The sequence below is a fragment of the Malus domestica genome, chromosome 05 (genome assembly GCF_042453785.1).
Source record: "Malus domestica chromosome 05, GDT2T_hap1".
NCBI classification, from domain to species: Eukaryota; Viridiplantae; Streptophyta; class Magnoliopsida; order Rosales; family Rosaceae; genus Malus; species Malus domestica.
Window position 1 is genome coordinate 37230858 of NC_091665.1, and position 67864 is coordinate 37298721.

Here is a 67864-nt window from a genome sequence, read left to right on the forward strand (position 1 = left end):
CTAATAGGTAAATTAGTGTATCAAAAGAATTTACATATAGGTAAATCAGTTAAATGTTTTATATTGGTAGGTAATTAATATTTTTGGGGGTTTGCAAATGGAAATTAGACAAGTATAAACAAAATATGCTTTATCAACCAAAAAAGAGCGAAAATACTATTTAATGTTCTACCACACAAAAAAAATAAAAAATAAAAATTTATGGCTAGTAATGTAATTTCACAAAACCAAATTTTGCTTTTTTTAATTGGCTTTTTAGCCAAATTAGTCCCTGAGATTTACATAACATATCATTTTGGTCCCTGAGATTGAAAATCAATAGAAATGGTCCCTGAGATTGTCCACCATCCATTATTTTGGTCCTTCCATTAAAAACTCCGTTAAGTGTCCCGGAACTCTTGGCCGAAAGTTTGGGCAATTTTCAAAGCTTCATAACTTAATCATTTCTTAACCAAATTCGACCCATAATATATCAAAATGCAGATAGGAAAGTGTAGAAAACAATTATACCATTTGGAAGCCCAGTGGTTGCCGGAGATGGCCAAAAAATAGCCTAAAAGGTGATTGGTCCACGGGAAAACTGGAAAACTTGCCAGAAACTGGGTAAACTTTAAATGTTCATAACTTCTTCAATACTCAACGAAATCAAGTGATTCACAAATGAAAATCATACTTCTCGATGAGATGAAGAGAATGGTGCCTTTTCTTATGGTTAAATCGCCGTGATTTAGTCAGAAAACGGCTCAAAATTGGCTTTCTTGGTCTCGAGTTAGCCACTTTCGAGCAGTTTTCTGGCCAAACCATGATAAATTAGCCGTCGAGAAATGTACCATTCTCTTTGTCTCATGTTCATTTTTGAATCACTCAATTTCATTGAGTATTGAAGAAGTTATGAACGTTTAAAGTCTACCCAGTTTCTGGCTAGTTTTCCAGTTTTCCCATGGATCAGTCACCTTTCAGGCTATTTTATGGCCATCTCTGGCAACCATTGGGCTTCCAAATAGGTATAATCTTGCTCTACACTTTTCTATCTTCATTTTGATATATTACGAGTCAAATTTGCTTAAGAAACGATTGAGTTACGAAGCTTTGAAAATTGCCCAAACTTCCGGTCAAGAGCTTTGGGACACTTAACGGAGTTTTTAACGGAATGATCAAAATAATGGATGGTGGACAATCTCAGGGACCAAAGTGATGTGTTATGCAAATCTCATAGACTATTTTGGCTAAAAAGCCTTTTTGATTTAAACCTACCTACATGTAATGTTAGCATATATCTAATATTAAAAAAAAAACAAAGACTTCTTTCCCCACTCTCACTCCCTTTCTCCATCCTTTTTTTTATTTATTAAACAAATGATATTATTTACACTAAGAGGGAGGAGAGTGGGTTTAGCCTTAATGTGGTTCAAATTCGCTTTTGACGAGAATCAAATCTAAGACCTCACACTTACAAGTGAAGAGAAATATCATTAGACCGTAGTATTAAGTGACTCTAAAAGTAAAAAAATGTTTACACACACAAAGTGGGTAAGTATGTGGTAGTATGAGTTATAATAGGGCTTTTAGTTCTCATAATTAGAGTGGGTAACTAGAATATTTGACATAATTAGGATATTGTGGTATAAGTTAAAAATATTTTGCTGTAATAATAAGTCAATTATTTGTTTATATGGCAACCTAATTAAATTTTAAATTTTATTTGGATGTTTAAAAATAGATGAGCTTTTATTTAAATAAGAAAGAAAAAATAAGAGCTTTATGAGCCTATACTTAAAAAGTAATGGTAGGAAGACTAAATTTATAGATAAAATTCACAAACTAAATTATATGTCGCCAATAACAAATGAACATGTTTATCAACGCTTAAATAATAATTCAATCATCAACTTTCATGTCGTTTTATTTACAAAATTTTGTGTACATGTTTAATCTCTCTAGCATTACTCATATCTAAGTAACTTCTTCTAATGGTTCTCTCAACTCCGACTTAGAAAGCCCCACGTGCCATTCATGTGTTGAGTCTCAACCACCTCAGACTACCAAAATTTGTATTATAGCCACCGGGTCTGACCTGAACAACATCTTCTCCCAGACTCTCCCCTCAGATCCTCCTCTTGAAGGTAACTAAAATCTTTTTTCATTTATTTAGGGTTAGCCGGTTTGAAAATCATTTCAGTTTTCAATTTTCAGTTTTCAGTTTTCATATTTTGAAAAGTGAAAACTCGTTTGGTAACTGTTTATGTTCGTTGAAGCAAAACCAGTACAATTCTTTTTGGTTGGATTTCATCTGAGTTTTAATTGATTGTTTCGTTGATCGATTACTGTAGGTGTTCTTGTATTTTTCTTAAATTTATTCATTTGGTGATTGTGAATTGTTCAATACCTGTACAGAACTGGAAACCAAATATCGAAATATGAATAGGGTTAGCTAGAACTTTTTCAAGAATAATTATTCAGTGGGTTAAGTATTGTTACGTAGATTATCGGTTGATTACGAAGAACAAAAAGTGTGCCTTAAGTTTCATCCAACTGTCCATTAGTCAGACTTAGAAGGGTAAAAATTTCCTTTCGGTTCTTATCAAGGTTTGACAATTCGAGTTGTAGCTGGAATGGATTGAAGACAGTAGTACGATGATATATACATGCTCGAAGTCATATAATTTTAATCAAACGATAGGAAGGGAAACTGATTTCTTCGTGTGTTTGATTCTTCAGACTGCTATCCAATGGCTCAACCTATGGAGATATCACAATCCGGTGCATTTGTGAGAGCTCCTTCTGTTTTTCGTAACTTTATTTCACGGGACCCAAATTCGCAGTTTCCGGCAGAACCTGGGAGATATCATCTGTATATATCATATCTTTGCCCTTGGGCTTGTAGGTGCCTGGCATACTTGAAACTCAAAGGACTTGAGAAAGCCATCAGCTTTACGGTAGAGCACTTTATATTAGATTATTACTTATTAGGTTTTCATTGCAAGAGACAAGTTAATCTTGTATATCTGCTTGTTTTGCTCAGTCGGTCAAACCGAAATGGGAAAGAACAAAAGAAAGTGATGAGCATATGGGGTGGGTTTTTCCTGCTTCAGATACCGAGGTAGCTGGAGCTGAACCTGACCCTTTGAACGGAGCAAAAACTATTAGAGAACTTTACGATCTTGCAAGCACTCATTATACCGGAAAGTACACAGTTCCAGTATGTTCACTCATATAAGTGGTCTTTTCATTTTTCTTTCCTTTCGCTTTTGTTATTCTGGTTATTGCTCTCTTCTGGAACTAAGTGATTGATCTTTTCACTTTTGTAGGTTCTATGGGATAAAAAACTTAAAACAATTGTCAACAATGAGAGTTCAGAGATTATTCGTATGTTTAATACCGAATTCAACGACATAGCTGAAAACGCATCTTTGGACTTGTATCCTCCTCACTTGCAATCTCAGATTGATCAGACGAATGAATGGATATATAACATGATAAATAACGGTGTCTATAAATGTGGGTTTGCGAGGAAGCAGGAGCCTTATGACGAGGTATGTTTTGCAAGCTGTAATTAGTTTCGACTGTGTAGGTTCTGGTGTTTACATTCTCTTTAAGGACTATTTGTAATTAGTTTCACTGGTTAATCTCTCTCTTCTCAGGCTGTGAAAGAATTGTTCGAAGCTTTGGATAAATGCGAGGAGATACTTAGCAAGCAACGCTACCTGTGTGGGAACACAATGTCTGAAGCAGATATTCGGTTGTTTGTCACTCTTATAAGATTCGACGAGGTACTGATGCTTGTTTCCTCACTCAAGATTTTATATTGTCAGAAAATTCTGCCAGTTTCTTCTGCACCGACGTTGTTACGTTGTCTTTAACGATTCAATTTTTTCCCATTGATGGCAGGCTTACGCAGTCAACTTCAAGTGCAACAAGAAACTGCTACGAGAATACCCGAATTTGTTTAACTACACGAAAGATATCTTCCAAGTTCCTGGAGTGAGCAGCACAGTCAACATAGATCACATAAAGCGAGGCTATTACAACATTGCGGCTATCAATCCATTCGGAATAATTCCTGTCGGCCCACATATCGACTACTCTTCTCCTCATGACAGAGACAGGTTTTCTACATAGTTTGTGTACACTGCAGCTTGCAGATCAAACTACATATGATATGTAACATATCGTTTGTGTGTTGAGGTTGTGCGTTTTTTTTTTTTCCATTTGTAACTCGTGCTTTTGTATTTTTGAACCTTGCATCTTAACTTTTGTCAATAAGAGTTGAGCTTTATCTAGTTATAAATCATGCTTTTCTCACACTCGAAATACACGTTGCTGACTACCGTTAACTATGAGCTCTTCATATCCGTGTTTTTGAACTAGTTTGTCATACACTTAAATATGATGGATTAGGGTTTCTAATGTTCAACATAAGTTGTAATTAAGACTAAAGTTGCACATGATTGTTTGGTTCAGTGGCACTCAATACAAGTAAATAAGAAGAACGACTTGACTCAATACAAGTAACTCAAAAATGAAATTTCGTAAGAGGCAAAAGGTGTTCCAGCTGTTACTAGAGTTGAACAAGAAATATGATCCACAGCCACAGTTTCTTTCTAAGAAACTGTTAATGAACCCCACTGATCCACCTAAACAAGAATATAATGTCATGTGTTAACAAATTGTTGGGGATGCTCTAAGTTTTCTACATAAGATTGCATGATGAGGCGCAACTTTCATGTCAAAGGTTTACGATCACAATAGCACCATGTACTCACGATACAATAGCATCTTGTACTCACAGGATTTGACCGGTCAAACTCAGAGCTCACCAGGAACATCACCTTTACTTCTCTCTGTCTCTGATCCCAATTCTTGATAAAATTTTAGTCATCCATACATATCAAAGCAACCAATTGTTTTGATAATAAGTAGTATCATCGTGAAAAACCATTTATTTGTTTATGTATATAAAGGATTAAAAGATCTCCAAAATGATGATTTTTTTGTATATGCAATTTTTAAATGATAGTAATAAAAGTATAGGACTCTGGATATGTTAATAATAAGTAAAGAAACAATTACTCCCATAGGGAAGAACACAAGCATGACGTAACTGATGATGATCTTCTCCTGTTTTTAGACTTTTCTTTATCTATTTGTGTTGATCCTAAAAACTACCAAGCCTACGTGGCGCGCAGGCCGAGTAATCTATAAGCTAACTACGTCCTTCGATGAATGCGGGGTGTGCCAACTCGTCAGCCGAGGAGTAAATTTGTTGATGTTGTGTTGGGTGCGTGGCTGACTTCTGCGTCTTGCGATTGCGACCGAGGAAGGAACACGTCTCGGCCTCTTGGGTTCTCGAACCTAAAGACAAGGCTACTATTCTTACGAAGTTCAATATCAAATTCGGCTTTCAATGTGCCGAATGTAATAACTTGTAACACCTCACTTCATCGAGAAGGCTAATGAGATGACCTCGACCAATAAGGATTCGGAAATCCTTCTCGACCGAGACTTGGATAGGTAACCAACTGTCCTCGCCGCAGTGCTGTTGATGCCAATGGAAGATGCTGTGAGATTGGCTGATTCTGCGGTGACAGAGCTATCTATGCCGACTTAAGATATCACCGGTTGCTTTCACAGTGTTGTTGATGCCAACGGAAGATGTGTCAGCAAAAAGAGAAAATAAAAATCTCAAAGTTGTTGAGAGAGTTTGCACAGGGCAGTTGTGTGTTAACTTGCAGGGGCCTGAAATGTTGCACGGCATCTTGTATTTATAGGGACGAGTCAGCTTGCCACGGCCTGAATGATAAGCAAAGGATTTCAATTGCACCTAAAGACTTGTAATGGAATATTCTGAGAAATAAAACGATTAGCACATAAGGACTCTACATACTAATCCTGTTTTATTCCCACTTCAACTTAACTTTATCCCATCACTGAATTTGTTGGATAGTCACACACGGCTCTTTTCACATCCAAAACAATCACCTTGTTTTTCTCAATGTCTATACGCCCCACACGTTGCAGACACCTATCCAACTTACTACTGGAACTTATCCCACCTGCAAGTCACCTATGCATGCATAAAGACCATGCACCTAACAACTCTAATCAAACCCCATGTTGGTATATCCAGCCGCAACCATGCATGAAGGCCATATGACAAGATGGAATCCTACTACAATTTTGTTGGATAAAAATCTATTTGTTGATGTACTTAAATTCCAAGATAACTATTCTGATTGATAATATCTAGATATCGTTAATCAGAATAATTATCGTAGAAATAAAAACATCTTTATCCTAGGAACGATCCAAATATTTTGTCCATCCAACGCCGAACTGATTTTGTAAAATTGGGTCCAAACAATTTGTTAATTACTTCATTGTTACCACTCAGATACCGACCTAGTTGGATCTGAACCTGATCCTTTGAATTGAGCAAGCTGGAGCTGAACCTCACCCTTCAAACGGTTCATGGTCAATGGTGGAGCCGCTCCTATTCAATCTGAACTCGAGTCCGTCCAGTCTAATCTGGCCTGGTCCGATTCAGTTCGACCATTTTTTCGCGTGATTCACCTTGTCCGACCTGGTTAGACAGATCTGATTCGGCCCGGTCCGACCCGATTCCAAGGTCGGACTCGGCTCGGTCTGACTTGGTTCTACCGATCTGACTCGACTCAACCGGTCTCACTCAGTCCGGTTGTTCGGTTGGTTCGGTACATTTAACATGTCTGACTCGGACCGGTCCATCCGATTGGCCCTAACCTAACAGGTTCGACTGTCCAATTAGATCTGGTCCGCCCGGTTTAACCCTAGTCCGATCCTGTTGAGGCGAATTGACCAGTTTCTGCAGATTTTCCCTAAGCTTCGTTGGGCTGTCGTGCGTGCTGGTTTGAAGACTAGGCTTTTCTCTCGAGCTCGAGGCTCGAAGCGAGTCCAACGGTGGTGGTCTCGAGCCATCTGTCGTTTGTTCTATCAGTAAATCTCTTTTGTCAAACCACCTGTCATCAAGAGGTGAATTGTATGCCCTTCCATTTTCATAATCTTCTCATCTCTTTATATTTGTGTGGTCACGGTTAAGCTACATCAACATTTTATATTAATTTTTTATAAAAATAATAAAATAATAACGTGGCATAATCGTGAGCATGCAAAGAGAAGATTATAGAAATGGGAGGGCAGACCATCCACCTCCCTGTCGTCGTGCGAACTATTAATCAGGATCTTTTGATCAGATGGAGTTCTGAAAGTGCGATCTTGATTCTCAGTAATTCAGTCACACACACAAAAAGAAAAGCTTAATCCAACAAATTACATTTTTTTCCTTTTCTTAATCTGCTTTCTAATTACAAACAAATAATTAATTAACATTTCTTCTATTGATCTGCATTTGAGCTGAGTCGGTGTTGGTGCGACGACAGGCAGACCGAGAGCGACAGCTGAGCCTCCTGGCACTGGCTCCGCTTCAGCCCCGTTCCTCCACTCCCGCACAGGCTCCGAACTGCTTCCCACTCTTCCGGGCACGCCACCGACACCAAGCACTCCGCCAATCCCCGGTTCAGGTGCCGGCACGCCGCCTCCCGACCCCGACCCGGCCCGATCCGCTTGTGACAATCCGTTAGCGCGCGCTGCAACCGATCGCACTCCCTCAATTTCGCCGTCGTTGTCGGTTGCTTCGCTTCTGACATCGTTCGTTATCGTTACATTCGTTTGTCGCTCGTCTTCTCGTATCCCTGCCTCCTGCGTTTTGAGCTGAGCTTACGGTGTGGCAATCGTGCCACGTCAGCGATTTGAGATGGGAGAATTTGGCCGAGTGGGCCGTTCGTCAATCTCTTCCAAGTTGTAATTGGGCCTATTTGGAAACAGAACCCAAATTACAAACCAAAGCATGTTATATGGATTTTCCCAAAAAATATGCAAAAAAATGGAGATAATTTAGATTTAGGCATGTATGTCTAAGTGATCGAGTATTTATCCTCACATTCACAGTGAAATTTTCATTGTCGTTCCTGAAATCTTAGAACTTTTTACCTATTTTGAATTAAGGAAATAAAAGCTTGTTTGAATTTTTTGTTAGGGATATCGGATATGTGGAAGGTCTTCTCCCAAAATGTCCCATGTAAGTGCCCCCATGACCAAGAGAAGGAAAACGATTACAAATTGTCAGAGCACCTAACCTAATGAAAAATGTTTAAAAACTTTAGGTTTTAACGATAAGGACAAAATAGATGGTAAAATGAATAGTATCATGATTGACTTTTTAGTGTAAAAATGTAATTTTTCGTTAAAATGAAGAGTACCGGGAGTTTTTTTGTTAAAGTTCTCTTTTTTCTATGCTTCTTCAATCCACTCACAGTCTCAAAGAGCAAATTTGAACTTGCATCCTTCAGGGAAATATATCACCAACAACCCACAACCATTTATCCACTCTTATTTACAATACAACATTCTGAATTACTCTAACGAAAATGAGAATTTAAAAACACTAACCTGAACATCTGCGGATTTTTTCTTCATCTTAGTTTGATGATGAAGGCCACATTTATAAGAAATTGAGTTACTTTTTGAAGGAGATGGGCCTATTAATTATGCAAAAGCAAAAGACAAAAAAGAAAAGAAAATATCATTAGAGCAAAGGATTCTCAAGGACACACTGGATGTGAGTGCTCCTACAATTAGCAAAATCGAAATTCCTTTCTGAAAAAGAAAACAAGATCATTGTGGTGGGCCCATCTTTGTGGACATTAATCAAATAATTGCATTGTAGAAATTTTTCTTCGAGGATGACATCTTATTGGAGTCTTTTGATCCCCCTCTCTCTCCTCTCTCTCTCTCTCATGGTTGGTTGGGATTGAGCGAGCCATGCTGGGCAAGTTCATATCTTTTGCCAAATGTAGACTACAAATAAATACATGACAAAAAAGCTGACATACCCAAAATGCAATCTTCCAACTTCAAAGGGCCACAAGCAAAGGCTAGAAAGTGATTGCAAACTTAGCTTTGCTTTGTGCTATCTCAACCTCATATAATATATAGAGTATATCTACACATATATATACTGCAGAACTAGTATATATACACATATATATACTAATATATGCACATATGTATGTATATGTGTGTGTGTGTGTGTGTATATATATATATATATATATCAAATGGCATATCACTATTAGTCTATCAGATTATCAATTAACTTGGAAGAAGTATTAAGTCAGAGCAGAGTGATTAGTATTATCATTATATTATAATTGAATGATGAATGAAGAAGAGATAAGTTGGTGTGGTGCAGCCGAAAAGTTGAAGATAATGCAGCAAACAAGGCATTTCTGATTTGATGTAGGGAGATAGAGACTTAAGGGTTTGTCTCCAACTCTCTCTCCCTCCCACATGCCCCACATCTAATCATACCCTAATGTGTCTAATTATCTATTAACCCTTAGTTAACCATGGCTTAAAAACAATAACCACACTTAAAACCCAAATGAATTAAGCAAGAAAAAAGGAGCTTAATGTGAATTGCAATGTCTAAAGAAAAATTGAATCTTTGCTTTCACTCACTCACTCTACCCCCAACCCTATAATATAAGATAGAGTGTGCTACTTTTGGGGAGCAAATATGGAGTGGCCCTATTCCCCACCTCCAAATTAAATATCAATGGGATCCAAAAGATGAATTTCCCTTTCTCTCCCCGTCTCTCATCCATTAAAATATCCCACCACGAAAATGTGATGAGGTGCAAAAAAGGAGAAAGGAAAAAGAAAAAAATAAAGAAAAAAGGGGAAAAAGGGTACTATAAACAAATACTCAGAAAAATGATTCTTTGTATTATTTAAGGGAAAAGGATTCTCTCCTGAGCATATGCTCAGGATCCTGCTGAGCAGAACACGAGGACCGTTGGATGAAAATCCAACGGTTACAATTATTATAACTTTAAAGGGATCCATCTTTTTATAGCTGTTAAATTTTTATCCAACGGTCCTTGTGTCCTGCTCAGCAGGATCCTGAGCATATGCTCAGGAGAGAATCCTTTTCCTTATTTAAGAAACAATACCAGATACTAGATATTATATGCTCTCTCTCTCTCTCTCTCTCTCTCTCCCTCTCTCTCTCTCTCTCTACAAAGTCCAAAGAGTGGAAAGTATAAAACCTTCTCATTCTCTAAACTTTAAAGCTCATGTTTCTATATAGTAAGCCCTAGTTTGGTACTGAGTTGTTTTTGAAAAAAAGTTGGGAACTTTTTTATGTTTGATAAACATTCAACTTCAATTTTTTTTTCCACAGTTTTGGGTGAAAAAAAAGCCAAAAACACAAAGCTGCAAAACCCAGCTTTGAAAACCCGGCTTTTTTTGCTTGCTCAGCTTCTGCGCAAACCGATTTCGCAAGAGGCGCTAAGACCTTTAATGAAATTTTCCAATACCCAAAATAGCCTTTAGCAATTAAATAAATTATACATTATACCGTCGACTTCGTTGCCGACCCCGCCATGTCTCTCTTCTGTCCTTTATGACTCTGAGCTTCTTTTAGATTTCTGGAACAGGAGCGGTGGGAGGTTCGTCGGATTTCTGGGTTTTGTCGAAATTCGGGGCCTCTTCGTCGAATTTCTAGGCTTTGTCAAAATCTGGGTTTCACAACGAATGCTAGATTTGCACCATTCTGCTTGACACCCAAAATCTCAATGGGAAAGCGTCGACGCCTTCGCCGCTAACATGGACGGTAAGTCCTGAAATCAGAGTTCATCCATCTTCCGCTAATCGGTTGATGCGACCCAACCTTCCTTTCCCCACGACCTAGCCTTCCTTAGGATCAGGCAAAGAGAGATAGAGAGAGAAGGGGGAGAGAGGGAGTGAGCGGCAGAAGATAGAATATACAAAGGTTCTGCAAAATTAAAATAGGGACAAGGTAAAGAAGAAACGACTCTTAGAGGAAAGAATAGAATAAAAAAAATTATAAATATCTTAATAAAAAAGGTAAAAGTACATTTTTCTAAGCTCACAACTGTATATAAATAATTTATATAAATCTTATAAATGTCATAATAAAAGAAAAGCTAAAAAAATTATTATATAATATTCAATATTATATCTTTTTTAGTAATTTTACATAGTCGCAGTGGTTTTACATTAAAATTTATCAAACACTTTAACACTATATTTTTTTTTCAGATTAGGATTATCTCCTCTCTTTTTTCCATCATCTTCTATCCCTTCCTCTCACATTATCTTATCTTTCTCTTTTTATAAAAAATTAATATAAGATATTGACGTGACTTAACCGTGACCGTTCAAATAAAAGAGAACGAGAGGGGAGAGAATAAGAGGAGGGAAAGGATAAAAAGAGAGAAAAGAATCATACCTTTTTTGTTCAAAGCACAATAATACCAAATCAGCCCGGAGCTCTTTTTTCTCACTCTCTGTCACTTTTTCTGTGTTTGTGGAAACACAATACTAATCCTTTTAGCTGGATGGTATTTAGATTATTTGATGGAGTGATTGTGGCACACAATCTTGATCTTTTAGATGATGGGTGTGGGGGAAATTCTTCATTAGGGCATGAAAGTCTTCAAAGTGCTTTGCTTTGAGGCCCTCCACACCTCCACCATTGATCAGTGAGCTCTCTTCTCTCTAAGTATGGCTTTTAAATTTGTTGTTATCTTTTGGTTTTGATAAAAATTCTATCTGGGTTCCGAGCAAGGTGTGAATTTGGGGGGTTTTGCTTTCCGGGTTCAGTCTCTTCTTCTCTCATTGTGAACAATATGAACAATCTAGGTCCTTTTTCTCAGTTTACTTCAACCTATTTCATGAAACGGTGTCTGGGTTTTGCAATCTAGGTCCTTATTCTCAGTTTACTTCAACCTATTTCGTGAAACGGTGTCTGGGTTTTGCTCTCTCTCTCTCTCTCTCTCTGTATATATATATATATATATATATATATCCTTAAATCTTTCTTCTGCTTGTTGCAAGCTACCCCACCGTTTCTCCCTTTTTTGCTTTAATTTTGCTTGTTATTTCTGCATAAGAAAGGGGTGTTTTCCTTCTCATGCGTATGCATTCATTAATTTTCTTAAAGTTCCAGTCTTTATCATGGGATTCATTTCCTCAGATGCATTTTGAAGAGTTTGTGAACCCTTGAGCTTTGAAACAGAGAGAGTAGCTGGTATTAAATGTTTAGCTGGCATTTTCATATATTGTGCTATCCTTAAGATGATTAAATGTAGGTAAAATTGACAATTTAGATAAATGACAGCTTAAATGTGCACTCTGTGCCATTTTCCACTTGTTAATATTCAACATTTACTCATAGGATTTTGGTTCAGATTAGATTTATCTCATCGGTCTTTAAGAACTTGCACAGTTCTTTGGCATGCTGATTCTTTTCATTGTTCTAGCTATCTCAGAGTAGTCTCTTATCTTTCCTTTCTTTTCTGTCTTTATTTCTTTCTCCCCTTCTTGTCTACTATTTTCTTTCCGGGGTTTTCTATTGACGAGCGGTTCATAATTCTTTTGTGATTGCTTCTTTTCTTTTGAATCTAAATCTTTTAAGTGTCATTAAAGGCTGAACAAGAAGAAGAATGAAGTTGTAGGTTATCTTTATGATTTGGTGCCTCTTATCACAAATATGAATCTCCTGAGAGATGCATTTATATGACGTAGGAGAGCTGGAAGATGGACAGGAACAGATTAGATTTAAGATTCCATCATCACTCTGGATTAACACAGTCTGAGGAATCTGCTCTAGACTTGGAAAGGAATTACTGCAGTCATCATCCTTATCTACCTTCATTAAGTCCATCGGCCCTCCAGCCTTTTGCATCTGGTGGTCAGCACTCTGAGAGCAATGCTGCCTACTTCTCATGGCCTACATTTAGTCGATTAAGTGATGCAGTGGAAGATAGAGCCAACTATTTCGGAAATCTTCAGAAGGAAGATCTTCCTGAAACTGTGGGCCGGTTGCCATCAGGGAAGCAGGCTACAACCTTACTTGAGCTGATGACCATCAGGGCATTCCATAGCAAGATCTTGCGCCGGTTTAGTCTTGGCACAGCAATTGGGTTTCGGATTCGGAAGGGTGTCTTAACAGACATTCCAGCCATTCTTGTCTTTGTTGCCCGTAAAGCTCACAGGCAATGGCTCAGCCATGTACAATGTCTACCTACTGCCCTTGAGGTAGAAAATTTAGTGTCTTGTATATTCTGTTTTTTAGATTTTATTTTGTCAATGACATTGTACTTTGTCGTTAGCTGCATAATATTTGTTTTATCATAGTAAAGTTGTTTTCTTTATTTCACAGTAATCATGATGCTGGTCAGAATGATATGCTTGTGTATTTTTCTATTGATTGAAACTATGATGGTCAGAATGATACGCTTGTCAGGATGTTGATTTTTTTTTAATGCTAATTGGTTGCTTTGATCTTTGACTAGGTTCTTGTTTTGTTTGGTTTCTGCATTTAAAAAATGGTGCAGGGGCCAGGAGGTGTATGGTGTGATGTGGATGTTGTCGAATTTTCCTATTTTGGTTCCCCGGCTTCAACTCCTAAAGAACAGCTGTACACAGTGCTCGCAGATGGCTTGAGGGGAAGTGATCCATGCATTGGTTCTGGTTCCCAGGTATTTTCTTGAGAAAATTGCTGTCATCTAATTGTTTTCTGTGGTAGTTGGTAATTTGGTGTGTTGATCTGCAAGTTCAGATAGTGACTAAATAATATAGATACCAAGTATCTATTAGGTTCAGATTACGGTTCTTGAAAACTTATTTCATGCTACAACTCATACGAGTACATATGTTAATGTTTACTACTTTTCTTAATTTTAATGTGATATAAGGAAAACTATTATAGTATAACTATAATGCATAAAACTGCCATTGGGAGGGCAACAATAGCTGTGCTCATAGGCTGGTTAGCCAAGGTGGAATTGACTGGAAGAGGGGGTTACGCTAGTTAGCTAGTTGATAAGGTAATAATCTTATGAGTGGCTTGTCTAAGAAGATCATTACCTATATCAGAACTGGAACGTTGCCTAGGTGTTATTGAGGTCTTTACAGCTCCATTAAAAGACTATCCAATGATGACATAATGAATTGGTGAGGTACTTTGCAATATTAAATAGAGTTATCTTTGCTTCACTTGGCTTGCTTGAGTTCAAGCGAATGGGTTTCCAGGGATGATGCCTGTCATGTAATTGGTTTGGTTCATATCCTCAAACACTTAGAGTATGAGACTGGATCTTCTCATTTGGCCAGTAATTGGTATGCTGGATTTGATACCAAACAAAATCAGTACATAAGATTTGGATGGGTCTTATTTGGCCAGTAATTGCTCATTACTCTTAAAAATACAGGATTTATGGTTCGCTATATGCTTTCTAATTCAAGAAACTGAAACTTTTGGGAACAGTGGTAAACTGATGAAACTTATCAGAGTATTAGAGTGGGAGATCTTGAGTTCATATCCATTCCAGTATAACCTCTCTATGTTGAGTTTTATGTGTTGGTCTCACTAGTGCTAGGGAAAAGCCCAACATGAGGGAGAGTATTAGAATATTGGCCTGCATCCGAAGATTCCCAACTGTTTAAGCTTTAGGAATATCAGTGAATTTACAAAACTTATCATATACCCTAAATGTCAAATTGTTGATCAGGGATCTGTCTGTACATTGTGTCTCAACTATTTAAGTTTACATAATTGATTTTCTTCTTCTTTAGGTTGCTAGCCAGGAAACGTATGGAACTCTGGGTGCTATTGTTAAAAGCCGAACAGGAAATCGACAGGTTGGTTTTCTCACAAATCGGCATGTGGCTGTTGATTTGGACTATCCAAACCAGAAAATGTTTCATCCTTTGCCACCAAGCCTTGGACCTGGGGTGTATCTTGGCGCTGTGGAGAGGGCAACATCTTTTATCACAGATGATCTTTGGTACGGAATATTTGCTGGAACAAACCCAGGTAATGGAGTTTCAAATTTTGGCCATTAGAAAAGCTTATGTGCATCTGCCGTTGCAAATAGTCAGTAGCTATAGTTTATGAGGTTAAAAGTGTTACTTGAAAATAGGGGAAAATTAGATAAGGACAGTAGAGGCTATCATCACTTAGTTGAAGAAACCAGTTTATGTACCTTGTGCCTTGTCCTCGCAAAATAACCCAATATGTTTACATCTTAATTATTTAATTTGTGTCTACATTGTCTAAGACATAATAGCTTTCAATTGATCCGTATTGGGAAGGCACATCTTGGTATGAAAGGTATAAGGCACAAGCATACAGTTGGTCTTGTTATAAGGTTGAGTTTGATCTTCCACATATTATTTGAGCAGCACTCTGGACAAGATAATTTGTAGTTTCTCATTTTCTGCAACTTCACACTTGCTCTATTGGGCTTCTCATCAAGTTCTGACCCCGACATGTGCCTATTATGATTTGGTGCCCCTGCAGAAACATTTGTGCGAGCTGATGGTGCCTTCATTCCTTTTGGCCAAGATTTCAACATGAACAATGTAATTACAAATGTAAGAGGCATAGGTGAGATTGGTGATGTCAACACCATAGACTTGCAGTCTCCAATCAACAGTCTTATTGGAAGGCAAGTAATGAAAGTTGGGAGAAGTTCAGGCTTGACGACTGGGACCATCATGGCGTATGCCCTAGAATACAATGATGAAAAAGGGATATGTTTCTTTACTGATTTTCTTGTTGTTGGAGAGAATCAGCAGAGTTTTGATCTTGAAGGCGATAGTGGAAGCCTCATTCTATTGACTGGTGAGAATGGGGAGAAGCCACGACCGGTTGGGATCATTTGGGGTGGGACAGCTAACCGTGGTCGCTTGAAACTAAAAATTGGCCAACCGCCTGAAAATTGGACCAGTGGAGTTGATCTTGGGCGTCTTCTTCAGCTCCTTGATCTTGATCTGATAACGACCAATGAAGGCTTTCAAGGTTTGTGCTTCTAAACCATCCCATTTTTTTTTAATGCATTTTTCCCTCTTTTTTGGTTCTGCTGATTTTAGTTGAACAGTGTGCATACTCTTAAAAAACGAGTAGAGTTTTATGTTTTTACTGACCTTGGCTTTGTTCAGCATATTTTCCTGACTCCTGTCTGCTTTATGTTAACATAGCTGCTATCCAAGAGCAACGAAATGCTTCAGCCGTGGGGGTTGGTTCCACAGTTGGGGAGTCATCCCCAGCTGTCCGGCCCCCTTCTAAAGATAAGCTGGAAGATGACTTTGGACCTTTGGGTTTCAATCTTCAGAAAATTCCAATTGAAGGTGAGTCCTGTCAGGGACTGATTCGCCCATTCATGCACGGTGACTTTTGCATAGAACATGGTGTTGAAACTGCTCCTAATGTAGAACACCAATTCATTCCCAGTGCCACCAACAGATCTCCAATAAATCAAAGCAATCAAGAGGAACATCCGGTATCAAAAAACCTTTTGGCATTGCAGAGTAGCTCGGATGAAGAGATTTCTGTTTCGTTGCAGTTAGGTGAACCTGAACCGAAGAGAATAAAAAACTGCAACTCTCTCTTTAGCAGTCAAGGACCCTATTGAAGTAGGAATGGTAAATGGTCACTCTTTTGTTGGAGTACCTGTCGTACAAAGCGTTGCTTCAAAGGCAGGACTTAAAATTCTCAGTTCACTTTATGCCAGATTGCAGCTGCAGTGAACTTCATTCATCAGTTGCGTAGTTTGGTAAGGGTAAAAAGTATAGGTCATATATGTGGAGCATACAATGTTTTTATAGAGATGTTTAGGCGTTTACCTGTGCTCGTTTTTACTTTTGATTTGTGCCGCTGTAGTGAATATCCTTATAGAATTAGCACCCTGAAGTGGGAGTATAAGCAGCTATTGTAATCCGACGTAATGTAAAATGTTACATTCGGGTAGCGAGGTTAGTTTGGAAGGTCGCTTTTTGATGGTAGAAAGAGGAGGGAGCATGGTGGAGTACACCATTTGTTTGTATCTCGTTAAGTCTAGTAGACTAGTAGTAGTCATAATTGAACTCACATTGTGGCTATATTTGTAGAATTGATATCTTCTCTGGATCACTCTGTCCGAAGCATGCGGACAGGGATTTAGACCACTTAATTTCAATCCTATGGCCTCGATTAGTTCATCCTACTAGCTCACTCACAAATCAAGGATCCAAATCTCTTTCTGTTCAACGGCTTAGATCTCTGAGTCCTTAAACTCCAAGCATAGAGATCCAGAGAGGTCTTGATTCATTTGTAAATGCGGTTTCAATTGATACATTGTCTAATTTGTTTGGCAATGGCATGTCCTTTTCAATCATGCTTCTCTTAAATACATTTGGATCCTTTCCTGAGCTTAGGAGGCTGCCTCCTGGGCTTAGGCGGCTGCCTCCTGAGCATAACACACGGACCGTTGGATTTTGATCCAATGACTACAATTATTATAACTTTTAAAAAATCCTTCTACTTGTAGCCATTGAATCAAAATTCAACGGTCCGTATGCTTTGCTCAGAAGGCTCAGCCTTCTAAGCTCAGGAGAGGATCCAAATCCCTCTTAAATACCATGGAAACTCAAAAATCTTGGATGTTGAATGTTACACTGACATATGCTCTTACGTCATCTTTTTCAAATTTTCAGCAAATTGTGGTGAATTGGAAGTAAAGTGATCCTTGTCAGTACCGGAAGAAATTAGTCAGCGTTATTGCTTGTAAAAAGCAGATGAGATTTTTCAACCATAGTAGAAATGTTTTCCTAGTCATCAGGTGATCAAAGAATATATGATCACTTACTTTTTAGATTTGAAATCAAGGGTGGAAGATGAGTAAGTGTGCTTTTTGGCGTTTTAATTTCTATCGTTGATCAAATTTAAGGGCAAGATGACCACTAACAAAAAAAGAAAGGACTTTGAAGGATATATGCATGATATCAGTTTTAAATTGTTTGATTGCTTGCACTTTTTTTTTGCTTTTTTCTTTATTTTTTTTAAAGTAAGGAGTTATAAATGCATTTCAACCTTCCCTGACCTATATTTCAATTCGGTTAATCATATTAACACCCTGAGGTTTAAAAATTACATTAGCACTTCCTAAAGTTTTAATTCAATTTCACATTACCCCTTTCAGAGAAATTTAATAAATATTATTGTTAGTACCATATTATATTGAGCCTTGTTACTTGGGCTTCCAGACATTGAGTTCATGATCTATGTAAAAGGGGAGGATCCCTTAGTCTATAAAAGGGACTCCTCACCCTCACAATCCTCATGCCTCACATCCCCAAACAGAGGCTCTCATATTTAGAGCTCTCATCCTCACAGAGAAGCTCTCTCAAACCCTCTCTTTTTCTGGGGGACTCCCCCTCATGCTTGTAATCCATACATTCATACAGAGAAATACAATCAACATCAGTGTGGACGTAGCCCAAACATTGGGGTGAACCACGATACATCTTGTGTTCTTTACATTCTTGCAGATTCACAGTCGGATTTACGTAGTCCCAAGACCTTCCAATTTTGTGCATCAACAATTGTAGTTATACAAGTTTTTTATTTATTCAATAATTGACTACAAGGGTAAATTTGTCCTTAAAGGGTAATGTGAAATTGAATTAAAATCTCTTGGGATGTTAGTGTACTTTCTCAAACTCGAAGGAGTTTTGTGAATACACAAAAAACCTCATTAGGTGTTTAGTGTAATTAACCCATGAAACTCCATCAATGCATCCCCATTCGAAACGTGCGCTAATCACTTATTTTGTCGAGACGACTTCATCAAGTACTTCTACATTTGCATAAAAATCTGATGCATTTACCAGTTGAGTATTTTTATTTGTTAGAAAAAAACTGAGATAAGAGAGAATGGGAAGAAAAGAAGGAGAAGAATTAGGGGTTGCCACTGCCTCCAAAGCGGACGGCTAGGGATATGTTTGTTGTTGTGTTTGTATCGAGAGAGACCTGAGTTCGTAAACTCGTGTCGTTTCCTCTTCCAACTTGATTTACCATTTTTTTTTTCTTTTAAAAAAAAAAACAGAAAGAGCTCGCGTCTCTCTCTCTCTCTGTGAAAACTGGAAGCCCTAATTCATAAAAATTCCTGGATCAAATCAAATATTTAGGTTGGATGGAGGTATGTGTGATCATGTCGTGTTTTTTCTGCTTGAATATTCATCTTGTTTTCAATAAATAAATAAAGAATATTGATCTTGTACCAGAAAGAAGACAAAGGAGGAAGAGATGGAAAACATGTGACTTTGGTGGGTACTTCAACTTCTATAGGCATTTTCATTTGTATTTCACAGCCTTCTGAAATGCATGCAAGGGCAGCAAAAAGATCAATATTTCTAATTAAGCACTACAAATCCAAATGCTCACCAAAGAACTTGTGCAACCCTAGAAATGAAAATATGTGAATACTAGAACCGAAAGGAGTTGAAGATCTTCATTGGGGTTTTCACACCTAACCCTTTCATTGAAGAAAGCAAGAAGAAGAAGAAGAACAAAAAAAAAAAAAGTTGACATGGATGGCGTGGCAAGGTTTTGCTATTTCCAGGAACACAGTGTAGCAGGTTTTTACCGTTTTCAGAAGCCAACTGCAGTCCATTTCTTGATGCATGGTCCAAGGAAAAGAACTCCATAAAGGGGGAAGAGAAAGAAGAAATGGCAGTGGAAATTCGGCAAAATAACATGTTACATACACAGAAGGATTAATGAGTCGTTGGAGCCCTCCATTATTACCGTGCAGTTTAGGGGAAGCTAGCTTAATTGTTTAAAATTGTTTGATCTCTTTCACTAATAAATGGAGCCCCAATAAGAAGCAGAATTATGAGTCCCCATATGCAGGTGCTTTGAAGTACTCATTGAGAGAGAGAGAGAGAGAGAGAGAGAGAGAGAGAGAGAGAGGTCACAAGTGTTGGTTAAGGTACATTTTGCACTGCAAACTAGGCACTATGCCAAGAACTCGCCGGCTCATTCTGTACATTTCAGTGACCAGAACGCGGCTTGGAGAACCCTTCCCTCCGTTACCACATCCGAGTTGATCGCAAAAAATGTAACAGAGAGATTTTGGAAGATGATCATCTTCCATTGTATTTGTGTGCAGGTATGATGAAGATGCCCAATATCATAGACCCTTAACTGTAAGTTCTTGCTAGCTAGTTTAGTCCTTGAGTTTTATTTGTCTCTCACATAACTCTGAATTTGCTAAGCAAAATGCATAAGAAGTGGAGGGAAACCAATCACTGATGAAGGAGAAGAAATGGCTGTGGTGGAGATAGAGGTTGTTGGCCCTTTTCATGTGCTGTGCACAAGAAGATCAAGCTGTTCTACTTTTGGTGGATGTGCAGAAAGGTAGAATTCATAATAAGAAACCTTGTAAGTTCTTTCTTTGCTAGTTTCTTTTCTTGGTAAATGTGCCAATATAGGGAATTACAGTGGTAATCTTCATTTCGTATAGTGTCTACAATTTGTTTGAATTCCTCACTCCGTAAATTAGAGTAGTATAAAATATCAATTTGTAATCCTTGTCACAGGATGATGGCAGTGGAGAACTTGTGGGGCCTTTTTCTGTGGGAAAAAGTGGACACTGTGCATTTAGGGTTTTAGGCGACAAATCGGATGATGAAGGTGAAATTTTGGAAATCAAAGGGATCAAAGGATGGTTCCAGGTCACGCGCCATGGGAAGAAGAGGTGGAGGGACTCTGGATCAAGGAGGCTTCCAGGACTTCCTAGGCTTCCGATTCTGATCCAAGTTCGGAGGATTCAGATGATTAATTCAGGTGCATTGATACATGCTTTAGGGAGGCTGTAAATATATATATAGTCAGGATCTTGTGATCTATGCTTTTGATATACATTTTGACACTTATTTTGTACGATTCACTTTGTAATGTATTACAACGATCTAAACCATCTATATTTTAGTACATTATTTATAGATCATCCTTGCAAAAAATTCGACAAACCCAAGATCACTAAAACATTCATTTGTAGTGAAAAATTTAACAAATACGATTCTACAAAGAAATACTAAATTTAATCCAACGATCATATCATCAAATGAGCCACTGAGTTTTTGTAGCAGACCACAATCTTTGATTTTTTATATTCCAAGGGATGTAACCCTGCACCAAAATTAAGAGAGAGAGAGAGAAAAAGAGAAGCCAATAATCCTATTGGACCACTAATGTTTTGCCACTTTGCAAAGCTAATACATGTAACTACAAATGGAAAGAAAGGCTTTGGTAGAGGGGACTTCGCAGGACTTCTATTGAAGTAACAAATTAAGCTTTTACTGACTATCGGATTAATGAACAAAAGTTTTTCACAATCTTGAGAAGATAGCCCAGTGAAAGATAGACAGATTAGGGACTTAACAGGGACATAATGATGATTAATTTCCACTTAATCATTTTGGGCAAGGATGCATGTTCAGTCGTTTCAAAAAAAACAAACAGCATGCATTTCTTTAGAGATGGTACTTAAATTATGATTGAATTATGAAGATAAGATGCACAATAATCAACAAGTGCTGCTTTCAACACCTTAGGACTTCTCACTAACTCAAAAAATAAAAAATAAACAAATTAAAAAAAATAGAATCATTAGTCTGCTACTATTCTTCGTTGATAGATAAACAGTAATTATATATACATATATACACACACACACACGTACTCTACATGCAAAAACTTATTCAAAACACACTAAATGAACAACAAAACATGTAAGAAATTTGTAGCTCAGTTGGCTAAGACAATTAATATAATTCACCTTGCACCTAAGATCTTGAGTTCATTTTCCCTAGCTTATATAAATGCTGCGTACAAGTTCCGGCTAGGATAATTGGGAAAGATCAAACAAATTTGAAGCGCTTAAAAAAAATGAACAGATGGATTTTTGTAATTGTATATCTGGCTTATGGGATTAGGTACTTCTGTATAATATCTACATTACAATCACAAAATCTAACAGATGAATGCTAAAATTTGAATACAAGATAACATTTTAATTCCAATATCAGACTAGTTAGTAATCCATTTGAAATAAGATGAATCATACTAGAGTTCTAATTAAATTACCAAAAGCATGCATCTTTTATATATTAGCTTTCTTGAAGAACACCTAACTCTATGATCTGATCTGATGACAGTACACTAAGATTATCCCCCCAGGCCACCAAAAAAAACAAGTTCAATATACACTCTTAAAATTCCTTGTTTAATTTATGTCTTAAAATATGAAATTTGTTCTGCATATGCTAATTCTAAGATAAATGCTGGCACCATCCAAGACACAGAGAAAGAAGCAGAAATAAATACCTCAAACAAAGCTGTCTTGGGATGAGTGTAATCCTTCACCACAAGAGACCTTGTGTTCTTAGTTCAGAAACATTTTCTATTGTTGATGAGTGAGTGATTGAAGCTGCCAGATGACCTGGTTGAATATCCTATATATATATATGTGTGTGTGTGTGTGTGTGTTATATCTAGCTAATTGAAAATATGAATACAAGATTTTAAAAACAGGCTTCTGATCAATCTGTATAATTTTTTATTGAAAAAGAAAAAGAAAAAATTGTAATTAGCAGGATGCCAATTACTCTCTTGGTTAATTGACTAAAAATTAAAAACCCTTTTATCCAAAAACATGAAATAATCAAGATCTGTATAAATAAAAAATGGTGGTGCAAGATCTAAAGTATATATATGCGGAACACCATTGATATATATACATATATGTGATAGCTATAGTTATGTATACCAGATCATGCTGGCAGCTTCAAGCTCTCAAACCAACAAACCAGACAAGGGAAGAAAGATGAACCAAGAAGCTGCATAAAGGTTTGGCCTTCGTTGGAACTTTTTAAGGAAACAGCTGAAGCTTTTCAGAATTTCACTCTCAGCTTAGCCTACATATAGAGAGGCGTGCATATTTTAGGTAAGAGAAAGAGGGAGGAGCCTCGTGACAATCCTACTGGCTCTCTCTCTCTAGATTATTCTATCTAGCTAGCTAGCTTCCCTCATCTCTGTATAAATGATAGCTTTTATGCACCTCTAGCTATCCCTCTCTCTATCCCTCATCCTCTACAGCAACTTACATGACATCGCACAAGTAAAGCGTTACTATGACATTTCGTGTCAATAATATAATGGCATGTAAATATAAAAATTTACACATTATATATTATCATTGATATAAGACGTCGCGTTAATAATTTACCTGTGTCATTTAAGTTTCGCTTCCTCTGTATACTCTAGCATTAAGATATTGAGTTTTTATTTTTTGAGTTTCTTTGTCCTCCTTACAGCTATAGACCTGAACCCTCTCTCTCCATTATTAGTTTATAGCACATTATAAATGAATATATTTAAAGACGAAAAAGGGACCACCATGTTCTGTTCACAAGTGTAATATTAAAACCCTATCTTCTTATATTTTTCTTGTTTTCCCAGATTATTTTTCAAGCTCAGAGAAAATTGATTCGTTGTGTAGTCAAAACTCTTGACTTATAGGGCAATATATATTCTGCTGGTTAAAGGATATATCAAATTTGTTCAATCTAGTTGACTTGGATTACCAAACTCTAAAGGAAAGAAAATATTTCTGATCAAATTATTCACGATGATTATAGAGTCTTCTAAAAGGAAAGAAAATATTTCTGATCAAATTCTTCATGATGATATACAAGGAAAGAAAATATTTCTGATCAAATTATTCATGATGATTATACAGTCTTTATCAATATATATAGAATGCAGCTGCAGGGAGCCAGCGATAGATGTGATAATTTCAGATTAATATTTGAGCCAAAAGAGAAGTTTGAAAAGTTAAGCGTGCTTTTCTCTTGGTCTGAAAAGTTGACGAGCAAGCATGCTTGCTTTGTTAAGTTAGGCGTGTCTTTTACTCAAAGCTTGGTGTAGGCTTTCTCCATCCATAACTAGTAGGATGGTGACAATTAATAGACCTTACCCATCTCAATACATTTCTATAATCACTACCAAGTTTGTGGCATGTATGAGAAACCCTTTAAGGGGCATATGGATGGGGATAACAAATTTAAGGATTCAGATAAATGTTATATGGTTAAATTTGCAATATTACAATTCACAAATCGAAAATTGGAGTAAGAAGAAAAGGCAGACAAGATATAAATCAATTTCGAATGAGGAATGCTAGCAAACTTCGAATAAGGATTGCTAGTAAACCTTCTCATTTGAATTTTCTCGGCTCTCCATCATATGTTGCAATGTCGCACGATGATCTAAACCGTCTATTTTCTAGGTTCTTTAAAGATCAACTTTACAAAAAAAAACCAAATATGGCATTTTTCAGCTGTCTAACAAATATAAGAACCATGCTGTTTTGTTAAATATTGATTTTTTACATCATTAGTCTAACATTTGAATGATTTCTGATTTAATTGAATTTTTGTAGAGTTGATTTGTAAAGATGAACTACAAAGAAGACAATTTTGGTCATGCAAGATGAGAAGAATAATAGAGAAAGCAGAACGAGAAGGTTTGACTGAGAAATTAACTCATTTCAAATAAGTTATTGCATGCATATAGATATTTCAAATTCATGTTACATCTACATGCTTTCTAGTTTATGTAAATAGCAAATTTAGCATTGTTATGAAATCCAAATCCTTTCTTTCAAGTCCTCCTTCAATTGATCTTCACAATAACCAAGACTTAGTTAATGGGGTTAATTACTGATCTTCATCAGTTTTAGCAGCTAGTAAGAGGAAATATGTGACCATGCATGTGCTTATAGCCGCTTGGTCCCTACAACACTGCAATTTCAATATCTGTTGTTCAATATTTATTTATACGAAGGGCAAGAATTGGCCTGGTTGGTGGAATCAATTGATCGATCGAGTCTAGTGTCCTCCTTTTGTCTTTAGCTTTGGGTGGTTCCTCTGTCTTTGGTTGACAACTACAATGACATGCAGAGAGACAAGTCCTAATGGGAAGGAAGGACCACAGCTTTTTAATATAGTGTTTATTATGGATAGGGTCACTTTCTTTTTTTATATAAATTTAGGCTCCAAGAGTTGGTATTACTGCTTCGGAGTTGGATTCTCTCCCTTTACTTTTCTCCTTCCCTCCCTCCCCTCTCTTTCCCCTCCCCTCCCTCTCCTCCTCTCTGCAATTTTCTCTTCTTCTTTCTCTCTCTACAAAAAAAGGTAAAACAAAATGATGATGTGACTTAATCTTAAGCATTCAATTAGAAAGGAAGGGAAGAGAGGAAAAATGGGATGGGGGAGAATCCAGATCCACTGCTTCATTTCATTAAGGTTCGGGCCTCAAAAAAAAAATAAATCAATTAGGTAGATAGTAGTGGTGGTTGTAAAATATAAAAAGCAATATATTCCAAACTTAGGGTTTTATTTGCCACTTCTGTTGCCAATTTCATGACGGAGCAGTTGTTGCATGCAGATGCAGATGCAGATGGGTTTTGTTTGTTCCCTTTTTTCTATATTATTATTAGTTTCTCTCATATTTATTAATTAAGAGTGGTGTAGAATCATTTTCTAGGTTACATTATCTCGTCTATATACTTGAAGGTGAAAATGCTTCACAAATTGGTATATATAAAGATTCAAGCCCTTGTTGTCATATAATTACGATCGTGCATGTTTTCCCATTGAAATTTGCCTTCTATATGTCCTCAACCATTTTATTAATGTGTCCTCTTATAATCTTTTCTGTAGAAAACTAGATAAACTTCAAAGTATATCCAAGACTTGAATCCGATGCGGAGCAAACCGCATGACTAAAACGGCACACATTATTAAAATTTAAGCATATAACCCAAAGCCAAGCAAAATAACTAAAATCTTAAGTTAATTAGAATTCATCGCACCTCGTCATAAAGAAGCTTTGGAACAATTGACCGATTCATGGACTGTAACTTAGTCTCCAGCGATCCAACTACACATAAAAAGCGAACAAATAGATTGTAAAATTTGGAGAAAACAAAAGATTACGAAATTGAAGTTGAAATTGCCATAAACGAGGAGTGCTCTCATCTTATAATAATTGAATTTCATTTTTCCTAGTTGAAAGGTGGATCATGATGAAATTTCCGTGCATGAAGCCAGAATCAAGTGGCACTAAGTGAACAACAGGAGAGGACATGCACACATCGCATATATATGACAGGTTGTGCCACCTATATTAGTTCTTTCGTTTGTATTCCTCTTTGACATTTCTGTTCATCTTATTCATTGGAAAAATGGATTATGTTGTCTTATCTGCTGATCCTGATAGGACCATTACTCATCATGCTTGGAATCTTTCTCCCTTAATTTTTTTTTTTTAAAAGTAACAACAACTAAAAGAGGATTAGTGTGACTTGTTAACTGCATCACAGTGACCTCTATGACTTGAGTAGTTGCTATTAATAATATAACCAAGATTGTTTAGTGAGAGGGAGAGCTTAACTACCCCATAGGCAGCGCTGTAGAACTTAATTAAAATCTCAAAGCTCTTGAGATTTACATGGAAATGGAGGTCACTCACCGCCCAATCTTAGTTCAACGGTAGGTGATCATTTAACTTTTGTTATTATACTTTTTCTTATTGTTGGATTAAAATTGAATGTGACTGCCATTTTTTTGAACCATTAAGTCTAAGAGAATAAGACTCTGAAGTATCTCATTTTTTTCCTTGATCACCTTGGAACTTGGCAATGAGCTGGTGCAACTACTACTTAATTAATAAAAAAAATCTTCAGCCTAACATATACTATTAGTTTTGGTAAAAATAATGTGTGCAGAGGACCATTCTATTATTAGACTAGCTAAGAGCTAGGTCGGCAGCAATTAAACTCATGTGAAGAGTACAATTAAGGATTATTATTCGTTAATACAACCATCACAGCAGTGAATATAAATCGAATAATCTTGGATCATAATAGTTTATGATCGACTTTTAATTTTTATTTTTAACCAACGATATTATCTATACTAAGGAGGAGGAGATGTGCTTAGCCTCACAATATATTAGCAATAATGTGTTTCAAATTTGCATTTGACGAGAATTGAATCTAAGACCTCTCAATTACAAATAAGGAGAAATATCACTACACCGCAGTACTATGTAGCAATAGTTTATGATTGATTAAAATATTGCTACGATTGCATCTAAGAGTAATAATTAAATATTAGATAACGATGCGTAATGATCTTTTATAACATTAAAAAGAAAATTTTCATTAAACTGAGAGAGCTATTATTTTAGATAGCCGGAACTACCTAATTTGTTTACTTGCATAAGATCCAGTCGTTTGATCACATTTAAGTTTTATTTATTTATTTAATTTTGTTTGGTTAAATTAATGAGACATGGCCATTAGTTGGTGACGTTCCACGTGGTGGGGGGCACGTATAAAGTGGTTACGTTTCCATGTTTGCTATGCTAAACATATCATCATTTTGGTAATGATGGTTTATGTGAGTACCACCATGGCAAACAAGTTTAGTCCAAACCAACGTATGAGGTAATTATTATTAAGTGCATTAATCAAAGTGACATGGTTCGGAATAACTTGATTGCACTGTCATCTAGGATTCGTGTCAAAACCATATGTATGCTGCTGCAAACTTTTCAACTTAGTTAGGCACATCCCGTATCCTCATTCACTAGCCTTCATGCACGCGTTTACGCGTGCAGAAGATATTTTTTGAATCACGATATGTTACGCATAACTTACACGTTTTAAGTGTATTTATATGCGTAAATTGACAAAAAGAAAATCAAATATTTGAAGTAAATGAATAATATTAGATCATGCTATAATACACTCCTCATGAACCAATTAAAACAGTTTAATTCACATAATAAAATCGGTCTATATAGAATTTACATTAAGAATAGAGAAAATAATATTTAATAAACAATTGATTGGATCATATTATTGTTAGCTCATTGTGAGGCTAAGTCCACCCCCTCCCCCTTAGTGTTGATAATATCGTTTGTTAAAAAAAAAAACAATCATTTGATAACTAATTTAATCACATTATTATCCGCGTGCGAAAGATTTTTTTTATAACTGGCATTACATGCCTTTTAAGATGTTTTGAACGTGTTTTAAAATAGAGAAAATAATATTTAATAAACAACTGATTGAATCACATTATTGCTAGCCTATTGATAGGTTAAGCCCACCCCCTCCCTCTTAATGTAGATAATATCAATTGTTATAAAAAAAAAATCATTTGACAACTAATTTAATGTAATTTAATCACATTATTATCCGCATGCAAAATACTTTTTTTATAACCGTCATTACACGCATCTTAAGATGTTTTGAATATGTTTAAAAATAAAGAAAATAATATTTAATAAACAACTAATTGAATCACATTATTACTAGCCTATTGTGAGGCTAAGCCCACCCCCTCCATCTCAATGTAAATAATATCATTTGTTAAAAAAAATCATTTGACAACTAATTTAATGTAATTTAATCACATTATTATCCGCGTCCAAAAGACTTTTTTTATAACCGGCATTATACGCCTCTTGAGATGTTTTGAACGTGTTTAAAAATAGAGAAAATAATATTTAATAAACAACTAATTGAATCACATTATTGCTAGCTCATTATGAGGCTAAGCGCACCCCGTCTCCCTTAGTGTAAATAATATCGTTCGTTAAAAAAAAATCATTTGACAACTATTTTAATCACATTATCAACTGCATGCGAAATACTTTTTTTATAACCGGCATTACACGCCTCTTAAGATGTTTTGAACGTGTTTAAAATAGAGAAAATAATTTTTAATAAACAATTGGTTGAATCACATTATTGCTAGCTTATTGTGAAGCTAGCCCCACTCCCTTCCCTTAGTGCAGATAATATTGTTTCTTAAAAAAAAACAATCATTTGACAATTAATTTAATCAATTATTATCCGCGTGCCTTTTTATAACCAGCATTACACGCCTCTTAAGATGTTTTGAACATGTTTAAAAATAGAGAAATTGAATCACATTATTGCTAGCCTATTGTGAATTACTAATTAAAAAAAACAAACAAACAACAAAATTAATTATTAAAAAAAGCACTGTTAAAATGACGAAAATGCTTCTGCCTTATTTGATGCATTATTTTGGGATGCCTTTGAAGTTTTTTGTCTTGGGGGTATTTTTGTCCAAATATTTTTTTTGAAACTTGGTGACACCAAAATCACTATTCACCTTTTACATTGGCTTTATATATAGATTCCACCAGATATATAACCAGAATTTTCAATTAGCTTCCTCCCTTTCCCATTTATTTATCTATTTTCCTTTTGAGGTTTTCCTTCTTGTAGAATTAGCATTTCTCAACATTTTTAGTGGGAAATCCCTTTTCTTCTTTCACAAGTTAATTTTTTAGGTTAGTATCTCTTACGAGTATAATTTATATGGAATGGATAGACCATTACTTTAATATTTCTAGTAATGATACAACGTCATGTGAAAAGAAACTTACACATATTATTGTATTATTAATACGAAATGATGCTGTGACAATATATCTATTCCATTGAAGTCCTCATCTCTTACAAGAGAAACAACTTAATTGCAACACATCTCTAATCTCTTTGTCTACTTATCACTTGATGTGTGAGATGTAACACTAAAGGTATGAATCAAGAATGATAAACGACAAATGATAACCACACACATCCCTTCTCTCTCCCACATACCCTTATTAAATCTTGCTCATTGTTTTGGTTCATTTACTTAAACCAATATCTAGAAGCAAAGAAAAGTGTGTCGGAAAAGAAAAATGACGCGTGTTTATATTTTTTTTCAGTAAAACGTGATTATCATTTTCCTTGCTATGTATTTCAATGTCTTATAGGCTTGGGACTTTTTCGATCTTGCATAATTGGGGCACAAAAGATAACTTGGGTTGGATCATCCTCCACCACTCAAACCAAGCACTTCATGCGCATATGACTAGAAAGACAAAACGAAACCCATTCATGCCCTCTAATTGCATTTGACATTTAGCCCACCCCATTCATTTGCCCTTTCCTTTCCCACAAAATTTTATCATAACCAATCCAACAGAAATTTCTACCACTACCCTTGGACCAACCCACATGACAATGCGTAATTGATTTCAATACTGTAAACATGACATCCCAAGTCAGGGACGTGAGTTGGATTTGATACCGCCAGCGTAGTACTCCAGGGGTGTGAGGAAGTCATTTTCCATGAGCTAGTGCCCAAAATTAAGTCGTCATCTACTTCAATGGAAGATGTTGCAGCACAGATTGATCAAGTTAAAATTAGCAAGAATACCAATAAACAAAAGGTGAAATGTGTGTAAGCAAGAATAGCAAGAATACTGCAGCTAATACTCTGCACTAGCAAAGCAGAAGCTACTCTTCCAACATTTTCCATGGTCCAATTTGGAAGCAAAGGTTCCAAAATATGATCCTTATGCCTTGACAACATACATGCTCTATTTCCTAGTAGGACACATCATATTTAGCGATTGATTGAGCTCGAAAAATCAATATCTCCATAGAATTCACAGGTTGTAAGAAGACTGAATCAAAACAGTGCTCGCGCTAGATATCCGTTGAAATTCCATTACAGAACTTGCAAGGGCCTTGTTTCTCATCGATTCTTCACTACATATAGAACAGCATTAACTTGAATTCTGTCAAACTTCGGATTATGTCTACTGGTGTTCATTTTTTAATAGTTGGCATAAAGGATTCAGATTGAAATCAAGAGTCTAAGAGTATATGAAACTACTCTAAATTATATGTAGTGATTGAATATATGCAACTACACAAAGAAGCACTTTACCGAAAACTTGAGTCAGCATTAATTGAATTCAGAAACTCATTTGTCTTCAATTAAAATGTTGGGCCAGTTTTGATCAGCCTGTAATTTCACAAACTCAGCCAAAATCTTTATCTCTTCATCCTGCAAACGAGCTCCAAAAGTGCACTGGCCCCTTGGCGCGCATTTCTCACCAAAACCCTGCAAATTCACAGAAGATACATACACTATCTTAAGTTAGGTGCAAACATATGATGATTAGGAGGCAAAGTTTTCAAATTAGATTTAGAAAAACTTGCCGGCATTCTTCCCTTTCCAAAGTAAGTAACACGGTATATCTCCTCTTCTGTATCAACTCCGTTTCTAGAGAAGAAAAATGCTCAAATTATCAATTAATTAATTTAAGAACGATGAAAGTGATATCATATTATTGCACTTAATCAATATCAATTGGTTCAAACTCTGAAACAGGTCCAAGTTATGAAAGGTGATAATGTAAAACATGGCCTTTCTTTGTTTTTTATTTCCTTAATCAAGATGACAGGGCTAGATCAAATTGCGCATAAATGCCTTGAAACGACATCAACATACAATATTCTCCAGTATCGGTTGCAGAGAATACAAATCAGTGACTCAAAGGGTTTTGAAAGCCGTATCAGTATTGCCTTATTCATCTTCATTTTCAGAAGCTAATTAAATCTTGTTGAAATGCATGCATTTAACTAAACAATTGACGGAGGTTGTGCCGCCTTACCTCTGTAGGTCTTTAGTGAAGAGTGTTGCACCCTGGAAAGAAGACACAGTAAGAAATAACAAAGATTTTGAGCGATAACTATATACGAGATTTGTTGGTGAATGGAGGCTCACTGGTTGTATTATGTTTCCACCTGCATCATGACATCCAATGCAAGTTCTACGAAACAATGCAGCTCCTCTTTGAACATCAATGGCTTGCGCATGCGAGACTGCACAACAACGACAACAAAATTCGATAAAGTATTTTATTTTAAACCATAAAAAAGCCTCTACGAGTCCAACAAAGGCAATCTACACTAATTACAATCAAAGCTCCCAAATGGCAGCACTCCTAAACCCTAAAAAACAAAAGTAAAACTATGAAACCATATTCACAAGATTTACTCGTTTCGATCTCTATCCTTTTACCTGTAACAGGTATTGGGTTCGAATCCCTCTCTAACACAACTATCATTAAGTAAGCACACAACTTTACATTATTTCAAATGATTAACCATGTACTGCTATATTATCTAAAGACCAACTACTACTTTATCTAAGACCAAAACATTACTGCACTGGAAAAAACATGGCATCTTGGAAATTTGAGGGAAATGCAGGAGTTATTAAACTTATATGCATTAATTGGAGGGATAAAACCTACAACAAGTGATAAGTACTGTTTGGTGGTCTGTGGTCACCGCAACTTGGTACTTACCAGGGGTGATTGAGAGTGGAGATAAAGTCAGAACTGCAGCCATTAAGGGAGGAGCCAAGCTCTTGAGAAACTTCCATTCTTCTTGCTTTTGAGGAATTGGGTTGTGTCCTCCTCCTTGCTTCACTGCACCCTGTATATAAGAACACACTCTACTTTCTCAAATTTCAGAATTTTCATCTGCCAATTAGAGAGAGAGAGAGAGAGAGAGAGAGATTACCTTTGGGAGGCAAAAGGTACCATTAGGGCTATTAGATACCAGAGATGTAAGCAGCATTTCTCGCTCTAGTGGATGACAAAGTTGAAAGTGTGGTTGCAACTTGCAGCCACAAATGCAAAATACCACAAATATATATATGCTTATTTTTTTTTGGAATTTTAACAAAAAGCTACTGTTTACTTTAACGAAAAATCATATTTTTACATTAAAAAGTTAATTATGGTATTATTTATTTTACCCTTTATTTTGTCCTTATCGTAAAAACTCAAAGTTTTTAAATTTTTTTAATTATTTTTCCTTATTTTTTCCCCTCTTTTCCTATTAGAATATTTCTAAATTTGATGAATTTTTATCTTTTTTATTTGTTGGAATTCATATTATAATTTTAAAGCTAAACGCTACATTCTATAGGAAAAGGGTTACCGCCAAAATGATAAATTTCTTGGAAATAAAAATTAATGTCTCGTCACTCAGTACTACGATTTGGTGGTATTCTTTTTCACTTTGAAGTGAGAGATCGTAGGTTCGAATCTCGTGGATGGCGAATTCAATACCAAATTACGCTGCTTATTATGTGGCTTAGCCGAACTTTTCGTTCTCTTAGCGTAAAAATATCAATGCACTAAAAAATGTCTCAATATTCTTTGTAAATTTTGACAAAAAAAATTTATGAATGTTATTGTCATATCTATGTGTCACTATTCTTTTGTGAATTAAAATAAAAAAGTTTTAACGAAACACTCCTGGTATTATTCACTTTTAACGAAAATGATATTTTATTCTAAAATATCACTCCTGGTACTATTCACTTACAACATCTTTTTGTTATTTTGATTAAAACTCAAAGTTTTCAAGTCATTTTCATTAGTTTTCCTTAAAATAAAGAGTATCAAAAGTCTTTTTTTTAATTTTATAAAAACCTAAAAATTAAATCTTATATTTTGACATAATGTTTTATAATGTTGATACGAGAATTGACGTTAAAGTGTAAGGTGTCAAACTGTAGTCCCTAGCATTTTTCTTGAAAATTTTTCATATAGTTGATAAGAGTAGATTTAAGTATATTTTATAGGGATAAGAACTCACAAGTAGAAATGTATAAGAAGTGAAATTATTTTCAAAATACATACATACTAAACCCTAAATTCCATCTACTTTGACTATTCAGTCTTTCGACCTCATCCACATATTAACACTCAATAACCATGAGATGATCATCTTAGGATGATCCTTTTGTTGATGGATGCTCCCATTACATTTGCAGTTTCTGAAGAATTAGGGCCAAATATGTGACATCTACATCAAGAATTCAAATATTATCTACGTCATTAGATTGATCCTTAGTAACTTCAAAACACATGCGTATTTGTATGACTAACTTCTTTTCTACAAGGTTGATTAGTAATTTTAATCTAAAATAACAAAATTTAATAATTTTATTACAAGTGATGTCATAGATAGGTTATTAGTGTTGTCAATGCCAGCGTTTTTAATTTTAAAGAGTTGTCAGTACACAAATTAATGAAAAGCTGATCCAACTTTATACGTCGTCGTGTGAGCGTAAATAGAACGTGTTAAAGTAATTTTGCCATGCTGTCGTTTTGCGAGTTCCATATCTTCATATCTCGTCATCGTCTTCCGTACTAATCGCGGAATTGCGTGCCGTCCTAACGCTTTGCTATCTTCAGAGCTTCGCGACTCGGGAGCCGTAAATTTCCCAAGTTTCATCAAATTTCCAGCTCCAGTTGAAAAATTCGACCTCTGAACAAATCGAAATTCGAAATTTAGGGCTTTGATTGGGGAAATGGCGATGCTTTTGGAGGATATTCTGAAGTCGGTGGAGCTCTGGTTAAAGCTAATCAAGAAGACCCACCCAGCCTTACGTGGACCCCAATCTCGATCCGGTTCTTCTAGTTCCGGGCATCGCCGGTTCGGTCTTGAACGCCGTCGATGAAGAGAGTGGTGCGGAGGAGCGCGTTTGGGTTCGAATCCTCGGTGCTGACTACATGTTCCGGACCAAGCTTTGGTCTCGTTTCGATCCTTCAACAGGTAAAATCGTTGAAAATTTTGAAACTTCTGGGAAGAAAATTTGGTGGCTTTGTGTTTGGTTGCTGAGGAAATTGTAGAGTTGGGAGAAAGTCTGCTATTTGTAATTACATGATGAAGTTTCCTGTCATTGATCATGTATATGGGTTGTCATATAGTTCAATTTAGTTTCTGAAGCTGAATTGTGTATAGTGGTTAAATATTAAGGTAGAAATATTGTTTCTTTTCGATTTACAAATACATAAAAAGGTCGAAAAAGTGAAATTTGAAGGCCAGCTCCGGCATCTGTTGGTTAACTTTTAAGGAATGTCAATTCGATTTATGTGTGTCGCGATGCGCCCTTCCTGCAATGGTGTACGGCAGGGCACAAATACACATCAGCTCTAGCTCGAATTGTTTGGAAAGCTTTCAAATGCATTGGTCAGTAGTCATGTAGTAAGCATGCTTGCAGTCCCTCACGTGCATATAGGAAAGTCGGTTTTCGATTGGAATGATATGAATGCATTTTATATAGTTACGCATATGCTTCTGTGGAACAATAGAAATAATGATCTGTTTGTTAGACAGGCAAAACTGTGTCTTTGGATCCAAACACAAGGATAGTGGTTCCTGAAGGTAGATATGGACTTGAGGCAATCGACGCCTTGGACCCTGACATGGTATGAAGCATAACTACTTAAAGAAGCCAACCTCGATTTTCTATTGTTTTTTTCTTATGCATGATTTATATTATCGATTTCTTTTGAGGTTTCCTTGTTTCTTCTCGCTTCCTCATGTATTGGTCAGCTTTACTTTTCATAATTTTAACTGCAAATTTTTTGCTCCTTTCCTTGTTAATTTGCTACACCAAATGAAACTCCTTTTCTTCCCAACTAAAATCTAGAACCTTCAAATAACCATCCACTGAGTCTCAGATTTTTTTGCTTTCTAGAAATTGTGGAAGCTCTTTCTTTGGCTTTTTATTTGTTATAAGTAGATGATTCAGTACATGCCAAACTGATATAGTAGGATTTTAGTGAAAAGTTAAAATAATAATTGAAACTTATCATAATTTGGTACAGTATTTAATGCTTATATTTCTTATTTTTGGAACTCTGATCTCATTGATTCTTGAGTAGTTTTCTGGAAGTGAGGTTGAAAGGTTGAACCAATGATAAAATTATGTTGATGGTTTGTCTCATGCAGGTCATTGGACAGGAGTGTGTATATTATTTCCATGACATGATTGTTGAATTGACCAAGTGGGGTTTCCAAGAGGGAACGACACTTTTTGGGTTTGGTTATGATTTCCGCCAAAGCAACAGGTATCTGGTTTATTTGAATGCCACTTAAAGTCCCAAAGATTTATTTGTGAAGGGTATGCTTTGTTTAGGTAATCACCGTGGTCAAGGTTTTCAATATGGTTATGCTTTGTTTTTGTTTAGGTTGCAGGAGACATTGCATCGCTTAGCTGCAAAACTAGAGGCAGTGTATAATGCTTCTGGAGGGAAAAAGATAACCATCATAACTCATTCTATGGGGGGCCTTCTAGTGAAATGTTTCATGTGCTTGCATAGTGATGTAAGGCGTCCAGTCTGCTTCTTAAGTAATAGTTATTCTTGTCCTTTTCTTATTTTGCTCAGGCTATCCCCTTTCCAATTTATTGAATCAAATACGGCTTAACAATATGGTCTAATTTGTGCGTTGCAATTTAAATCCTATAATTTGATGCCATTTGTTCACAGGTTTTTGAGAAATATGTGAACAAGTGGATTGCAATTGCTGCACCATTCCAGGGTAAGTAAGTGATCATGTGCAATTAGCATTTGTATAACAAAATGTAAACTGAAGTTTAGTTTGAAGTCAACCTCTAATAGCTTGTATAATCTCAGTTGTTATACTGCTCCTGATTCATTTGTAAAGCTTTAACCTTTAAGGTGAAGAATTAAACAAAAGCTAATTTGTGGCTTTTCATTGTCGTGCAGGTGCACCTGGATATGTTACTTCTACCTTTTTAAATGGAATGTCATTTGTTGACGGGTGGGAACAGAATTTTTTTATATCAAAATGGAGCATGCACCAACTGGTATGAGTCCATTTCTACGGGCTGTGGAATTTGAAACAAAAATGTAATCTTGTTACAGGATGAAGAAAGTTATTTGTTAAAAGAGAAAATATTTTAAATTAAAACAAAAAATAACATAATATGGTAGAAGTATATGATAGTAAAGCATTCACAAACATTTATTTCTTCTTTGCATTCATTTTTTTCTTATTGAGGTTTGTTGCAATTTTCCAGCTTATTGAGTGCCCATCAATATATGAATTGATGGCTTGTCTTGATTTTCAATGGGAACATCCTCCGCTTTTGGAAATGTGGAGAGGTAGGCCAGATGGTGATGAGAGATCTCAAATTATGCTAGAGTCTTACCCCCTGGTAGAGAGCGTCCAGATTTTTAAGGAGGCTCTTGCAAATAATACGGTAAGCGCCACCGTATATAATTTGGTGTTCCTTTAAAATGTAATTTAAAGTTAAAAAGTTTGCTTGCATGTTCCCTTCTCTCCCATGAGATGAGGTTGCTTGGTCTCTTCTCTCCTTCTGGATATCTTTATAAAGTGGTTTTCCTTTTATTGTACACTTGTATGGCTTATTTAAACTTACACTGCATGTTTTCGTAATTTCAGGTCAATTATAACGTTGAAGATATTCCCCTACCATTTAATATGGAAATCTTGAAATGGGCTAATGAAACACGCAAGATTATATCTCGGGCGAAACTTCCTCCTCAAGTTAAATTCTACAACATATATGGGATGAATCTCGAGACACCTCATAGTGTTTGGTAATTCCTCCATGAAATCTCTTAATAAAATCCTTCTGCTGCTTGCCTGCTATTTTGGATAATTGTAGGATAAAAGTTTCAGGTCATTCTAAAAACACCTCCAGATACGAATGTCTTTTATCATCGTGGCTTAATTTAACATCCAAGTCAACTACTCTGCAGCTATGGAAACGAGGAAACACCGGTCACAGATCTACAACAGCTACGCTATTTCCAGGTTATTATCTTTTAATGGAGGTGCTACCACGATATGTTTGTATGATTTTTTCCAGGAGATTACGATCACAAGGCCTAACTCATTTTTGCATTGAATCAGCCTACGTATGTATGCGTCGACGGTGATGGGACAGTTCCGGTAGAATCAGCTAAGGTATGTCGACTCCCCTGTCCGTACTCTTAACCGGTCTTCCACTCATTCAAATTTGTTTCGGTCAGTATGAGTTGCCAATGTTTATATTCTTCGCTCTCCTGTGAATTCCAGGCAGATGGTCTCGATGCTGTAGCAAGGGTTGGAGTCCCTGGCGAGCACCGAGGAATTCTTTGCGAGCGCCATGTGTTCCGGATACTCAAGCACTGGTTGAAGGTGGACCATGACCCGTACTACAACCCGGTAAACGACTACGTGATTCTACCCACTGCATTCGAAATGGAGAGGCACAGAGAGAATGGTCGAGAAGTAACATCTGTAAAAGAGGAGTGGGAAATCATCTCCGAATGCCAAGACGCCGATGAAAAGCCTGTGGTGAGTTCCGTATCGGTTTCGGACGCCGGAGCAGAGGCCTGCGCAACTCTCACTGTTCACCCTCGGAACGAGGGAAAGCAACATGTGGAGCTGAATGCTCGAAGCGTCTCGGTCGATGCATGAATATAAGAACAGAGGTGCATTGGATATTGCAGGTGCCTTTGTATATAAAACAAGATCATAAATTATAATTAATCCTCAAAAATAATTTTAATTAGAAGTTAAACATCTCCTAAAAAACTGTGAAGTTGGCAAAAAAAACTAAGATTAAACGGGAAACATAGATTAATTGAGGCTGCTGCTCTAGAACCTAAACTTGGTAAAGAACCACCGGTTCTTGCCGCTTTTGAACCGCTCCTCCAACCGGGCCTTTACTTCCTTCGCCGCCGCCACCTTCTTGTCCCGCGTCTGCAGCGAGTCGACGGTCGCCACCTCCTTGAGGTCGACGTCCAGGTTGTAGCGCGTGGGCATCACGTGCTGGTGGTTGACGAGCTTGATGAAGGCCTTGACCCGGGACTTCTTGGCCGTCTTCTTGGCGGAGTCCTTCCGGATCACCTTGCTCGGGTATTTGGCTATCCCGGCAACCAAACAGTGCCCGTACGGCCTGTCGCGCGTACCCTTGTCGAAGTTCTTTAGGATCACGGCCTTCCGCCCGGCGTACCGGCCCTGGAGGAGGAGCACCGCCTGGTTCTGCTTCAGAAAACTCACCATTTTCAAAAGAAAATTGGCGGCTGCACGGTGGAGGAGGAGCCACTGTCGTAGCGATTAGGGTTTATATTATGTACGGTCTTAGGTTTTTTTGGGTCAAATAATATGGGCCTAAAAAGGCCAAAATGCCAATGGCAGCGGAAGCCAGAAAGCCAAAATGATGATATAGTTACGGTCTCGGGTTTTTTTGGATAGTTATTATTTTTTTTAATTGGTTGGATGACAAATATTAATTGGATAACAAATATTAATTGGTTGGATGACAAATATTAATTGGTTGGGTGACATTACTGGGATTGCAAAAATAAATTTCTCCAACCCAAAGAGTCTAAAGACGACCCTATATAGAGACATTCTAGTAACATTCACTATCATGTGATTATATCAGTTTATTTATGTTAATATTGTCTATAAAACGCGAACTTATGCGATAAGGTTTTTATTTTTTTTTAACAAACAATATTATCAACACTAAAAGGGAGGGGGTGAGCTTAGCCACTACGGACTAGCAATAATATGGTTCAAACTCGTCTTTGAAGAGAATCGAATTTAAGAACTCTCACTTACAAGTGAAGAAAATCACTAGACCATAATACTAAGTAACATAATTAATGGAATTAGTGTTACTGTTTTTTTGCGTTATTTTGGTAATTTTCTGCGCCACTTGACTTTGTCAATCTTGTCATCCTTACGGTACTTAGACTTGTTGCATTGCAATTAGACACGAATGTTGCATTGCAATTAGACACGAACTCAGACAACAAACAGACTTGTGTGGCCGAGTCCGCAATGCAACATACGAAATCTCGCACTGTAACTTACCCTACATTGGCATATATATTTTTTGCTTGTTAATTAACTATTGCAAATCTTTGCACATAAGAGAATGTACTGCGGAATCAACATCGACAGAATTAAGGAAGTATTATTGAGGGACCGGTGGGTGCACGTACGAACCAGATACAAATCAATATAGTTACAAACAGTTCATAATCTTCTGAAATTAAGATTAAACTACTGCGCAGGGCAAGCAGCACAGGTCGCAGAGGCAGCAGCAAAACATGGCAGAACAACTGCAACATATACACATAAGAAATAGTTAGTTGCCAGAGAAATTAATTAATTAGGAGGATTAAGAGAGAATGTTTAATTACCATCCCGCCCAAAATCCACCACCTCTCTGTTGGTGATGAAATTTTGGTGGCTGTTGCTGCTGCTGATAGGGAGCTGTCTCTTGGGGGTATCCAGCTGGAGGTCCATCACTTTTCATAGGGTAATTAACTGGTGGTGCAACAACAACATACGGACCACCTTGAGTTATAGTACTGTATCCTTGCTGAACTTCTGGTGGTGGAGGGTACGACGGCGGCAGATGCCCTTGATATGCACCGGCCGGTGGAGGAAGGTATGAAGTGGGCGGAGCCTGATGATGATCATGGTTGTAGTGACTCATGGTAAAGATTTTACGAGAAAAATATTTGAATTTAGGGTTTTGAGAGAATGTTTATATCTCTGCTTAATGAAAAATCTTTTCTCGATTAATTATGATTAGCTTACAACACATGGTTTTATGTATATATATAACCGTTTTGTCCTTATAGATGTTTTTTCAAACTTGGCGGCCTTAAACGCGTGATTATCTGATGTTCAGTAGTTACCTCCATTTCAGTACAACGTATGCATTCTGTCTTGGAAAATATACCACCACTCCTTCAGTCTTATACAATGGGAAGAGATCCTATCCGGATCTCTCTCACCAAATCCTGGAGATTCGGAGATCCAGATCCTTGAAATTTGATCTAATAGTTACAAATAGGGAGTTCTTCTAAAAATTGTAATAATTGTCCGTTAGATCAAATTTTAAGGGTCCGAATCTCTGGATCCCTAGGATTTAGTGAAAGAGATCCGAATGAGATCTCTTCCCCATAACTCATGCAAACCTATCAGTTAGCGACACATGGCATGCTGACCCACTCCTTTGTTGGGTAGTTATCTAGGTCAAAGAAGAAGCTTCTCTGCTTCATTTCAAAGTTCAAATTGTCAAGTCATGAAGATGGTGGCGATAAAAAAATCACTCTAGGAGACTATTTGCCACTTATATATTTGCTCTTCTAGATGGGCTGCAAGAAACATATGCTTATTATCTTATAGTTTATATATAATAGATAAAATCCTTAGGTATACATTGCTCCTAGTTGGGTATTGATATATAGGATTTTCTAGTATCAAAATTCAATCATCTAACCATTTTTGTGATATAACATCAAACAAATTCCGTAACTTAACGCTTCATATCTAAAAGCAAAATTGGCTATAGTTAGAGCATCTACAATGAGTTCTCTGAATGAGCTCCTAACTAGAATTTAGAGATGATTTCAAAAAAAAAAAAAAAAAAAAATCAACTCCTCCAATCATGCTTCCTATCCACCTTCTAAGATAAGAATTCATCTAGGAGCTCTTAAATATAGGGAGGGAAAGGAGCTCCTAGTGGTTCTCTTAATTAATGTTAAATTGTTTTAATATTATTTTAAATAAATCATTAAATCTTATTGGCTTATTATTGATTCATAGCCATTATGACTCAAGTCACTGTTTACTGCATATGATGTGAGCGGAATAACCGTATCTTTAACAACTGTAGGAAACCTTTTGCTATAGTTTTTCAGTTGATCACCAATATGATTCAGTGTCGATTGTGTACTTTGAAAGTTAAACCTTCCACCATTAACATAAGGGTCTTCCATAACTAGAATGTTGTTGCTCCTTAGTCTCTAACTTGTTTGTTGCCTTTCCCTGTGTGGTTTAGACTTTGGTTTGTAGGTTTTCCCTTTTGTTTGCTGGTGCCTTGAATTTTCTTCTTTGCATAGTTTTCATTTGTTGTTCTCTTTGGGCTTTTGCCCTTTTAATATATTATTTATTTAACAAAAAAAAGGAGTACAACTTTTTTAGAGAGCTACTAAAATAACCATTTGATAGTTTTAGCTAAAACTTTACTATAACATAGGGAGCATGATTGGAGATGCACAATTGGAATGTTAAAAGAAAAAGTCAAATGTACATTTTGTAACATCCCACATCGTCCAAGAGAGTGGATCATGTAAGCCTTATATGCAAGGAAGAAAATATCGGTAATATCGGAAATATCGGTAGTCCGAAAACACGGAAATATCGATGGAAATATCGGTAAAATATCGATATCGATAAAAATTACATGGAAACCACGGAAATTGTAAGAAAAACTTGGAAATTTTTATTGAAACTTTGTAGGATGTTTATTTAGTCAATTATCTATTAGTTTATCACAAAAAATTGGAAAGAAATGCATTGCATGATGGATTTAACATTATCAAGTTGATTATATAGCGAGCTGACAAACATTGTGAGTGTAGAAAATATGTAGTAATTAATGAAAGAAGTCTAAACACACCATAATCATTTATATATAATGAATTAGTACAATATTTTACACTTTAGTACCACATAGAGTTTCTATGAGGTTCAAAATTTTCACTATCTTCATCATCTCTACGTGTAGAATTAGTGTATTGTGAAGAGTAGTTATCAAATGATAAATCCCCAAAATAGTTTTGCATGTAATTGTTAACATGCCACCCATATGGATCCGAGATTGGTTGAGGTTGTCCATAAGAAAAATCATTTGAAGATTGAGTCTGGGATTGTTTCCATGAGTCGCTCGATTCCATCCCAACAGGAATGGGATATGAAGGGTAGGGAAATGGTTGGTTATGAGTATAACCATAGTTACTACTTCCCAATCCAACAGAGTCTGAAGTTCTAGATAACGAGTCATCTTCTTGACTTGACAAAATCCCCTTGCCTCTTTCTCTGCGAGTATAGTCATTCCCTATGGCACCAATTCCTGGTCCTGCCCGCCTACTGCCATGGTCATCATCATGTGTTGCATGCGTGAAGTTTGCCTCACCAGTGAAGGGGCTCATATATCCGGGAGGTGGTGGTCCATAATAGTTTCCATATCCACCACCACTACCTCCAACTCCACTACCTCCAGCTCCACTATGTCCTTCATCATTCCCACCTCCGGTGGTAGGTGAGTCTCCTGATCTTGTACTAAAGTTATCATTAGTATCAACACGATGTTGTGGTTGTGTAGGATTGGAAGAAGGTGGAATTCCAGTGTTTCTTGGTCTTGGGCGCAAAAGTTCGTCCAAAGAGTCAGCGCTGCTAGATCCCACCTCCTCCTCTAATACTCTTTCTACATTTATCCCTTCATTACGTGCTTATTCAGCAACTCTGGGAGCTGGGTTGCCTTCATCATCATCTAGATGAAGAGGTCTAATCCATTGAAAAAGTTGGTTACCCTCTGTATCATCATCTTCACCAACAATATCAAACACATCTAGTGGGTCCCCACGGTCGACATGATCTATTTCTGCTTCCTTATCTCGAATTTGAAGCTTCATGTTGTAGTAGCAATAAACTAATTTTTCCAAGCTACTATGAGCCAACTTATTTCTTTGCTTTGTGTGTATGAGTGCAAATGTGCTCCAATTTCTTTCACAAGCAGATGAGGAAGCTGTTTGTGATAATACTTTGATTGCTAACTTTCTCACAGTTGGTGCATCGGTCCCATACATGATCCACCATTCAGCTACAATGAAAAACAATGTTGATAAGCCTAATAACTCCAACAAATTCTATTATAAACTTATAGTGAAATATGTTTATACTCACTAGGAGACATATTTGTTCGAGCAGCAACTGATGTTGGTTCTCCAAAAGTTCTTCTTGCATCTTTAAACCATGTTAGCTGAATTCAATAAATCGTGTTAGTTTAATCCAACAAAGTAATTATTATAATTTAAGTAATTGTTTACCTCATTTCCAAATTGGCCAACTGCTAGTGATGCAGGGTCTAATTTAGAGTATACATTATGTACAGCACGTATAAGGTTACCATCATCTCCAACACCGGGTCTGTATTGGTATCGGGGATTCAAATAATATGCTGTTCAAAGAAACACATACTCTAATAAGAGAAATAATACTTATGCAACTAAAGAAACGAATTGCAAAATTATGACATAATTTATACATGCTGCATGCAAATCATGGTATAATGTTTTATACCATCGGTCTTCAATTATCTTTATGACTCACCTTGCACCATGTTTTCTTTCCAATTCATCCTTCACTACACACATCAACTCATATACTGCCCCCATAATAGGATACACCTCTGTGTCAACGATCCGTAAAACTTTGTAAAGAGGCTCAAACACTTGGCACACATGTTCTGATTGAGTCCAAAAAGCATGATCAAGCACTATACTTTCCACCATACGACCTGTATTTGAGCGGCTCAAATTGTAGTTGGCCCAATCGTCACTAGTGAATAGTTGCTTCAACCCTGCTTTCTTCTTGAGTATGCTGTCTAATGCAATATAGTTGGTGGCGAATCGAGTGGTAGCTGGACGAATAATTTCTCCTTTGCAAAATTCACGCATCTTTGGCAACAACCAACCGTGATTGTAAATATAATTTGTGATCGTTCTAGCTCTTTTGACCACAGTAGCAACATTCTCTCTCTTCCCCATTGCCTCAAACATGAGATCAATACAATGTGCTGCACATGATGTCCAAAACACATTATGATGCTTCATTAACTTTTTTCCAGCTTTGACAAATGTAGAACCGTTGTCGGTCACGACTTGGACAACATTATGCTCTCCCACCTCCATGATTACATCCCTCAATAATTTGTAAATATACTTGTAATTCTTGATATGGTCTGAAGCATCAACAGACTTCAAAAAAATTGTCTTTCCCTTGGAGTATACCATGAAGTTGATGATAGACAATCTGGTCGGGCCGGTCCATCCGTCACACATGATTGTGCAACCATTAGTTTCCCACTTTGACCTCAACTTGTTAACATACTCGCCAATGTCTTTATACTCCATATCCAAATATTTGTTTCTTATCTCATAGGGAGTGGGAGGTTGTACTCCAACACCGGCCTGTTGACATCCCACTACCATATTTTTGAAATGATGTGATGATGCCTTCGCAGCAGGGACATTTTCATAGATAAAGAACTTGCTAATTAGACGCCTCATTCCCTCCTTCACATTACCTCTAGTGAAATAACTCCAAACACTCTTTTGACGTGCTTTGGATGACTTATATAAACTTGGGGCTATTGGTGGTGTTGGTTGTGATTCTCTAAGACTGCCTCCCCGTCTCATTTGTGCACCACCACTTGTCCCGGAACCTTGTCCTCTATTAGGAATTTTATGAAGGTGTTCTCTTTCCCATGCTGACTGTTTGGAGGCACGTAATGCTTGTTTCAAACTGCGTCGTTCTTCAGGTCCCATGTCATCATCACATTCGTCCTCATCGTCATCATCATCACTGTCAAGCTCTTGGCCATAGACTTCTCCCCGTAGCCCAGCTCGAATATTTTCCATTCCCTGTGTTATCTTTTCCTTCTGCTGTTTTTTATTTTTTAATAATGTGCTGATGAATGCCTTCACTTCTGGGGGGACATTATCGCATCGTTGGACATTTTTTGTTGGATCTAATCCACTAAGATGGTACTTAAGTCGTGTCACTCCGCCACTCTTCATTACCCGACCACAATATTTGCAAATTGTGCCATGTTTGTTTCCGTCTATTGGGTATCCATGTTCCCAAGCTGGATCACGTTTAGTAGCTCCACTGGACATCGTATAAGTACCTACATTTATTTTTCATGAAAATTAGACAAATATTTTTTGGCCAAAAAATATAGTAGTGATGACGGTTATATAAGAGAACCTAAATAATAAAGTTATTCTACAGAAGAATTAAATATGAAGTAAAGAAAATGATTGTAAAAATTTAAGTAATTAAAAAAATAATATGGAATAATAAAACCTAATATTAATGAATAATAATCCAATTTGATAAAAAAATAATCCTAATATAAATGATGAATAATATTCCTTTTTGATAATAATCCTACTATAAATGATGATAATTATGTTTCATGAAAATAATCCTAATATAAAACATAGTGATGAATAATATTCCTTTTTGATAATAATCCAATTTAATAATAATCCACTTTAATAATAATCCAATTTAATGAATAATCCAATTTGATAATAAAAAAAACCTAATATTAATGAATAAAAATCCTATTTGATAAAAAAAATAATCCTAATATAAAACATAGTGATGAATAATAATCCAATTTGATAATAATCCAATTTAATAATAATCCAATTTAATGAATAGTCCAATTTGATAATAAGCCAATTTAATGAATAATCCAATTTAATGAATAATAATCCAATTATCTTAAAAATAATCCTAATATAAAACATAGTGATGAATAATAATCCAAATTGATAATAATCCAATTTAATAATAATCCAATTTAATGAATAGTCCAATTTGATAATAAGCCAATTTAATGAATAATCCAATTTAATGAATAATAATCCAATTTGATAATAATCTAATTGAATGAATAATAATCCAATTTGATAATAAAAAAACCTAATATTAATGAATAATTATCCTATTTGATAATAAAACCTAATATTAATAAAATAATGAATAACATTAAACATATTAAAATTATCCTAGGGAATAATTATACAACATTACTTAATTACTTAAAAAATTAACATGTAATTGTTAACATTACTTAACTACTAACAAAAATTAACATGCAAGTATTAATTACTTAAAAAAAATTAACATACGAGTCCACACAAATTTATTTGTTGTTGTATAAATTACAATAATATAAATATAAGTTTGTAAACTTACCTTAAATATGGAATCCTTTGTGTTCAAGCTTTGGAATGGAGCTGGAATGGCTTTGAAAATGGTAAGGGAAATAAAATAATAAATAACATTAAACATATTAAAATAATCCTAGGGAATAATTATACAACATTACTTAATTACTTAAAAAAAATTAACATGTAATTGTTAACATTAATTAATTACTTACAAAAACTAACATGCAAGTATTAATTACTTAAAAAAATTAACATGTAATTGTTAACATTACTTAATTACTTACAAAAACTAACATGCAAGTATTAATTACTTAAAAAATTAACATGTAATTGTTAACATTAATTAATTACTTACAAAAACTAACATGCAAGTATTAATTACTTAAAAAAATTAACATGTAATTGTTAACATTACTTAATTACTTACAAATGTTGGAAATGTGCCCTAAAACCAATCATGTGATGATGCTTTACGGACATTTCACATGTTAAACTAATCTAGTTTAATATAAAGGGCAAAGATTATTGTTTGAGCCGTCTCATATAAATGTTATATGCTTAAACGATAAAGTCCAAGGAATATGTGATTGAGAGAATGTAATCTAATGAAGTTAGATTCATGAGACCATTCTTTCGTAGACACATCCTAAATGTTCCTGATCATAGGATTGCCAATTGGGCATTGACAGTCCGTCAAAATCGGTACGTGCTATGTCTTCTCTCAGGGAGAGTGACTAGTCTCGAGTCATTGGTGTGTGTGACATCAAGACAAGTACGTAGGTGCTCAGTAGAGAATGAGTTCACTGAACGCGATCAACGAAGAGTTCTCATACTCATGTCACATGAGAACTCATGGTTGGGATAATGCAAAGTAGTCATTTGACCTGAGGCATCATAGTTGTCTTGTGGTTAAGTCCTTGATCTTTGATTATGTCAAAGTCACCCCATCGGGTGTCCATTGCATCGTTGGGGTTAAGCCACTTAGCCATGGAGGCAAGTGAATGCGCAACAAGGGATCTCTAACCTTCAAACTGTTTGAGGGAGAATACTCTATGATATGATTTAGAATCTCTGGCCAGAGTATGAATGAGATTTAAAAAAGTCGTTCTAAATCACATTCAAGGTAATCATATAAGCACACGAATCACATTGGATAGTAGACATGAATAAATAAACTATCAAACCAAACAATGTGGTCAAGAGTATTGTATTAGAGAAAGACCGTATTGCATTTGTAATCCCAAACTGAATAGGTTTTCTCTACCTCTTCTGATTAGCTTGGGTAACCATGATATGCTGCAAGGTGTCACTCATGGTTTGTGGAAGCCCTAAACGTGTGTAATCGCTAAAGGGAGAATTGAAAGTAAGTTTCAATTCACAATCGATATAAAATGGTTTTAATCGCCCACTGCCTCGCTAAAAGGAACCTAATGGATCGCACACCGTGTAAGGTGGAGATTGAAGAAACAATGGAGATGAGTAAGAATGATTAAATGGTTTAATCATTTATTTATGGCAAGGATTAATTAATATGTTAATTAATCAAACGAATAAGTTCGTTAAAGACCTCGGGATAGTTTTGGACATTATGGCCCAATGGGCTTCGAACATCAAGCCCATTGACTTAAGTTGTATGACAACTTAATGAATAATGATTCACAAAGGCCTAATTAGCCCAAAAATACCCTAGGGCCGACCATGATGCTAAGGGTAGTGAACTTAGACTTATTTACAAGTTTGCCACTCAAATGAATAAAGGTATAAATATGACTTTATAGCCTAAAATTCATTAGGGTTTGTTTTGGAGAAAATTGGAGAGAACATGTCTCTCCATTTCTCTCTAAAGAGGCCGGCCACCTTGGGGGTGCATCTTGCAATCCCACTACTCCAAGGTCACTCATTTCTTCTCCAATCTCTCCTTGGTGAAGAGACTTAGAGGTTCCCTATTTTGGGAACTTGGAGAAACCTATTCTTCCATCCAAATCCATAGATTTTAGATGCAAGGAATGAAGGCCCTCTCTTTGGGTGATTAGCCTTTGCTTATGCAAAGAGGAATCTACAAAGGTATAAATTTCAACTCACTTTGTTTTGAGTTGATTCATGGTTCACCAATCTACTAGGCTTTGAATTTCTTGGTTAATGTTTTATTTTTTAAGTGCATGCTAGCATGATTCCGCCTTTAATTGTTAATTGCATGCTTATTGATGTTGCTTAAATGAACATGTTTTTCACAAAATAATTCCTTCAACAAAAACTAACATGCAAGTATTAATTACTTAAAAAAATTAACATGTAATTGTTAACATTACTTAATTACTTACAAAAACTAACATGCAAGTATTAATTACTTAAAAAAATTAACATGTAATTGTTAACATTACTTAATTACTTACAAAAACTAACATGCAGTATTAATTACTTAAAAAAATTAACATGTAATTGTTAACATTACTTAATTACTTACAAAAACTAACATGCAAGTATTAATTACTTAAAAAAATTAACATACGAGTTCACACAAATTTTTTTGTTGTTGTATAAATTATAAGAATATATTTATAAGTTTGTAAACTTACTTTAAATATGGAACCCTTTGTGTTCAAGCTCTGGAATGGATCTGGAATGACTTTGAAAGGGGTAAGGGAAATAAAATAATCGAAAAGGCTCTGAATGGCTATGATACTCGACCTCTTGAAAGAATGCAGCTTTGAAAGAATATCACAATGGCTCTGATACTCCACCTTTTAAAACAATATCGGCACACGGTTTTGAATGAAACCACCATCCATGGTCTGAAAAGAATACAAATTATAATTGTAAAAGTGAGTCTGTCAAATTGTCAAAATAATTGTAACACTTGTCGGGAATACTGAGTGAGTCTGTCAAATTGTCAAAATAATTGTAAAATTTGTCAGGAATATTAAGTCAGTCATGTGTCCTCCTGACAGGAGGAACCCCCCCCACACACACACAAATGACACTTGGCACGCAACCACACACGCACACAACGCACGCACACAAACATCACACACGCAGACCACGACCTCAGTCTCTCTCTCTCTCGATCCTTCTCGATCTCTCTTCTCCCTTCTCTCTCCCACACACACACACACACACACAGATCTCCGATCTCTCTTCTCCCTTATCCCAAACACACACACACACACAGAGATCTCCGATCTCTCTTCTCCCTTCTCCCAAACACACACACACACACAGAGATCTCTCGATATCTCTTCTCCATTCTCCGATCTCTCTTATCCCTTCTCCGATCTCTCTTCTCCCTTCTCCCACACACACACACACACACAGAGATTTCTCGATCTCTTGATCTCTCGATCTCTTGATCTCTCTTCTCCCTTCTCCGATCTCTCTTCTCCCTTCTCCCACGCGCGCACACACACACAGAGATCTCTCGATCTCTCTTCTCCATTCCCCTACACACACACCACGGCCTTCTGCTCCTCAGTCCGACAATCTCGAATCCCTCTTGATATCTGGGTGTCGCCGCCGTTGATCGTGGCTCTGGCGAAGTCGGAGTTGGCTCAGTCGTCTGTGGCGGTGCGCCGCTGAACAAGTTTTCAGGTGAGATTCCATTGAAACCCTAAACCCTAAACCGACATCACATATGTTGAATCGTTTATTACCTCTTGCATGCGTGAAATTTGAAGTTTATATGTGAAATTGAAGTTAAAAATTGTGTTTTTGCAAGGTTTTTGGGACGAAATCGGCTCGGGAATAGGCACACCGTCTCCGGCGTTCTTCTCTGACGTTCGGGTCAGAGTCCGATTGCACCGTTCAAAAAAATGTCGCGATATTTCCAAAATATCGCGATATTATCGATATTATCGATAATATCGCGATATTTGGCCGAAAACCATTCAGATACCAATTAGAATATCCATGTCCCGAAAAACCGATAATATCGGCGATATTTCGCCGATATTATCGGCATTTTCTTCCATGCTTATATGTATATTCTCATCTCTACCTAGCACGAGGCCTTTTGGGAGTTCACTGGCTTCGTGTTCCATCGGAACTCCAAAGTTAAGCGAGAATGGGGCCAGAGTATTCCTAGAATGGATGACCCACTAGAAGTTCTGCTTGCATGAGTTCCCAAAAACAAAACCGTAAGGGCGTGGTCAGGGCCTAAAGTGGACAATATTGTGCTACGGTGGAGTTGAGCCCGAGATGTGGTGGGGGCTCGAGCTGGGATGTGATAATTTGGTATCAGGGCCAATCCCTGGCCAGAAGTGTGCCGACGAGGACGTCGGGCCCCCAATGGGGGTGTATTGTAACATCCCACATCGCTTAGGGAAGTGGATCATGTAAGCCTTATATGTATATTCCCATCTCTACCTAGCATGAGGCCTTTTGGAAGTTTACTGGCTTCGAATTCCATTGGAACTCTGAAGTTAAGCGAGAATGGGGTCAGGTCATTCCCAAGATGGGTGACCCACTGGGAAGTTCTGCTCGTGTGAGTTCCCATCTCTACCTAGCACGGGCCATCACCACATCCCGGGCTCGACTCCACCTGTAGCACAATATTGTCTGTTTTGGGCCCTGACCACGCCCTCACGGTCTTTAGCCCTCACCACATCCCGGGCTCGACTCCACCTGTAGCACAATATTGTCTGCTTTGGGCCCCGACCACGCCCTCACGGTCTTTACCTAGCACGGGCCCTCACCACATCCCCGACTCAACTCCACCGTAGCACAATATTATCCGTTTTGGGCCCCGACCACACCCTCACGATTTTATTTTTGGGAACTCACACGAGCAAAACTTCCCAGTGGATCACCCATCCTAGGAATGCTCTGGCCCCATTCTCGCTTAACTTCAGAGTTCCGATGGAACCCGAAGCTAGTAAGCTTCCAAAATGCCTCATGCTAGGTAGAGATGAGAATATACATTTTTATTTTTGGGAACTCACACGAGCAGAACTTCCCAGCGGATCACCCATCCTAGGAATGCTCTAGCCCCATTCTCGCTTAACTTCAGAGTTCCGATGGAACCCGAAGCTAGTAAGCTTCCAAAATGCCTCATGCTAGGTAGAGATGAGAATATACATATAAGGCCTTGCATGATCCACTTCCGCCCAGGGATTGACTCTAATACCAAATTGTCACATCCCGCCCCAAGCCCTCATCACATCCTGAGCTCGATTCCGTCGTAGCACGATATTATCCGATTTAGGCCCCGACCACGCCCTCACGGTTTTGTTTAAGGCAACTCACACGAGAACTTCCCAGTGGGTCACCCATCATGGGATTGCTCTCACGCGATCTCGCTTAACTTCGAAGTTCCGATGGAACCCGAAGCCAGTGAGCTCTCAAAAGGTCTCGTGCTAGGTAGAGATGTGAATATACATATAAGGTTTATAGGATCCATTCCCCTGGACGATATGAGATGTTACACATTTGAACCTCTATTTGGCAATGTCAAATTTCCTGCTCCATCCCATATGTTTTTCCTTATTCAATTAATATTTGTAGAACTCACTCTTCAAAACAAATCAATCAAAACTATTTTTGATGATTTATGATTGGTGTTGCATTGTTAGAACTCACACAACAAAACTTTTAAAATATAAGAAAGGCATAAGATTTTTTTATATGCCAAAATTGGTAGCACACAATTTTTATGACAATTCACGTAGAATTGATATATCGGATAGAACTTCTATCTATCTTCAAATTACGTATCATTCCATTTAAAATTTAACATCTCTTTCAAAGATACTTTTAACTTCTTTGGACTATATTTATACGAGAACTTTAACGAAAAGCTCCCGGTACTGTTCATTTTAACGAAAAACCATATTTTTACACTAAAAAGTCAATCCTGGTACTATTAACTTTACCTTTTATTTTGTCCTTATCGTTAAAATTTAAGGTTTTCATATATTTTTTATTAGTTTTTTTTTATTTTTTATAATAATGCTGAAAATTGAAGTCTGCTCAAATAAATGTTTAAGCTAAAGAAAGAAAAGAAAAAGGTAAAAGTTGAAAAATGGGATGAACAAGTGTCCAAAGTGTGTGGAACACAAAAATATGCTTCCCCCTTCCTCACCCGGTACCCTTTACCTTTAGCAAATTTCGTGGCAGAAACACACTGCAAAATAATACTGAGGAATACCAGCACCTAATCTTCATACAGTTCAAATGGGCAGGTCCCTGGTTTTCTCCACAAACGTTCCTCTCAGAATTTCTCAAATACCCAGATCAATTTTACCTCCCAATCGACCAAGTTACTCACTTTTTCTGAATCCAAAGCAAAAATTGCAACATGGGTTTCAAAGATTTGGACTTTCGATTGCCAAACCGACGAGAAGTCTCTGCACAAAGGCCGTGTTGTCTGGAATTCCAAACCACGAGCTGTATGTGAAAGTTGGCGCCAAATCAACCGGACCAATTCCAATTGGTCAGCTCGTTGGAGTGGTTGAGAAGGCCGCTAAGACTGGCGCTGAGGTTTGCTCTTTAGCTCTGTTTTTGTAATTCAATGTGCCGGCATTGCGTAAATAATTTAATTTAAGAAGAATCCAGATGGAATTTGCTTTTGATTCTTGTGGGGAATGGTTGAATTTTTGTTTGTTTTTAATCCTGTTGAGTATGGTAATTTGATTTTGGAAGCATTGTTGGCTTTTGGTCATGCCTTTGCTTACTCTGAGAGTGTGTTATTTTACTCTGGCAACGCCTTTTTTTCCCGCTTAATATATGTTTGGGAAGGAAAGTTGTTAAATTTCATCCTGATAGGAGTTGGCAACTACACATGGTCAAAATATTTCCACAAAAAAGAGGTATTAAAGGAGAAAAACATTGCCGGTGTGATATAATATGATATAGTTTTGCTGCTAGAAAGTATGTTGATTCGTCGCGTTATGTGTAATACTTGCCGTGTTGTCCATTACTGAATCATCATGAACTTCTTATAGCTTATGTTATCTCCGTCTCTTTTCAGGTTGTGATGAATGCTGTTAATAAGCCTCGGAATATCACCTATAAAGGAGTAGCGGACTTGGTCACTGAGTAAGAACTGAATCGACATGCTTTCATTAGTGTGTATGTTTTGATGCTTCAATTGGCTTGTAGTGATAACACTATCTAGAATGGACTAGAAGTTTGACTCTTTACATGTAGAGGTTGAAACTTACATGTAAAGGTTGAACCTTTTACAAGCAAGGTTCACTAATCATGAAGGAAAATTCACTTAGCATGTGTTCCGTTCTCATTCTTATAACAGCCTAGCATGAATTTTCGTGTGATATGAAAACCATTTGCAGCACAGATAAAAAGAGTGAAGCCACAATTTTAGAAGTTGTGAGAAAGAACTTTGAAGATCACCTTATTCTTGGAGAGGAGGGTGGAATAACTGGAGATGCATCATCTGATTATATGTGGTGCATTGATCCTTTAGGTTAGTATCTTCTAAGGTGCAGTATAGGTGTGCTTGTGCATATTGGGTTTTTCACGACTCCATCAAGTATGATATGGTTTCATGAAATTGGTGTTTCAGAACATTATTTACTGTAAATTTTTTTCAGCCTTCATAATTCTTGCCTCAATACTTTTGACTTTTACTTTTTCCATAACTAATAGTAGCAAAATTACTTAATTAGTAAATATATGTTTATGTATATATCCGGAAGTTCATATACTCATACATATAGGAATGTTTAGAGATGAACTTTCTGATGGCTGTTATGAAATTGGAAAGAGCTTTTAGGGTAGTAGCTGGGGTAGCGTTTTATATCCAGATACCTTTTATAAGAGTAACCTGACAAGTCTTAGTTTTGTTCTATCTAACCTCTGATATCTTTGTAGATGGAACAACAAATTTCGCACATGGTTATCCTAGCTTTGCAGTTTCTGTTGGAGTTTTATTTCGAGGAAAACCTGTTGCTGCTGCCGTGGTACTGATCACATATAGTAGATTTTATTTGACATGTTGCTTGCATGATTCCATGATATGTTAAGATGTCTATTTGATTTTCCAGTACTCCCCTTCACATGTGGGCCTCATTATTAGAGTAAAAAGTGTCTTCAACTTACATAGCATGGTTGCTATGCAATGATTTGAGCTCAGGATCTCTTACTCTGTTGCCATGTTTACCATTATTTTCAAAAGCTCGAACTGTTAGGATGTGGACCAAAAATCATCTTATACTGTAATGTCTATGACTGACATAGTGGAAAATTAACATGTTGGTTTTCCGTTTATATTTTCAGGTAGAGTTCGTTGGGGGCCCTATGTGTTGGAATACCCGCATTTTTTCTGCTAGTGCTGGTATGGAAGTTCTGTCTAAATATTTGCCTTAGCCTTATTTGATTTTATAAGTGTACTATTGACGTTGAGCTTCGATTGATAATCTGTGTTATGACAGGAGGGGGAGCATTTTGTAATGGCCAAAAAATTCACGTGAGCCAAACTGATGAGGTTAGTATTTCTTTTGTTAGAAGATTTTTTTTTTTTTTTTTTTTTAATCTATAACTATGCTGAATCATGGTACTTTCAGTTGATGACTAAGTCTGATCTTATGGGATGCCAGAATATTTGCAGTGGTATCTTGATTGACACTTATTGCTATTCCTTCGTACTAGAATGCAATAAATAAAAGTACAAAACCATAACATACCTTAGGCTGTGATTATTTTTACCCAATTTTCTTCAGAAATTCCAACAACCACCAGAATGTTAGGCATAAAGGTAGCAAGTTAGAAACTAGAAAAGGTATAATAGAGAAAGATGAGCAATCTCATGTGTTTCGTGTACTCTGTAAAGGAGAAACCATTTTATATTTTACTGAGGCTCATACTCTTCCATATTTTAGGTGGGACGATCTCTTCTTGTTACTGGATTTGGTTATGAACATGATGACGTATGGATCACCAACATAGAGTTATTTAAAGAGTTCACCGACGTCAGCAGGGTAATAACATTTCTTTTTTAGTGCTAAGCAATTTTTATTTGAGCTTTAGGTTTAGGATTAATAAACTTCCTATTTCCATCTCTCTCTTCTTGTTTATGACTTTAACTCTTTTTCCCCCTTGGTTTTATCCCTACATTATAATGGTTAGGGTGTTAGAAGGCTCGGTGCAGCTTCAGTAGACATGTGCCATGTAGCTCTTGGGATTGTAGAAGCTTACTGGGAATATCGACTAAAGCCGTGGGATATGGCAGCTGGTGTTTTGGTAATATTTTGTTTTCTCACAAACTCATGTGTTAGGTGTTTGTGTAATAATAATATTTGGAAGTCCATTGTTATAATACTCAATTGAATACCTTCATGTTTTGGTTTTGTTGAAACATAATACATCGGCAGAGAATTTTGTTTTCTCTCTCAATTTTAGTTTTTTTCCCCAAAGCAATTTGGTCTGATTTTTTATTTGCATTATATAATATATTGTTCAGGTTTCTCTTTTCAATATGTTTTTGTTTTTACTTAGTTACGAGAGCCTAACTAATAATTGATACTTTCTTACACATGGGTTAATTCTTTTTAATTTTTCTAGTTGAACTTAATACTTGGAAAGAGTTGTGATAACTCAAAGTATCCATCGGAAATCAAGCACGTAACAAAATAATATACCAATTGACAGTTCAGTTCCAGTATGAATAGTTTGTACGGGAAGAACTTACAAATAATAGACTTTCTGTCATTAGACATATCCTTTACGTTTGTATGGCAAGTATTTGAAAGTGCTGCTTCATACAATCTCGTGACAAGATGCTTAAACTGATGCATGAAAATTATAGTTCACTTGTCTCTCAGCAGAATCATGGTGACCAGATGTGTGATTTCAATTATTCATAGAATTTGGTATTGCAATTTTGAGCAGATAGTTGAAGAGGCTGGAGGAAAGGTTACGTGCATGGATGGCGGAAAATTTTCTGTATTTGATAGATCTGTCTTGGTATCCAATGGTGTGCTGCATGGCAAGGTTAGTCTTCTGCTTTATTCAGAATCTAACTACAGAATCTCAAGTTTTAAGATCAAACCACGGTTACATATGCATGATCTTAACTTTTCATTGCCTTTCCATTACTACCACTAATCTTGTTCACTAGTTATAAAACCATTTACGAAGAGTCAAAGGCTAATTCAGTTTACTTAACTTGATGTATGTTTCTACTCATGAAGTGGCAAGCTTTCCTTTCCCTTTCTCCAATTTTTGGGTTAGGGTAGGTCGGGGGAGTGAGTAGTAGAGCAGATGCTTACTGTAAGTCCGTAACAGAGCTCTGAGTAGTGCTATAGTTTCTTGTAAAAGATGCCGTAGATTGTAATCATTTTAAATGTACTAGTGGTTTTAAATAAAAAAATTCTAGAAATTAATTCTTGTAAAATGCAGGTTTTAGAGAGGATTGCACCTGCAACAGAGAAGTTGAAGAGCAAAGAAATTGATTTCTCATTGTGGTACAAGCCCGAAGATTACACAACAGACATTTGATGCACCTCTCAGTTCTTTTTTCTTTGTTTTTGCCAATCGTGCCGAGAACATATCTGCCACAGGATGGTGGTCTCTCATTGTTGCATTGGTGACGTTCGCTGTAAGTCACATTTCAATCGCACATAATATAAATCATCGCAGCATGTCTTCCTTTACTGATATGAATATTGCTTTAGGGTTTTAATCACAGCATAGCATGTTTTCCTATGTTGCTTTAGGCAAGTGGAATAGGTTTGAATTGATCTAATTCAGAAATAATCGTTGATAATGTTGATGGATCGATCTTTTTCGTCAAGAATTGATCCTCTGTGAAATCACTGCATTCACTCTAATGAAGCAGAAAGAAAAATGTGAATTTTGGGCAGTATTTAAAACTGTATCTTCCTTTCATTATTCTGTTCCCATCATTTCTTATATATGCATTCCTTTAATTTTGCTTCTTTAAAATAATAATAATAATAATAATAATAACTAGGACGTTATTTCTCTGCTCATAAGCAAAGTTGCCAAGTACTCTGCAACTTACTTTTTAGTTTTAGGACGAATTTCGGCACCCTTGATAACAAGCCCTTTCTTCCACTGCCCACCAAGTTGATGGAGCGAAAAAATCATGTTGCCATACTGCTCAGGCGATGCTCTAAATTCACCGGCTGGGATCTCAACCCATGTTCCTCTCTGCTTTTGCATCAGATCAACATTACGTGTGTGCTTGTCACCAGCAGGGGTTTCGAGAGTGAATTCGACTGGTTCTTCCCATCCATATTCTTTAGCATTCAGCTTGACCACAAATACAACTTCATAAAGAGTTCCGGGTGACAGGTATGCGGTATCAAGCTTCCCGTACACTTCTAGCCTACATACATCTAACAGTTCAGCAACATCAATGGGGTCACCACTGCATTTAAACCATAAGTTAGGACCGATTACTATATAGCAGTAATCAATAACTAATTGTGATGTACGGATTGAAGTTTTCGATACCCGTCTTCTACGTTCCAGCGCCAGTAACGACTGTCTCTGCCCCAAGTGATCGAGAGATCTCTTGCATACACCGTAAAACAGTTGTTCGGAATTCTTATCAACCCAATACTTCTGCAATAACAATTTGTTCATATTTTCAAGTTGTACCAAGAGTTTTGCTATATTTAAGGCAATGATTTTCTCACACCCATTTTCTTCTTTTGCACACCCTGTTTTATTTATGTCCTTTGATTCCCCTTCGGTTTATACAAATATTCAAGGGCATTATAAACAAACAAGTGTGTCCAAAGGGAGAAAATGAGCGTGCAAAAATCATTTCTCGATGACTTGCAGCTTAAGTTTTGATCATTTGGAGCTACCTTTTACTAAGAATTAGAACAATTTCACGCAGTAACTGGAAAACGAAGAGGAAAATTAATTTAAAATTGTCAGAAAGTTGGATGCAGGAATTTCACCTTTTTCATTTCGTCTAAGAAAATTCCTTTTTGGAGCTCCTCAAGGAGTTCTCTAGGGGAGGGCTCGTTGATAGGTGAGTCAGAATCTTTTACAATGGCTTTATAATTATGTGGGAGCTATTTCACTTGCTGTGCTCCTGCGGCCGCGAGGTTAGAGGGAGTTGGCTTTGCTTCTGGTGCGGCCGCGAGGTAGGGGAGTTGACTTTGCTTCTAGTGAAACCGCAGGGTTAGGGGGAGTTAGCTTTGCTTTTGTTGCGGCTGCGATGGTAGAGGGAGTCAACTTAGCTTATGGTGTAGGGGGAGGTGGTGGGGGTGGTGGGGGCGGTGGGGGCGGTGGTGGTGGCGGGGGCGGAGGTGGGGGCGGGGGCGGGGGTGGGGGCGGAGGTGGGGGTGGCGGGGGCAATGGGCTAGAGTGTTGACCCAGAGAGCGCCTAGTCCCCATCTTTTTATGTAGTTATTCAATTATGTTTTAACTTTATATAGATAGGAAGACAGGGCTAAATTAGTCAATTCCACAAGTCACCAGAGGACCAGATTGGCATGAACTCTGTTTCTTTTACTTTGGAATTTCGACCATGTGGGAAAGCATGATATCAAGCATGAATTCCTTTTCTTTTAATTTGGAATTTCGACCATGTGGGAAAGCACTAGGTTGGCCTAAGAATTTTTTGCTAAAGTTTTTGGATTCTCAACTTTTTGTATTTGATATGTATAAAAAGAATTTGTTAAATACATAAAAAAGTTTATTTCTACATTAAATATCATTAAAAATTAATATTAAAAAAAATATGCAAACATTACTTAAATATTATTCATCTCACATTCTTAGACGTAAATGTACTAGTGTTTGCAGTCATAAGTCTAAGATTGAGAGTGCATATCAATAAAACTTGATAATCAAGAGAATAAAGAACAGTAAAACTTGATTGAAGAAAATAATAAATTCAACAACATTAATGATTTTGTGTATTTGAAAACACAACCTGGAAATGGCTCAGAATCGCATGAAGATGCAGCAAGATAAGAAAAGAATGGAGAGGCAATTTAAAGTTGGGGATTTTGTGTATTTGAAACTGATTCCTTATCAATTGCAGACCCTATCTCCTCATAACTACCATAAGCTTCTGCCACGATACTACGGTCCTTATGAGATTTGTGAGAAGGTTGGAAATGTGGCCTATAAACTGAACCTACCACCAAACACAAAAATCCACCCTGTGTTCCATGTGAGTCAATTGAAGAAACACTTGGGAACTAGAGTGACACCACAGACTGTCCTGCCACAGGTTGTTGAAGATGGGTTGGTAGGGAATGTACTTGTCGCAGTGTTGGCAAGGAGAATCTATAAGGAAAGAGATGTTGCTGGAGTTCAATTACTAGTACAGTGGCAATAGCAAGAGGAATCAGAGGCGACCTGGGAGGATTTTGATGAGTTCAAAGCCAAATACCCCTCATTTCCTCTCTGAAACCTTGTGGACAAGGTTCTTTAAGGGGAAGGTATTGTTATGAACTAATCGTGATTGCCTTAGTCACAGTGAGATTTTAGTTAATAGTAGTGAGGACTAAAGTGTAAGGTAGTTTAAAGGCGTAATTGTAAGGTGTTAAAAGTATGGGGTTCGATTGTAATGGGCCAATACTTAGTAGAAGGTTTCAGTAATTGTCAGTCATTGTCCAGGTGGCACTTTTGTATTGGGGAATTGCAGGCATGTAGGTTATACATGCTCCCGAAATTATTGTAATGAAAACTTTTGGAAAAAATCAGTTTATATTTCTCTTTTGGTTCTCTCTCCATCAAGTATGATATGGTTTCATGAAATTGGTGTTTCGGAACATTATTTACTGTAAATTTTTCAGCCTTCATAATTCTTGCCTCAATACTTTTGACTTTTACTTTTTCCATAACTAATAGTAGCAAAATTACTTAATTAGTAAATATATGTTTATGTATATAGCCGGAAGTTCATATACTCATACATATAGGAATGTTTAGAGATGAACTTTCTGATGGCTGTTATGAAATTGGAATGAGCTATTAGGGTGGTGCTGGGGTAGCGTTTTATATCCAGATACCTTTTATAAGAGTAACCTGACAATTCTTAGTTTTGTCTTATCTAACCTCTGATATCTTCGTAGATGAAACAACAAATTTCGCACATGGTTATCCTAGCTTTGCAGTTTCTGTTGGAGTTTTATTTCAAGGAAAACCTGTTGCTGCTGCCGTGGTACTGATCACATATAGTAGATTTTATTTGACATGTTGCCTGCATGATTCCATTATATGTTAAGATATCTATTTGATTTTCCAGTACTCCCCTTCAGTAGACATGTGCCATGTAGCTCTCGGGATTGTAGAAGCTTACTGGGAATATCGACTAAAGCCGTGGGATATGGCAGCTGGTGTTTTGGTAATATTTTGTTTTCTCACAAACTCATGTGTTAGGTGTTTGTGTAATAATAATATTTGGAAGTCTATTGTTATAATACTCAATTGAATACCTTCATGTTTTGGTTTTGTTGAAACATAATACATCGGCAGAGAATTTTGTTTGCTCTCTCAATTTTAGTTTTTCCCCCCAAGGCAATTTGGTCTGATTTTTTATTTGCATTATATAATATATTGTTCAGGTTTTTCTTTTCAATATGTTTTTGTTTTTACTTAGTTACGAGAGCCTAACTAATAATTGATACTTTGTTACGCATGGTTTAGTTCTTTTTTAATTTTTCTAGATGAACTTAATACTTGGAAAGAGTTGTGATAACTCAAAGTATCCATCGGAAATCAAGCACGTAACAAAATAATATACCAATTGACAGTTCAGTTCCAGTATGAATAGTTTGTACGGGAAGAACATACAAATAATAGACTTTCTGTCATTAGATATATCTTTTATGTTTTTATGGCAAGTCTTTGGAAGTGCTGCTTCAGACAATCTCGCGACAAGATGCTTAAACTGATGCATGAAAATTATAGTTCACTTGTCTCTCAGCAGAATCATGGTGACCAGATGGGTGATTTTAATTATTCATAGAATTTGGTATTGCAATTTTGAGCAGATAGTTGAAGAGGCTGGAGGAAAGGTTACGTGCATGGATGGTGGAAAATTTTCTGTAGTTGATAGATCTGTCTTGGTATCCAATGGTGTGCTGCATGGCTAGGTTAGTCTTCTGCTTTATCCAGAATCTAATTACAGAATCTCAAGTGTTAAGATCAAACCATGGTTATATATGCATGATCTTAACTTTTCATTGCCTTTCCATTACTACCACTAATCTTGTTCACTAGTTATATAATCATTTATGGAGAGTCAAGGGCTAATTCAGTTTACTTAACTTGATGTATGTTTCTACTCATGAAGTGGCAAGCTTTCCTTTCCCTTTCTCCAATTTTCAGGTTAGGGTAGGTCGGGGGGAATGAGTAGTAGAGCAGATGCCGTAGATTGTAATCATTTTAAATTTACTAGTGGTTTTAAATAAAAAAATTCTAGAATTAATTCTTGTAAAATGCAGCTTTTAGAGAGGATTGCACCTGCAACAGAGAAGTTGAAGAGCAAAGAAATCGATTTCTCTTTGTGGTACAAGCCCGAAGATTACACAACAGACATTTGATGCACCTCTCAGTTCTTTTTTCTTTGTTTTTGCCAATCGTGCCGAGAACATATCTTCCACAGGATGGTGGTCTCTCATTGTTGCATTGGTGACGTTCGCTGTAAGTCACATTTCAAGCGCACATTATAGATTTTATTGCAGCATGTCTTCCTTTGCTGATATGAATATTGCTTTAGGGTTTTAATCACAGCATAACATGTTTTCCTATGTTGCTTTAGGCAAGTGGAGTAGGTTTGAATTGATCTAATTCAGAAATAATTGTCGATAACGTTGATGGATCGATCTTTTTGGTCAAGAATTGATCCTATGTGAAATCACTGCAGTCACTCTACTAAAGCAGAAAGAAAAATGTGAATTTTGGGCAGTAGTTAAAATTGTATCTCCCTTTCATTATTCTATTCCCATCATTTCTTACATATACATTCCTTTAATTTTGCTTCATTAAAAGGAAAAAAAAAAAAAACTAGAACGTTATTTCTCTGCTCATAAGCAAAGTTGCCGAGTACTCTGTAACTTATTTATTAGTTTTAGGACGAATTTCGGCACCCTTGATAACAAACCCTTTCTTCCATTGCCCACTAAGTTGACGGAGTGAAAAAATCATGTAGCCATACTGCTCAGGCGATGCTCTAAATTCGCCGGCTGGGATCTCAACCCATTTTCCTCTCTGCTTTTGCATCAGATCAACCTTACGAGTGTGCTTGTCACCAGCAGGGGTTTCGAGAGTGATTTCGACTGGTTCTTCCCATCCATATTCTTTAGCATTCAGCTTGACCACAAACACAACTTCATAGAGAGTTCCGGGTGACAGGTATGCGGTTTCAAACTTCCCGTGCACTTCTAGCCAACATGCATCTAACAGTTCAGCAGCATCAATGCGGTCATCACTGCATTTAAACCCTAAGTTAGGACCGATTACTATATAGCAGTTATCAATAACCAATTGTGATATACGGATTGAAGTTTTTGATACCCGTCTTCTACGGTGTTCCAGCGCCAGTAACGACCATCTCCGCCCCAAGTGATCAAGAGATCTCTTGCATACACCGTAAAACAGTTGTTGGAATTCTTATCAACCCAATATTTCTGCAATAACAGTTTGTTCATATTTTCAAGTTGTACTAAGAATTGATCTTTTGCTATATTTAAGGCAATGATTTCCGCACACCCATTTTCTTCTTTTGCACACCTATTTTCTTTTGCGCACCCTGTTTTATTTATGTCCTTTGATTCTCCTTTGGTTTATACAAATATTCAAAGGCATTATAAACAAACAAGTGTGTCCAAAGGGAGAAAATGAGCGTGCAAAAATCATTTCTCGATGACTTGCAGCTTTAGTTTTGTTCATTTGGAGCTACCCTTTACTAAGAATTAGAACAATTTTACGTAGTAATTGGAAAACAAAGAGGAAAAATAATTTAAAATTGTCAGAAAGTTGGATGCAAGAATTTCACCTTTTTCATTTCGTTTAAAAAAATTCCTTTTTGGAGCTCCTCAAGGAGTTCTCTAGGGGAGGGCTCGTTGATAGGTGAGTCGGAATCTTTTACAATGGCTTTGTAGTTATGTGGGAGCTGATTCACCTGCTGTGCTCCTACGGCCGCGGGGTTAGAGGAACTCAGCTTGGCTTCATGTGCAGGCGGGGATGCGGGCAAAGGTGGTGGGGGCGGAGATGCGGGCGGGGTTGGTAGGGGCGGTGGGGGTGGTGGGGTTAGCAATGATAGGGGTGGTGGTGGTGGGGGCGATGGTGGTGGGGGCGGCGGTTGGGGCGACAACGGTGGGGGTGGGGGTGATGCAGGCAGGGGTGGGGGCAGTGGCAGTGGGGTTGTTGGTGGTGGGGGCGATGGTGGGGGAGGGGGTGGTGGGGGCGGAGGTGGTGGGAGAGGGGGCGGTGAGGGAGGCGGTGGTGGGGGAGGCGATGGGGGTGGGGGCGGCGGTGGTGGTGGGGGAGGGGGTGGTGGTGGTGGTGGCGGTGACGGTGACGGGGGGGGCGGCGGTGCTGGTGGGGGAGGGGGTGGTGGTGGTGGTGGTGGCGACTGTGGGGGAGGCGGTGGTGGGGGTGGGGGAGGGGGCGGCGGTGGGGGTGGGGGCGGTGGTGGGGGAGGCGTTAGGGGAGGGGGCGGTGGGGCAGGCGGAGGTGGTGGGAGAGGGGGCGGTGAGGGAAGCGGTGGTGGGGGAGGGGGTGGGGGCGGAGGTGGTGGGAGAGGGGGCGGTGAGGGAGGCGGTGGTGGGGGAGGGGGTGAGGGAGGCGGTGGTGGGGGAGGGGGTGAGGGCGGCGGTGGTGGTGGGGGAGGGGATGGGGGCGGCGGTGGTGGTGGGGGAGGGGGTGGTGGTGGTGGTGGTGGCGACTGTGGGGGCGGTGGGGGTGGGGGTGGGGAAGGGGGCGGGGGTGGTGGGGGTGGGGGAAGGGGTGGTGGGGGAGGGGGCGGTGGGGGTGGGGGAGGGGGTGGTGGGGGAGGGGGCGGCGGCGGTGGGGGCGGAGGCGGCGGTGGGGGAGGGGGTGGTGGCGGTGGTGGGGGAGGCGGTGGGGGAGGGGGCGATGGGGGCGGAGGTGGTGGGAGAAGGGGCGGTGGTGGGGGAGGGGGTGGTGGTGGTGGTGGCGGCGACGGTGGGGGTGAGGGAGGCGGTGGTGGGGGAGGGGGTGGGGGTGGGGGTGGGGGCGGTGGTGGGGGAGGCGTTAGGGGAGGGGGCGGTGGGGGAGGCGGAGGTGGTGGGAGAGGGGGCGGTGAGGGAAGCGGTGGTGGGGGAGGGGGTGGGGGCGGCGGTGGTGGTGGTGTTGGCGGTGGCGACGGTGGGGGCGGATGTGGTGGGAGAAGGGGCGGTGAGGGAGGCGGTGGTGGGGGAGGGGGTGGGGGTGGGGGTGGCGGTGGCGGTGGTGGTGGGGGAGGGGGTGGTGGTGGTGGTGGCGGTGACGGTGGGGGCGGCGGTGGTGGTGGGGGAGGTGGTGGTGGTGGTGGTGGTGGCGACTGTGGGGGCGGAGGTAGTGGGGGAGGCGGTGGTGGGGGTGGGGGTGGGGAAGGGGGCGGGGGTGGTGGGGGTGGGGGAGGGGGCGGCGACGGTGGGGTTGTGGGCGGTGGTGGGGGAGGGGGTGGTGGCGGTGGTGGGGGAGGCGTTAGGGGAGGGGGCGGTGGGGGAGGCGGAGGTGGTGGGAGAGGGGGCGGTGAGGGAAGCGGTGGTGGGGGAGGGGGTGGGGGTGGTGGCGATGGTGGGGGCGGCGGTGGTGGGGGAGGGGGTGGGGGCGGCGGTGGTGGTGGGGGAGGGGATGGGGGCGGCGGTGGTGGTGTGGGAGGGGGTGGTGGTGGTGGTGGTGGCGACGGTGGGGGCGGCGGTGGTGGTGGGGGAGGGGGTGGTGGTGGTGGTGGTGGTGGTGGCGACTGTGGGGGCGGTGGGGGTGGGGGTGGGGGTGGTGGTGGGGGAGGCGGTGGGGGAGGGGGCGGTGAGGGAGGCGGTGGTGGGGGAGGGGGTGGGGGCGGCAGTGGTGGTGGTGGTGGCGACGGTGGGGGCGGAGGTGGTGGGACAGGGGGCGGTGAGGGAGGCGGGGGCGGGGGTGGTGGTGGGGGCGGAGGGGGTGGCGGCGGTGGGGGCGGAGGCGGCGGTGGGGGTGGGGGTGGGGGCGGCGGCGGTGGGGGTGGGGGTGGGGGCGGCGGTGGGGGAGGCGGTGGGGGAGGCGGTGGTGGTGGGGGTGGGGGAAGGGGTGGTGGGGGCGGAGGCGGCGGTGGGGGAGGGGGTGGTGGGGGCGGCGGTGGGGGAGGCGGTGGTGGTGGGGGTGGGGGAGGGGGTGGTGGGGGCGGAGGCGGCGGTGGGGGAGGGGGCGGCGGCGGTGGGGGCGGAGGCGGCGGTGGGGGTGGGGGCGGCGGGGGTGGGGGTGGTGGGGGCGGCGGCGGTGGGGGAGGCGGTGGGGGAGGGGGTGGTGGTGGGGGTGGGGGAGGGGGTGGTGGGGGCGGAGGCGGCGGTGGGGGAGGGGGCGGGGGTGGTGGGGGTGGCGGTGGAGGGGGCGGACTTGAGAAAACATTCCCCATCTCTTTATGTAGTTCTTCAATCATGTTTTGACTTTATATAGATAGGAAGACAGGTCTAAACTAGTCAATTTCACAAGTCACTAGAGGACAAGATTGGCATGAACTCCTTTTCTTTTACTTTGGAATTTCAACCATGTGGGAAAGCATGAATTCCTTTTCTTTTGATTTGGAATTTCGCCTATGTGGGAAAGCATGATATCAAGCATGGATTCCTTTTCTTTTAATTTGGAATTTCTACCATGTGGGAAATCACTAGATTGGCCTAAGAATTTTCTGCACAAGTTTTTGGATTCCCAACTTTTTGTATTTGATATGTATAAAAAGAATTTGTTAAATACATAAAAAGTTTATTTTTACATGAAATATCATTAAAAATTAATATTAAAAATAGATATACAAACATTACTTAAATATTATCCATCTCAAATTTTTAGACGCAAATGTACGTGTTTGCAGTCATAAGTCTAAGATTGATAATGCAGAGCAATAAAACTTGATAATTAAGAGAATAAAGAACAATAAAACTTGATTGAAGGATATAATAAATTCAACAACGTCAATGAGTTCTATTGTTTTTTTTTTGTTAAATTTATTATTATTAAGGAGGGGAGGGTTCAAAACTATTACAATAATTTAGGGGACATGAGAAGTTTCGAACCCGAGAGGCATGAGTGGAAACCCAACACCCTATTCACTAAGATATTGGACCACATGCAAGTAGTTTTCTTTCTAAAATCAACATCAACCTACGAATTGAGTATTAGAATAATCTAGCTCAATAATAAATTTTTGAACGTTACCTCAAATTACAATGTTCAAGACTTCAAGACCACGTGATAGTTGTTTAAACATTCAATAAAAATGAAAAGATTGGGAAGTTGAAAGAAAAAATGATTGCAAAGAGATATAGGTTTTTTAACTTTATACGTTGAAGACGGAGACTACTCCGACTGCACCAACAACTCGATTATGACATCTTTTTCATGTTTCTCTATTTAAATGTTATATTCATGATGTATAAAAAAATTTGGGCTCCCCAGAATTGGGAGCCCTCCACCGTTTTACTCGGCTACCCTGAAGATGTGAGAACCCCTTTTTTTAGGTAGGTTTCTGGGAAGTTTTAAATTAGGAAGTGGGATCCTTCCCCACAGATTTGGATCCTCTCCGAGGCAGCTGGTCATATCCTCTTGATCGGTGCTTTTGGTCCGTTGGATTTTTATCCAACGGCTACAAACAAAAGGTCTTCTAAAAATTATAATAATTGTAGCCGTTAGATAAAAATCCAACGGACCACAAGCACCGATCAGAAGGATCCTGACCAGTTACCTCGGAGAAGATCCAAATCATTTTCCCACTGTCGTCAATCCGTCTCTCCCACTTACAGCCGGCCTTCTTTTTTTTTTTTTTTTTCTACAAACATCATCATCATGACCCTTTTATCTTTTCAACAACATCATCATTGTATCCATACTTTTCTTTCCTCCATTTTTCCTTATCAACGTGTCCACTTTCTCATTTATATAATCTAAACACTTGGACCACATTCTTTGTCTTCTCACTCCCACTAACCAATAATTTTATTATTTTATTTTAACTCCCTACACCTCTTGTTCTCTCTGCTAATTCTTATCGAAAGAGGATTCTATACCCTCCTATTCTTATCCTCTTTCATCATCTTCTTTTACACATTACTTTTTATCTTATTATCTTTATAAAAAAAATTAATATAAAATATTAACGTGGTTTTAATCATGACTATTCAAATAGAAGGAGATATAATGATAGAGAGATTAGGATGATATCACTCTCTCCCTCTATTTACATTTCTCTCACTTCTC

General features: G+C 38.1%; 10 protein-coding genes and 3 long non-coding RNA genes across 26 annotated transcripts; 6 read left to right on the forward strand and 7 right to left on the reverse strand.

Annotated features, from left to right (window-relative positions):
• The first annotated feature begins 1988 nt into the window (after positions 1-1988).
• On the forward strand, positions 1989-4288 carry LOC103435279 (uncharacterized). The gene is made up of 6 exons (XM_008373664.4): positions 1989-2123; positions 2719-2936; positions 3023-3199; positions 3309-3533; positions 3642-3770; positions 3889-4288. Exons 2-6 carry the CDS (start codon positions 2730-2732, stop codon positions 4117-4119), a joined length of 969 nt encoding a protein of 322 aa, XP_008371886.2. The 5' UTR covers positions 1989-2123; positions 2719-2729; the 3' UTR covers positions 4120-4288.
• Positions 4289-7235: 2947 nt separating this feature from the next.
• Positions 7236-7860, reverse strand: LOC103435278 (uncharacterized). Its single transcript, XM_008373663.4, has one exon. It carries the CDS (start codon positions 7680-7682, stop codon positions 7371-7373), a length of 312 nt encoding a protein of 103 aa, XP_008371885.1. The 5' UTR covers positions 7683-7860; the 3' UTR covers positions 7236-7370.
• A 3486-nt stretch (positions 7861-11346) lies between these two features.
• LOC103435277 (protein NARROW LEAF 1) lies at positions 11347-17106 on the forward strand. 5 transcript variants are annotated; one of them, XM_029102951.2, is made up of 7 exons: positions 11367-11603; positions 12649-13161; positions 13461-13604; positions 14701-14941; positions 15428-15928; positions 16108-16257; positions 16361-17106. In XM_029102951.2, the coding sequence occupies exons 2-7, from the start codon at positions 12661-12663 to the stop codon at positions 16381-16383; spliced, it is 1560 nt and encodes a 519-aa protein (XP_028958784.1). In that variant the 5' UTR covers positions 11367-11603; positions 12649-12660; the 3' UTR covers positions 16384-17106. The 5 variants fall into 5 exon arrangements, with proteins under 5 accessions (XP_028958782.1, XP_008371883.2, XP_028958784.1 ...); XM_070821271.1 differs by having other exon boundaries at positions 11380-11623; XM_029102949.2 differs by having other exon boundaries at positions 11347-11603; positions 16108-17106.
• Positions 17107-19004: 1898 nt separating this feature from the next.
• On the forward strand, positions 19005-20881 carry LOC114824970 (uncharacterized). Of its 3 annotated transcripts, XR_003773622.2 has the most exons (4): positions 19005-19085; positions 19171-20057; positions 20164-20329; positions 20488-20881. It is a non-coding gene; the product is annotated as an uncharacterized lncRNA (long non-coding RNA). The 3 variants fall into 3 exon arrangements; XR_011580715.1 differs by having other exon boundaries at positions 19171-20329; XR_011580716.1 differs by having other exon boundaries at positions 19171-20305.
• Positions 20469-24424, reverse strand: LOC114824971 (uncharacterized). The gene is made up of 2 exons (XR_003773623.2): positions 22277-24424; positions 20469-20760 (listed from the first exon to the last, which is right to left on the reverse strand). It is a non-coding gene; the product is annotated as an uncharacterized lncRNA (long non-coding RNA).
• Positions 24425-30236: 5812 nt separating this feature from the next.
• LOC114824972 (cytochrome c6, chloroplastic) lies at positions 30237-32532 on the reverse strand. 4 transcript variants are annotated; one of them, XM_029102953.2, is made up of 7 exons: positions 32427-32532; positions 32210-32339; positions 31624-31721; positions 31511-31542; positions 31056-31119; positions 30781-30957; positions 30237-30599 (listed from the first exon to the last, which is right to left on the reverse strand). In XM_029102953.2, the coding sequence occupies exons 1-6, from the start codon at positions 32481-32483 to the stop codon at positions 30817-30819; spliced, it is 522 nt and encodes a 173-aa protein (XP_028958786.1). In that variant the 5' UTR covers positions 32484-32532; the 3' UTR covers positions 30237-30599; positions 30781-30816. The 4 variants fall into 4 exon arrangements, with proteins under 4 accessions (XP_028958786.1, XP_070677373.1, XP_028958787.1 ...); XM_070821272.1 differs by having other exon boundaries at positions 30237-30594; positions 32210-32358; XM_029102954.2 differs by having other exon boundaries at positions 30237-30594; positions 32427-32530.
• A 1550-nt stretch (positions 32533-34082) lies between these two features.
• Positions 34083-38256, forward strand: LOC103435274 (lecithin-cholesterol acyltransferase-like 4). Its single transcript, XM_008373658.4, is given in 12 exon segments — positions 34083-34284; positions 34286-34475; positions 35040-35131; positions 35658-35776; positions 35897-36032; positions 36197-36248; positions 36437-36537; positions 36751-36933; positions 37137-37294; positions 37457-37511; positions 37611-37664; positions 37776-38256. Coding segments are annotated over 12 exon segments (1578 nt in total). The 5' UTR covers positions 34083-34230; the 3' UTR covers positions 38160-38256.
• Positions 38197-38912, reverse strand: LOC139187468 (large ribosomal subunit protein eL27x-like). The gene has a single exon (XM_070822688.1). It carries the CDS (start codon positions 38745-38747, stop codon positions 38340-38342), a length of 408 nt encoding a protein of 135 aa, XP_070678789.1. The 5' UTR covers positions 38748-38912; the 3' UTR covers positions 38197-38339.
• A 737-nt stretch (positions 38913-39649) lies between these two features.
• On the reverse strand, positions 39650-40423 carry LOC103435272 (uncharacterized). Its single transcript, XR_011581563.1, has 2 exons — positions 39899-40423; positions 39650-39817 (listed from the first exon to the last, which is right to left on the reverse strand). It is a non-coding gene; the product is annotated as an uncharacterized lncRNA (long non-coding RNA).
• A 12099-nt stretch (positions 40424-52522) lies between these two features.
• Positions 52523-57123, forward strand: LOC103419826 (phosphatase IMPL1, chloroplastic). Of its 2 annotated transcripts, XM_029102959.2 has the most exons (11): positions 52531-52990; positions 53481-53548; positions 53803-53936; positions 54344-54432; positions 54749-54806; positions 54904-54956; positions 55351-55449; positions 55598-55711; positions 56360-56461; positions 56662-56740; positions 56870-57123. In XM_029102959.2, exons 1-10 carry the CDS (start codon positions 52685-52687, stop codon positions 56704-56706), a joined length of 1068 nt encoding a protein of 355 aa, XP_028958792.1. In that variant the 5' UTR covers positions 52531-52684; the 3' UTR covers positions 56707-56740; positions 56870-57123. The 2 variants fall into 2 exon arrangements, with proteins under 2 accessions (XP_028958790.1, XP_028958792.1); XM_029102957.2 differs by lacking the exon at positions 56662-56740 and having other exon boundaries at positions 52523-52990.
• LOC139195773 (phosphatase IMPL1, chloroplastic-like) lies at positions 57020-63189 on the forward strand. 3 transcript variants are annotated; one of them, XR_011580718.1, is made up of 6 exons: positions 57020-57068; positions 60538-60626; positions 60711-60809; positions 61459-61560; positions 61912-62110; positions 62693-63189. XR_011580718.1 is itself a non-coding variant. In XM_070821274.1 (5 exons), exons 1-4 carry the CDS (start codon positions 57032-57034, stop codon positions 61558-61560), a joined length of 327 nt encoding a protein of 108 aa, XP_070677375.1. In that variant the 5' UTR covers positions 57020-57031; the 3' UTR covers positions 61912-62384. The 3 variants fall into 3 exon arrangements, 1 of the variants encoding a protein (XP_070677375.1); XR_011580719.1 differs by lacking the exon at positions 62693-63189 and adding an exon at positions 62229-62384; XM_070821274.1 differs by lacking the exon at positions 62693-63189 and having other exon boundaries at positions 61912-62384.
• On the reverse strand, positions 57336-58851 carry LOC103435483 (protein PHLOEM PROTEIN 2-LIKE A2-like). Of its 2 annotated transcripts, XR_011580717.1 has the most exons (3): positions 58405-58434; positions 57950-58060; positions 57336-57863 (listed from the first exon to the last, which is right to left on the reverse strand). XR_011580717.1 is itself a non-coding variant. In XM_070821273.1 (2 exons), the coding sequence occupies exons 1-2, from the start codon at positions 58411-58413 to the stop codon at positions 57491-57493; spliced, it is 579 nt and encodes a 192-aa protein (XP_070677374.1). In that variant the 5' UTR covers positions 58414-58851; the 3' UTR covers positions 57336-57490. The 2 variants fall into 2 exon arrangements, 1 of the variants encoding a protein (XP_070677374.1); XM_070821273.1 differs by having other exon boundaries at positions 57336-58060; positions 58405-58851.
• LOC103435269 (extensin-like) lies at positions 62375-66026 on the reverse strand. The gene is made up of 3 exons (XM_070821924.1): positions 63465-66026; positions 62984-63096; positions 62375-62897 (listed from the first exon to the last, which is right to left on the reverse strand). Exons 1-3 carry the CDS (start codon positions 66024-66026, stop codon positions 62525-62527), a joined length of 3048 nt encoding a protein of 1015 aa, XP_070678025.1. The 3' UTR covers positions 62375-62524.
• Between the last annotated feature and the right edge of the window lie 1838 nt (positions 66027-67864).

Bases quoted from the DNA above. Each gene is read 5' to 3' on its own strand.
- LOC103435279 (XM_008373664.4), top strand. From the start codon at position 2,730: ATGGCTCAACCTATGGAGATATCACAATCCGGTGCATTTGTGAGAGCT. The intron at 3,200-3,308 runs GTATGTTCACTC...TCACTTTTGTAG, and splicing joins CCGGAAAGTACACAGTTCCA to GTTCTATGGGATAAAAAACT. The intron at 3,771-3,888 runs GTACTGATGCTT...CATTGATGGCAG, and splicing joins CTCTTATAAGATTCGACGAG to GCTTACGCAGTCAACTTCAA.
- LOC103435278 (XM_008373663.4), bottom strand. From the start codon at position 7,682: ATGTCAGAAGCGAAGCAACCGACAACGACGGCGAAATTGAGGGAGTGC.
- LOC103435277 (XM_029102949.2), top strand. From the start codon at position 12,661: ATGGACAGGAACAGATTAGATTTAAGATTCCATCATCACTCTGGATTA. The intron at 13,605-14,700 runs GTATTTTCTTGA...CTTCTTCTTTAG, and splicing joins GCATTGGTTCTGGTTCCCAG to GTTGCTAGCCAGGAAACGTA. The intron at 15,929-16,107 runs GTTTGTGCTTCT...ATGTTAACATAG, and splicing joins GACCAATGAAGGCTTTCAAG to CTGCTATCCAAGAGCAACGA.
- LOC114824972 (XM_029102953.2), bottom strand. From the start codon at position 32,483: ATGCTGCTTACATCTCTGGTATCTAATAGCCCTAATGGTACCTTTTGC. The intron at 32,340-32,426 runs GTAATCTCTCTC...TCTTATATACAG, and splicing joins GTACCTTTTGCCTCCCAAAG to GGTGCAGTGAAGCAAGGAGG. The intron at 30,958-31,055 runs GCAAGTTTTTCT...GTGAATTTGCAG, and splicing joins TTGGAAAGGGAAGAATGCCG to GGTTTTGGTGAGAAATGCGC.
- LOC139187468 (XM_070822688.1), bottom strand. From the start codon at position 38,747: ATGGTGAGTTTTCTGAAGCAGAACCAGGCGGTGCTCCTCCTCCAGGGC.
- LOC103419826 (XM_029102957.2), top strand. From the start codon at position 52,685: ATGGGCAGGTCCCTGGTTTTCTCCACAAACGTTCCTCTCAGAATTTCT. The intron at 53,549-53,802 runs GTAAGAACTGAA...AACCATTTGCAG, and splicing joins GTAGCGGACTTGGTCACTGA to CACAGATAAAAAGAGTGAAG. The intron at 54,807-54,903 runs GTATGGAAGTTC...GTGTTATGACAG, and splicing joins CATTTTTTCTGCTAGTGCTG to GAGGGGGAGCATTTTGTAAT.
- LOC139195773 (XM_070821274.1), top strand. From the start codon at position 57,032: ATGGTGGTCTCTCATTGTTGCATTGGTGACGTTCGCT. The intron at 57,069-60,537 runs GTAAGTCACATT...ATATCTTCGTAG, and splicing joins TTGCATTGGTGACGTTCGCT to ATGAAACAACAAATTTCGCA. The intron at 60,810-61,458 runs GTAATATTTTGT...AATTTTGAGCAG, and splicing joins ATATGGCAGCTGGTGTTTTG to ATAGTTGAAGAGGCTGGAGG.
- LOC103435269 (XM_070821924.1), bottom strand. From the start codon at position 66,026: ATGGGGAATGTTTTCTCAAGTCCGCCCCCTCCACCGCCACCCCCACCA. The intron at 63,097-63,464 runs GTGAAATTCTTG...CTGTTATTGCAG, and splicing joins TTTTAAACGAAATGAAAAAG to AAATATTGGGTTGATAAGAA. The intron at 62,898-62,983 runs GTATCAAAAACT...GTTTAAATGCAG, and splicing joins TGGAACACCGTAGAAGACGG to TGATGACCGCATTGATGCTG.